The sequence below is a fragment of the Tauraco erythrolophus genome, chromosome 2 (genome assembly GCF_009769465.1).
Source record: "Tauraco erythrolophus isolate bTauEry1 chromosome 2, bTauEry1.pri, whole genome shotgun sequence".
Taxonomy (NCBI): Eukaryota; Metazoa; Chordata; class Aves; order Musophagiformes; family Musophagidae; genus Tauraco; species Tauraco erythrolophus.
This window is the reverse complement of record NC_141466.1, coordinates 112,264,168-112,336,256: the sequence shown is the minus strand read 5'-3', so window position 1 is coordinate 112,336,256 and position 72,089 is coordinate 112,264,168. Positions and strand designations below refer to the sequence as shown.

Here is a 72,089-nt window from a genome sequence, read left to right as displayed (position 1 = left end):
GAATCCCTCTTTAGAAATCAATAGCATTTTTTTCTGCAACTGCTTTACCTTTGGTTTCCTGGCCAGCTCACGTTTTGGCGTGGTGATGCCATTCTGCCCGTCCTCTGTAATTGGAGTTGTGTGAGCTCTTGTCCTTCTCTAACCTCCTTCTTACGCTTGCATTCATAAAAACGAGACTCTTCCAAAGCCCCCTCCTCCCCAAGGCTGTGTATATCCTGCAGTTTGATTGTTGGCATTTATTTATCTCATTAGTGCAATAGGTTCTTCGAAATATGGTTTATGTCTCCCTTGAGTAGTAGTTTTCGTCACAGCCCGCAATAAATCCATGTGTGATGTTGATTGTTATTAATACCGTTGCTTTTCACCTTTGTAGTGTAACTAATTGTATATGAAATTCCATTTGTAAGGCATTTTAGGATTTTTCAAAGAGATGGGTTGGGTTTTTTTTGGTCCAGGGTCTAGGAAAAGGCAATGCACTGAAAGATTGTGCATGGTTGAAATAACCGGCAAAAAATATACTTGGCTGTTCCTAAGTTATTATTGCTATTATTTCCCAGTGTGGTTGTGCTCAGAAGTTAGGTACTATATAAATACTGGTAAATGTACAGCTCTTTCATGTGGTAGAATATATGGTGGTGGTTTGTTTTTTTTTTCACCCTGAGTCATTCGAGTGGTAAAAATAATGAGCTTCATAATTAGAACAGAGGACTGTAAATTAGGATCCCTCCTATTTTAGGCTCTGTTGTATCTGTGAGCTCGCTCGCTGTGCTTACACAGCTCCCCGTGAAGGCTCAGCTCTTGGCTCCCCAGCCTGTGACCCGGAGTTTGGGAACTTGTAAGGAGCCGTTGACATCAACCACAGTTACCATGTCCCGGGACCTTTGAAAATTTTGTGTCGGTAGGATTCTCGTTTTATAGATTTGCGTATCCAGACAGAAGGTGCCCGGCAGTACTGACTGCTTTGGAAAATGTACCCCCAATCTCTTTCTATCTTCTCATTATCTGTTAAATAAGGATAATCATACTTCTTTCAGAGATTTGAAAAGAGCTTTGATGACATTTAATGAAAATACTATGGAGGTGGAAAGAATTTGTTTCAAAAGCTTTAGAAAAACAGCAGTGACAATGTGCTGAAATAAAAACTATCTCACATATTAAAAACTGAAAATGAATAGTTTAGGGTTATTTTTTTCTAGAAAGCAATCCACGGCTTATGTTTTGGATCCCATTTATAGATTCCTCCCTTCCTTGGCTGATACCAGGATTTGACTCCTGTAATAATCCTAGCATGACTTGTGTGACTCCTTCTATTTTATATCTGACTAAGCTCTATTGATTGTCATGTTCTACCATTTCACCCCAAATCAATACTACTTATAACTCTTTTTTTTTCTTGTCAATAACCCTACAGAGAATAACTCTGGTTATTACATTCTGACTTTCTCAAAAGTGGATCTAGCAGAAAATTTGCTGTAGAAGTGAACTCAAATGAACAAACCTTTCAGCTATCAATATACCTCCTTCCTCCCTGATGTATTTAACTCTGCTGATACCAAGGATAAAGTAAATCTCTCATACTTCAACTTGTGGCTTTCATCTCATCATCTTTGTTTATCTTGCTTTTCACTATCATTCTGTAGTGTAGGGGGGGAAAAAAAAGAAAGAAAATAGGAAAGTAGGAGCGGGATGGGAAGGCTAGTAAGAGGAAAAGTGAAATGCACAAGTGGATGGAGCTGATGACAAGTTATTTCGAAGTTTCAAGGCATTGTGCAGAGTTCACTGTTAAACCTGTAGTATGGAGATAATAGTTGTAAGAAGGTATTTTTACATATATTTCAAATTCCTGGAAGTATATTGAACTTGCAGGGGGGGAAATCTAAAAGGAGGTGGAGAAAAAAGTTGACTAAACTTCTGGTTTTGAGGTTTGTTGTGTGGCCTTACAATTTTGTCATTGTACCTGGACATCTCCTGGCCGTGTGTCTGCTTTATTGTCCTAGGTCAGTTGAGCAAGCTCTGTTTTTCTGCAATGTCATCTGCATGGCCTCATAGAGAGACTCAACACATCTCTGTAGGCTTGGGTGGGGCCATGGGCTGTCACCCCATCTTGCTTCCTGGCCTCAAGCAGGGTCAGGTGTACTTGTGTTCTTCTTGCAAGATGTTTTTTTAATCTTCTTTAAAAATCTCCACCTCTCCTCTAAGCACCCTCTGTGAGTGCTTCATCAGCCTTTACACTAGAAGTTTTTCCTAAGGTCTAACCTGAAGCATCCTCACTGGGGTTTAGGCCTGCTATTTCCCATCCTGTTCACGGCAGACATTCAGCAGAGCTGCTGCTCCTCAGCTTTCTGACTTTCATGTTCTGTTCCATCTCTTCAGTCTTCTGCTGCAGAAAGGCAGACTCCAATTCCTCCAAAGATTGGATGGCTCCAGTTTCTCCAAACTTCTCCTAAGTGTACATCATAATTGCTAGATTGCTGGTCATTTAGACCATGAGCTTGCTCCCATGGAGCCATGTCCTTGTGGAATACGCTGCCCAGCGGCCTCATCAGCGCTGATCAGAGCTGAGGGATAGCTGCCCGTGCCTTAGAGGTTCTGCTCCTGTTCAGACATCCCCGTTACCTTTGCTGTCGTTGCATGGTGCCGCTGGTTTATATTCTGCTTCTGATTTCCCGTAGCTCCCAGACTTGTTCCTGCAGGGCTGCTACCTGGCCAGTTGTTCCCGTCCCATGTTGCTGCTCTTTTTTTTGGTGTTGCAATTGATTTGCAGGGTTATCCTGGTCACATGTGCTGCAGGCAGCATCCCTTCACATCAGTGGGTGCTTTTAAGATGGGAAGCACTATACATCACGTGTGATGATAAAGAAATCTGACATGTTGTGAAGCTTTCAACCTTATATTGAATGTTAGTGATACCACGCGGAATAGTTTTTTTTTTCCTAGACCAAAGCTGAATTTTTACTGCTCTGTGGTTTTATTGCCTTTGAGTGAAGTCTTAGTTATGCCTTGATTATACTGTCCAACTACTGCCTTTGGATGTAGTGGTTACCAAAACGTATCCCTCAGGTTTCTGAAGATGGTGGACATGTTTCCTTGAGATAATACAAAGTTTTGTGTGTGCTGATGATGCATGCCCACCACAGGGTTTATTTTTTGTCTACCTGTAGTTGTTTTCAGCAAGAGAAACTTTTCAGCAAGAGAAACCAGTCAAAGATTCCCCTTAAGTGCCTTGCATAAACTTTAGACATTATAAGACCATTTTCTGAAAGATCAGGATGTTTTCTGATACCCCCTTGCTAAGTCTGGAGTTAATGCATTTTACTCACTCCTCCTCAGTGTGTCTGCTTCACTTGTCAAGCCAAATATACATTCCAGCCTGGAGTTCTCTGTACATTTGATGTAATCATCAGTTATTGCAGGATTGTTTTTAACCTCCAGCTTATTGGAGAAGCTCAGTGTTTTGGCAGGAACAGATTTTTCTCACTATCACATGATCTTATTCTCAATTCCAGATCTGCCTCATACAACCTCCGTTCCCCTCCCTGCAGAATTAAGTTAACAGTTAAGTACCGTTTTGCAGTCGTGCTGATTGCAGGTGGCAAGGCCAGTGACATCTTAGGATGGCAGCTCATCGTTTGTCCTTGTGGCACATCCTTCTGCCTACAACCTTGCGAGAGATGGGCATATTTGATTAATCTTAAGTAATTTTTTTAGTACCCTGCAAGAAGGAAGTTTATCCCTGATTTATCATGGGATTCGGAGGCTGAGGTCAACTTTGCTTCTCTGCTTTGCTCCCTTATTCCCAACATTACAGTACAGTATCTTTGATCTCTGCATTAAGGATGATTACAACTTTAGAAGAACGAATTAATTACGCCTTGCTTGATTTTTCTCATCTGTAAAATAGATAAGCGATGTATTTCACGGGCTTGTTATGAAGTAGTTTGAGAACGTCGCAAAGAAAATACTACAGGAGTGAGAAAAAGAGGTTTTAGCAAAGTGTAAAACCTTAAGTTTACCAAAGTAGAAGGTTCTTCAACATTCGCGATTGTTGTTGTTGTTGTTGTGTGGATTAATAATTAAATATTCTTACCAGAATCAGCAAGATGTGATCTTTTTTGACTTTTACGTCTTCTTATGGATTTTTTTCTATACTGTTGATCATGTACTCCAGTTTGGTCCAAATATTGTCCACCTCCGATGGCGATTCATATTTTTTAAAATAAAATATACATTATTAAAAGTAGCAAACCTTGCACTCATGCTGTGCGTTTCAGTGGGGTCTTAGGCATGAAAAGGACAACAGAGTGTGGCCCAAATTCGTGTTTGCTGTATGCCACTGCAAACATGAATGAAAAACGGGGCTACAGTTAGTGGTGAACATAACTTAGAAAATGAGCTCGAGGGATAAAGCAGTGTAGTGTGTACAATTTGATTCAGTAAGTGTAAAAATTTGCTTTGCTAACATATTAAGGGGACTGAAGGTACATGTATCTTACCAAATTCAGCAATTCAACTGTGAAACTGGCATCTCCTCACTTGGTTTCACATCTTCTCAGCTACTTTCTTCGACGTGGCACAAACATAGCATTATGAGACCAATTACAGGCAGTATATCTACAAGATTTCACAGTGGAGCATTTTATAGCAGCAGTTTTTAACCTCCTCTTACCTTCTGACTATCTTAGCCCATTGCTTCTGTTGACACTGGGTTTGGCCACCTGTTTTTAAGAGGGGGCTCCCAATGGCTTTTCCTGAACAGCTGGACTGCTGGTGGAATTTGTCGGAATCGGTATGTTTCTTTTTCTATGTCCTGAAAACAGTGGAAGAGGTTGTTGGTGCCATCTGTGCTCGCTGAGCTCCTGCAGGGAAAATGTGTTGGACGTGTTTTCACACTCGTGATGGGTGACCCCTGAATCATATCAATTTTTAAATTGGGTAGTGGCCATCCTGGTTTGCTCTTCTGCTCGTTATTAAGGGAGTTTACAAAGCTTTTGCTCTGTAGGGAGGCTCCAGAATTTATCGGGAGCATTTCTGTATTAAACAGGCCTTGGTTTTGTCAGTATGACCACCCTTAGAAAGTAGTACATGAGGCTTTTCTGCCAACATCGCTGCTTACTTTTGACAAGCGTGTCTCATTAAACCCGTAATTTGGCAAACATTCTTGCTTGTGTTAGGTTAATAGTAACAATAGGGTTAAAAATGTGACTTTTTCTTATAGCCCTTCTCATCCGTAGAGTTCAAAGCACTTTATAAAAGAAATAAGTTTTATTATGTCTCTTTGCAGATGGAGAAATGACTATAGAAAGATTCAGTGACTTAAAAGTCGCGTTTCACGTAAGAAACAGATCTTGCTATAGACAGGGAAGAGATTCTCTGGACCTTCGTCCAGCACTTTCTTCTCTAAATAGAATTTAGGGAAATTCCTAATCCACATTTATATGATACGGCCTTTATAATAGAATTTTTTGGCTGTGACTCTCTTCTTACTGAAATGAGCAGCAGATTTCCTATTCACATAAATTGCTACTTAAGCAAATCACAGAGGGAGTTTTTCCAGTGTGGTTTATTTGCCTGACTCTTTTATGTCTGAGATAGCACATGGCATTTTTCCAGACACTAAAAACATCTTCTTTTGAATAATAAAAAAAAAATAAGAAAATGTTATAAGTTAGGATTGAGACCCGAAAAATGGTATCATGCAGTTCCTTGTAGTGCAAAGCACGTATTAACAGGAATGATATTTCTGCCTTGCTTGATCATGTGGTTCGTGATCATAGTTTACATAAAAGGGCAATATTAGAAGAGTATTGCATGCGATTTTTAAATAATTTTAACATACTTGAGTAGATAGAGAGGAGAAGAGCATTGCATGACCAGGTAGCTCCAGGCAGACTGTGGCGTGAGTGCCATTGCCTTATACCACCCGTTGCAGTTTAGAAATTAATGAATGTATAATTCATTCCTGTAAAAAATGAGTTCAGCTTACAACTGGCTGCACATGAAAACATAAGGCGTAAAGTGAAAAAGGACACAGAAGGATGAAATAGTTACAGTGCCTGGTCCCTCAGTCTTTTGTTTGGTTACTACGGGGGGTGAAGCACTGCACAGTGCAGAGCTGGGAAGCATACCAGACCTAAGGCTGCAGCATAGTTTCTGTGTAAAGCCAAATTCTGCACTTAGTAAAAATTTACAAAATCTGGGGGGAAAAAAAAAAGTTCGCTTGGAAACTGGAAAGAGGAGGCAGGGCTTACAATAGACTGAAGAAAAAATAGGTTAGGTTGCTAAGGGTTAGATTATGTAGAAGTTGGGTTATCAGGGTATGGCGAGATAGTGTCCTAAAAATACATTCTCTTGTACACTGCTAAAGAAAAAGCAGGATACAGCATGCACATGAATCAGGGGAATCGTTATATCACTGGACTTCCATTTTGGAGACCTAGAGAATACACTAAAAAGAAGAGGTTGTCTTTGAAAATGCAAAACCATCAGATCTTTTTTAGTATTGCAGAAAGGCAGCGGCACGCATAGTTGTTGATGTGTCAGGAGACTGGAGAGCACCATACAGATTCAAGAGAAAAGCTCCCATACATGCTGGGAGGGAGGAGAAGTTGCTCAGAAGTGGAAGCCTGTAAACGTGGCATCCTGTTCTCACTGCTGTCATTAGCGCCAGTGAATGCATACGCTAAAAAAACTATGGAACAAAAAATTCATTTCCATCTTTCTGGAGGTGGAATAATAGACTTGAGAGCAGAGTCACAGAAATAGAACTGGAAAAGACCTCAGAAGCACCTGTAGTTCATCCTCCTGCCCAGAACAGGACCCACATACATACCTGAAGGACGTTATCATTCAAGACTTTATGTTGGAAACTCTACAGTTTCCCTGAGTATCCATCTCAGTGCTTCGCTCTCTTAACCATTAAAAAGGTTTTTCTGAAGTTTAATTTGAATCTTCCTCGCTGCAATATACGACTCTCTAAGGATTTACCTCTCTCATATGAGATTCCCAAGTGTTACTTCCTCCACTGTGCTGCCTGTTGGTGCAAATCCAGCTGTGCCGTGTCTTTGGCCATCCTGACTGCTGCTACGAATTCCCTGCATCAGGGTGAGAAGAATCCTGGCTGCTCTGACCCAGCAAAGTGTCTCTGAAAAGCAAGATACTAGTTGACAGTCCGAGAGCTGAGGTTCGGCTGTAACTGCCCTACGTTCATTCTTCATGGTGGAACTTAGGTTTTTCTAGTTTAGTTAAGGTCACGGCTAAGTTTGTATTTAACGTGAAATCGGATGTCTTACCAGCAGCTATCAAAAAGGTCAGCTTTGCCTTGCTAGTTTGGAAGGGATTCCAAGGATTTTCCAAAGTCACAATTGGAAAGAATCAGGAATAAATCTCAGAGCCCTCCTATAAAAGATGCTTATTTACACAGTCTGTTCTCCTTGGGGATATTAGACCAACTCTTTGTACTTGATGGTGATGTAAACAGTATGGTTATTGCCACACTAAATCGCACCCAAGTGAATTTGTGTTTTACTTCCATAGACTGAGTGAAGTTGTATATACTGAATAGCCCCGTGGCAATAGATTAGATCCACACAAAAGCCGGTCAGTAGCTTAAGACATCCATATGTGTTGGCAAATAAACAGTTTTAACTGGAATTTTTAGAAGCAGCGACTTACAGCTGTCACCTCCAGTGCCCGAGTTCCTGTTCTCAGTAAAATGGGTGCTGATGGTGGGTATCCAGAAAGATTGTGTCATTCAGAAGTCTGGAGTGGCACAGGGAGAGGTGAGGAATATTAAAGAGTGTATGAGGAGAAGTTGCTTTTTTTAGGCTAAAATGAAAGTTTGAGAGATTTAGAGCAACACTAGGAGTTGAATTAGCAAGAGGAGGACTGTGATGATGTGGGGATTGAAGTTAACAGGACTACTTAATTGAGTAAATCTTTTAGCTGTAAGAACTTCAGAGACTGGCATAGAGTATGTCTTTTATCTATTTCTAGTACTCTCTGTAAGCCTACTATGCTCTTCCTGTGTTTGCGAAATAATGATTTGTATTCTGAAAGCCATGGGTGCTTGGGAGACAGACAGTGATTTTTCTGTATCTCTCCACTTAGTCGTCATTTTTAGGGATATTTTGTTCATATCATATTACTCAGAGAAAACACGAATGATCCACTTAGAACTGAAAATAAATAATAAATAGTTTTGTCTCCTGTAAATTGGACTTATAAAATAGCTTGATTGCAATTACCAGCTTTGCAGTAATCTTGAAGGAATTAAGATAAAATGGCATTATCACGAGCAGTAGTAAAAACAAGAATACACAGACATTTGTCTTGGTCTTGTAAAATGCAGAATGTCCTTCTCCCCTCTCAAGGGGGACCATGACCCCTAAAAAGTACTGTCACAGCCATTCTGGAGGAGTAGCACGCTGCTGGACTGTGACACTACCTCCCGCTCTATCCCTCCTTAGCTTCAGAGGTAACCATCTTGGGCAATTCTTCCCATTGCTGACTCGTACAAGCACACGCTCTCATTTTTGCACTCCTATTTTGCTCTCTTCTCCAAGACCTGAGGTTCTTCTATGAGGCATGGGAAGAAGTACGGAGGATACAGCCTCTCTTTTAATTAAACGTAACTCCAGGTTATTAAACGTAACCTGGAGTTACACGAGTGAGCTGGAGTGTATGACGTGGTTGTGGCAGCACAGCCCTCTTCCCCACCTGGCTCTAGCTAGCCCTGAGGTGGAGTCGTCTGGTGTCCCACCTCCCTTGGAGCTCCTCAGCCAGCCCTTCAGTCACAGCAGCAGACACGAAACAAAGCAAATAAGCCCTACTTCTGTCTGGAAACATTGACAATGTTGATTTATCTGAAGCAACAAAATCCTTAATTTAACACACCTTATCATGATTACACCCCTCTTTTATGTCTTGTGTGCCTCTATGCAAGTTATACTGCTGCAGTCTGGTCTTTTGACAGTATTCAGACTCCTCTGCCAGTGTAGTACCCACATTTTAAAACTCTCCCTCCCTTTCTGCTCTATGATTCATGTCCCAAAGAGCAAGGTGGTTGTTTCAGGCTTTAGCCCCTTCTCTTTTTGAAGAATGACACTCAGAAATGGTTGCCCAGATGGAAGAAGCCATCTTTCAAAGCTGGCAGAGCCATTCACTGCTGATAGCCTGTGCGTCATTTGTCACTGTTGCCCTTAGCCAGCGCATCTGTCTTCAAGACCAGCACAGGAAAGGTATGGTCTAGCACTGATTTTGTCAGTAGGCTAGTTTGTAGAGGCTAGGATATGTTAGTCCAAACGGAACTTCCCAGTGAAAATATTCACCAAACAAAATATCCAAACTATTGCAAAACATGTGTTGATGAAGCCCAACTCCATCACACCTGTGATCTCCTTGAAATTAGGTCGTGATGGGACACACCACTGCACACCAGCTGTAAGAGCTGCAGGGGAAGAGACTGCAGGAAAGGGCACATGGACTAGCAGAGGCATTGAGTGATAAAGGAGGGGTACACAACTATCTTTGTATGCGTTAATGCACTGAAGTGTGCCCTTTTTAATCTTACTTGTAGGTAGATAGATAGATGTGTGTGCGCGTATATACTGGCTAAGAATAAGAAGCTAAAAAAACCCCCAGAAATGAAAATGTCTCTCATTGGCAGTCATTCCAAGGTTCTTATGCTTGTTCTTAATATTTACAAGGTTTACACCACAAAATGGGTGAGCGTTGCCTTTAATGCTTCTGTTTGGGTGCAAGAATGATATTGGATTTATGTGAGGGATGGAGAACAGGATAGTGTTGGGTGTATTTAGATTCTATTTCATTTTTATTTCGTATGCAGTAACATTATAGAGAAGAACTTCATTCCTCATTTCAAAGAGGAATCCATCAGATAAATTGCATTCACTGTGGGGAAAGCGATTTTGTCAAAACCGGGATGAAAGATGACTTCTTGCAGTAGCCTTGATGTGATAGGAGGTGTGTTTCCTGGATGCTACTAAAGGGTACATTTTTTAACTCTGAGTTCTGCATGTGGTGGAGTTTTCTTGGTTCTTCCAAAAGGGTATCTGAGAAACCATGTGCTTAGAGCAAGTACATCTATGCAGTTCAGAAAGTTAGTATGTCAGCCAGGCCAAGTTTGCAGGAATCTAACTTGATAAAGCAGACCGAAAAAAATTCTATTTAAAACGTGGGTTTTTTTTTAGAATACTAGCATTATTAGAATATAGAAAGTATAAGGGGGCACTCCTTTAAAGTAGCTCAGGATTATGTTGGCTAAAGAGATTTTTGCCGCAGTGCATTAGTATCACAAGTAAATGATTCATTACATTTGCTGTTCCGGCCTGTTTAAAGTTGTGATTTAAAAATGCAGACTTTCAGAGGAAATAGTTATAAATCTGATGTGAAGTCTGATAATTATTTTTTCCAAGGAAACAATGTAATAGCTCCCAGTTGTAACTGTGTAGGCATCTTAGCGTTTGCTGTTTATGATCACTTTTTGGCATACTTAATCTCAGTTTAATTCTTCGGTGGTTTTGATGGAGAGGACAAAGTCTTTTGATAGTGTATCTATACATACAACATTGAAAAAAATAATTTTCCATATGCTGATATTTTCTGTCTTTGCAGTCAAGTGATACTGTTATCATGAAATCTCCTCTGAAGTACAAAACCAAAGCAGTACGGGGAGCTGCAGTAGAGTTTCAGGAGCCAACAAGACTGGCAGCTTGCAGTGAATGTTAACACAATACCGCTATTTGTTAGCTTGGAAATACCATTTGCCGTTTTTTCCCTGATTTGAATGTATTTGGAAATAGGATGATGTAAGGATTTTCCTATTCATCTGCTTTCCACTTCTCCTGTGAATGTATTTCCTTGCTCTGAGGTAGTCGATCAGGCCATGGGGGCTCTGATTGCCAGTGGCGTTGCCAAATTTCCTACAAGAGCGAATTTGGATCCTCTGTTTTCTCTCCTACACTTGACCTTGGCAATGAAGGAGGTAGAAGTAAGTGGAGGTTGTATGAGATGAAGAGATTTGGCTTTGTGAAACAGTTCTAAAGCAATGCCTCACCTCAGTTTACATGCAGGGATGAAGAAAATCTCGTATTTCTAGAACACAAGATGAAGCTGGTCCTTCTGGTTGGATATACCACCTCTCCTTTCACCATCTGAAGACCACTCATTCTTGCTGCCTTACAGCCTTGTCAATCCATACATATCCTCTCCTCTGACCTACTTTCAACAGTACTTACCTGAAATTAAAATGAATGGGTGGACTGGTGCCTTTTCAGGAAGATTCTATGGGAAAATACAAGACACTTTAAAAATGTTTCTTTTGTAATTTGACTCCTGTGCAGCCTTCTTCAGATCATCTGGTCTATCTGTCTAGATCAGCTAGCTTTGAAAAAAATTCTTCACAAACACTTTATAACCGTTTACCTTGATCTGAAATACCAAAAAAAAAAGACAGAGATGTACTAGATGGGGAAAAAAGGGATTGAGTAACGTACTTTTCAGAGGTTTATGTATAGCTTCCTTTTTCTTCCTGGTCGTAATGGCAGTTTCAGTCTTGACTCTTTTCTTGCACTTGACTGTATTAATTTTGTTTATTCCTGAGCTATCCTTCTGAGTTTTGAAACCAAGGGCTGGTTGATTCCCAATTCTGGAGTGCTCATGTCCTTACTATTATTTCACGATCCATGGCAGGAAGGGAATGATTTTGTACATATAAGCCTAATGACCTGAATTTGTAAAGCTAAATAGCAACGTTGCTACTGGCATGACTCACTATTATTTTTAGCTCTGAAGGGGAGACAGTGAAGCAAAGGTTCGTCTTTTCATACCAGCTGCATCTTTTGTTGAACAATCTGATATTACTGAGAGGTTTAACCTTTGTTTTTCTGGTTTTAATTAGACTTCTGCAAGACGTTATGCGTCTGTTTGGTTTCTTTTCATAATAGGCTCGCTCCTTGAGAAAATGGCTCTCTGTTCTTCTTGTGTGGTATGGGTCCTTGCTTAGTATTTCTAAGGACAGAGACTTTGCAACTTGAACTGTCGCTAGAAACAGCCGAAGTAGAAAAGGTAACTGATTTAACTGAAACAGAAACACAGAAGTCTTTGGATGTGGTTTGTGCTAGTCAAAGCATAAATATTTTCTCCATTGCTAATTATTTTATTTGTAAAGAGTAATTTTCGGAGGCGAAACGTTTGGTGGTATTTATATAATAAAGGAATAGTCACATTTTCCTGGGGAATAACTGTCCAAATTCAGGTTGGAAAATTGCATGGATTTCTGAAAGCTTTTGCTCCTAGTCTTGTAGGGTGCTGCAAAGCCGAGCAGCTTGCAAGGCCTCTGCGTTCCTGCCAGAGTTAATCTGGGAAATTAACTGGTCATTAAAATCTCCTGTGGCACCCAAGCAGTTCCAGTTTCTAACTCTGAGTTTCTATGTAAAGGTGAGTGGTGGTACTGTTGGATTTGGAGGAAAAAAACATGCTTATATCTTAAAAAAGCAGTTAAGTGACTTTGGAGGTTAAGAACTGCTTTAGAATTGGCTTAGGCACTGAAGTAAACTTAAAGTCCATAAACTTTCAGTGAAACAAAGGTCCTGAGCTACTGTGAAGGTACAGGACAGACCAGAGAGGTGCTACTACCTTTGGGATACTTGCTAAGAGTATGACTAAAGCAAAAACCTGCATTGAGATTACATGGACTTTAGGTCTTAAACTGTAGGTCATAGTGGTAGTGTAGCATGTTTGATAAGGAGGTTACTGCTTGTATGTTAAGTTGAAGAACAAATTTATTTTTTTTTTTAATCACACTGCGAAACTGCATATCCTGCATAGCCAGGAAACCTTTTTGTGGAAAAAACTTTCATGTATTTAAATCTAATTTGAATTACTTCTGGAGAAGGACATGTGATGGTGAATGCCAACGGAGCGATACTAGTATGTTCTCTGTAATCAAGCCTCATTCTGCTACAGATGGAAGATTTATCTGAGCCAAAAAGGGAAGTAAGGGCAGAGAATAAGGAATATGGAGGAAGAATGTGCCTTGCATTATCAGGGGATTGCAAGCTCAGATAAAGTAAGACACAGACATTTTGTCAAAGAAGTTGAGTATGTAAGTTTAAAGCTTGCTCTAGGCAGTTTTAACTTAGCCAGCACTTCCAGCAGCTGATAACCCAAAGTGACACTGACCTTGACAGACTCACAAGGGTAAGCTTGCACAGGGATGAATTATTTCTTGATCAGTTGCTCAAGTATATGAGGCACAGTCCAGCATTCTTTCAGTATTGATTATGGATGTTTGTTTTATCCCAGAACAAACATACTGATTGCAGATAGAGGAAGTAGAATCAGTCTCTGTACAGCTCTTTTATATCCATTATATGATATCCTGGGGCACGGTGATGCCACTGAGCTTATGCTATGCCTCCCTCTCCTTGCTTTTTTGACTTACTCCTTTTTAAGGCTGTGATGCATGGAATAGGAAATACTGTTATTGTTCAGTAACTACCTGAACAATCAGGCTTTTTTGCCGAGTTGCCTTTTTCCATGCCTTGTTGACGTTGAAAGGGGATGCTTCATGACCTTTGCTTGTGGACACACAATTGTACAGGTAGTTTTCAAGTATAGTAAGCGGCTGCTTTGAGATTGTTGGTGTTTAGAGGCACAGTGGAGGCAATTTAGCCACAACGTCACTATTTTAATCCATCCTCTGTGTGCTGAATCACTGTACCTCTTGCTAAATCTGTCAGGGTTTGTGGGTGTTAAATGCTGCTAGGATGTAAATCCTTTTTCTTGTGAGGAGCTACCCAAATTTAGGAAATAAAGTGCCACAGTGGGCACAGAGCTTGATTGTACCCTCCCCATGCTATGTGCAGTGGTTTCTATTAGCTGAATAGGGCAGCTCAAAGTCGTCCTAATCCAAGCCCTTTATCTGCAAGGTCATATATTGTGACCCAGTGGAGAGAGCCTTTTGGTTTCTTGGACTAACAGACTGCTGTCAATGCTGAAAGTCCCACAGATATTCTCGTTTTGAGCTTAATATTAAAATTAAAGTGCTTGTGATTAAAAAAAAAAAAGAAAAACAAACAAAACCCACAAACCACCACAATAAAAAAACAGCACCAAAAATGTTATCTGATACCTTAGGGAATGTGACAGCTGAAGTGTCCCTTCTAGGTCTTCTGTTGAGTGACTTGCTGCATTCAGAGATACTTTTGCACATGCTACTTTGCCCATCTGTTCTCCCTGCTTCCTCAGATCCCCTGAGCAGGCAGAGAAGCAAAACTCAGAAGACTTCTGCTCTCTCTGTTCTTTAGAGAAAAGAAACTGTGTCAACTGCAATACACTGCTTGGATGCAAAAAAAAAAATGAGCTGGCAGGAATAAAACAGATAGTATCCCTGACATGTGTAAGGCTGGTTGCAGAAAGGCTCCCAGGCACTTTGGTTTTCGCAGTGGTCATTGAGCTACAGACCTAGATGCTAACGTTTTTTGACAGCTGTGGTTTTTGTTTGTTTGTTCCTCTGTTAGATGTTTAAATAAAGGATGTAATACTGTGGTGAGAAATGGCTTCGTTTGTATCATTTTCTTTAACAGCATGGCATTTAAGGCAATAACATGTTGTAAGACTCGAGTTCTTTGTGAGCTGAATCTCTGTTGATGGCACATGATTGATTCAATTTTGCAGATGGGACAGATTTCCTTGTTGTGTCTCAACCTGTCTTTTGATTACTTGCGCACAGACCTAGCCACTGACAAACCAAAAATGTTAATATGGATGAATGCTCACACATACGCCTTACACATATGTGAACGCCCACTCCTTTATGCATTGCTTGAGGAAAAAATATACTCGTACACAGTAATCCTGTTCTTTATACATGTGTAATACAGAATGCAAAGTTATGCAGCCAGAAATAGGAGCAGGGGGTTGAAAAGTTGAGTTGTAAAAAAATAGAAAATGACTATTAAATGGGTGTATATTCAAGAGGGCTGAGTACAACAGGGATTTGTACTTGATCATTGATCTTTCTTCCTTCAATAGGTCATCACTTGTTAGCTCCAAATCTGAAGTTGCTTTCACCTGAACACCTTCTCTTACAGTGCTTTTACTGAATACCTACCTGTCTCATAGCCCCAGGTCACTTGACACTAATTCCTAATAATTGCTGCCAGTTTTGAACGGAAAGCCAGTACTGAATGGGCAAAGAGAGCAAATTGTTCTCATGCCCTTGAAAGTTTTACATTTAGCAGTTGTCACACAAGGCCACTGCTGTGGCCTCTCTTATGTATTTTCTGAACATTACCTGGTTCAGTGAAGACCGCAGGAGTTATGCTTTGGATCGCCATCAGAAGTAAAATGTCACTGTTAAAGAGAGGGATTCAGTTTCCAAATTTTCCTTGTAGGATCATACTTCTAGAAATACTATATAGACATTGAAAACATTTTACATTATAAAAGCTAGCTCGCTTCAATTTTCTTAATGTCAATTTAGAAATTTATGTTTCTGTTCAGTAGACTTCAGTTGTAGCAGACTAATGCCTGCATAGCAAAATTTTTCTGCCCTACCTGATCCTGTAACTTGTAAAACTGAGCAGGGGAAACCCTTGGTCCCGCTGAGGATTATATTGTGACTGTAGTTTATTTGGACAACTGATGACTTGTGTTTCTTTTAGATTCCAGAGTTTTTCCTCCAAGCATTTATTTTACCATTTCATGTAAAATCTTTGCTTGGGCTGAGCCCTGACATGTGAGGTGGCATCTCAAGGTCAAATGTTATTAATATAAAAAAGAAACACTGGAGACCACTGGTTTAATCAAAGTATTTCATTTTCAGAGGTGATTTCTAGTAAAAGTCCTTGAAAGCTGTGATTTTGTACCATCTTTCAAAACTAGATCCTGACCTAAGACACCTTAATTGTATGGCTCCATTAGCGTGGAATGACTTCTGGCCACCGTACTGAAATCTCTTTAAAATGTGACCATCTGCCCAGTATTCTGCAAAGGCTGGAATTATTAATTACAGAATATTCTGACAGCTCTGGATTTATAACACAGCTGAATTTGCCTCATTATATTTACAAAATTCATGTTGATCAGAATTTATGTGGATGAAAAACTAATAGCTAAAAAGCACTCTGTTTTCGGAACTGTTTTACCTTTGTGTAAGTTTATTAGACAAAAGGAGTATATTTTTAAAAGGCATTCAGTACAAATTTGCATGAAAATGGTACTGTTGCTACAGAGTTTATTACGAGCTGTTATATAAATACTCTGCTTTTAATCAGACTCTAAATATCTATTTATGCAATGTAGCCGTTAGAAAAATTAGTATGTATTTTAAGACTGACAGTAGCTTACTGTGTTCAACATCTTTGGTTTGTACAGCAGAACATTTTTCGCTTAACAACATATTTCGAAAAACAAAGCAAATACCAAGAGGCATACTGTGCACACGCACTGTATTGAAATATAAAGTTCAAGTTGCATGATGAGTCAGCTACAACCGGGGAATTATTAAATCTGACAGTTTGTTAGTATATGTTCTCCTCTGCCTATATGTTGTAAAGGTTATTTGTCAGTAGGTAATGCTGTATATGCTATGAGTTGGATAAACTAAGACAAAAAGGTTTCTAAATGGATGATTTTTAAGAACTGGAATTACACATCAGAGCTACAGTCTGATCCCCTTAGTGAAGCCCATGGGAGGACACATCATGTCTTCAACCACGCTGTTGGGTTCTGCTTACTCTGTCTGCAAAACTGCCCACAGTCTTGGTTGCCTGCTAAACGAGGGCAGTGCCCATATTTTGCTCTTTAACAGTAGTGGCTTTTAATGCTGTCCTCTTGCTTTTAAGTCCAGCCCCTGACTCTTGGCTTTGTCCACTGGGTGCCAACTCTGAACGGAGAACCTCTACCACAGCCTCTGGGTGAGGTCATGTATCCGTTGCTACTGAAATGAAATGCGTCGTATGAGTGGATTCACCTCTTGTTAGGCCATTAATGAACCTTGCTCTAAATGGTCAAGTTTAACAGCAAAATTGCAGGTTTTTAGTAGGCAGTGAAATAATCTTAACATGGCTCCAGGCTCGGGGTTGTGGGGTTTTCATGCAACGTACTTCTGGAAATGAGTGGAATACTGTATTCTACCTACTCATTCTTCAGTTCTTCTTGTAAATATATACTCAAGCATTTGCTGGAGGCAGTGATTTCTTAAATCAAACAAGTTATATTTATTTAAGCATGGATCTTCTATCCACTCCACCAGAGCAGGTGACAGTTCCTAAAACTGATTCTTTACAATTAACACCTCTCCCGTATTCAAAGCCCACACGAATGTGTCTTCTGTATGTGCAGGAAAGCAGTCTTCTCATTCCGAAGTGGGCACTACTCTTAGTCACAGATCCTGTCCCTGCTGTGGCCTCGCCACGTGGCTTCTCCACGCACTGCTTGTGCCTACAGGTACCCTTGGAATCAGTAGCAGTAGTGTTGGCTTTGTCTTCTTCATAGCTTGTACGGCCACATCGAAAAGCTGCTGTGTAAAATAAAGGCAATGTCTGCCCGTAACCTGCCTCAAATGATCAGAGCCACTGCAATTCCACTGCATGTTGGGCTTGTCATACAGCAGCTGAGATGTCTCCGTACATCTCGGTTCATTGGGACACAGTGGTGAGAACCTGACTTGTATCCTGCCTGCAGGGTGAGTTTGTCTCAAGGGTGGAAAGCTGTGGCTTCATATTTGAAACCTGGAGGAACAAATAGCTGAAGTAATTGAACCAAATTGTATTTCTGTTCAGTTTTGTGATGGATATATGATTTTGCAGTGATGTGTTAGCATTGCCAGCTGGGAAGACTTCTTAGGTAAAAGATCTGGCTGTCTCTGATAATAAAAATTATCCAGAATAGATATCGCATGTAGAAGATCATGGTTTCATCCTTTGGGCACGTTGTCTGTGTAAGCTGAAGAAATTAGTGGAGCTGGTCTCCTGCCTCAGTTTCCTTAATGCCTTGTATATATTTTATGCAACATTTTGGTTTCATAGACAATCATTCACGCATCCAGTTTCTTTCTGTTCTGTTTCTGACTCTGGAAAGTTCTGCCTTGTGTAATGGGTCTGGAGTTGATGAGATATTAAAGATTTAAATTGTGAAATGTCTGAAGTAAAGCACATTTTTCTTTAGAAACATCTTCAAAACTGAAGACTCAAGCTATTCTTTGTTTTGAGTGCCTCTTGAAGACTAACCCTCTCTATATCACTCTTCTAAATATCCTGGAAGGAGGATCTGATCACTTGTAGGTTCTGCTATGTCCTTGTGCTAGGTACAATCCTTTGAGATGCATTGAGGTCATTGGTAATGAATCTTGCGTTCATTTTCCAAGAAAAAGAATTAATCTGACTGATTTTCAGTAGAATTTTACGTTGAGAGAAAACTGCAGAAGTAATGTGAACCATGCACTTTGACTTTCACATTTTTTACCTCAGTTTGCCCTTGTGCATCTGTCTAATCTGTAAATATGTCCAATACTAGAGCTTTATGTGCAAAAAAAAGTTAAAAGCAATCACTGACCATTTATATTCCCCCTATCCTCTGCAGTGCATTAAGCAAGAGTGCAACATAGCTACATTTTTCCTTGACACTTTGTTCTTATTGAGAAAATCCCTACAGAAAAACCTAGATTGTGACATGAGTCTTTTGTTTCACCCTGATAAGAGTAAATTTTGAGATCACAACCATATTCTGTATGTAAGAGCTCTGCAGAAGAGGTGAAATTGTGACACCCGCATCTGTTGTAGTTGCAGATTTTGTCTTTGGCATCTCGGTTGTAGGAACACTGAGAGATTGCAACTGCGGTGCTCATAAAGGGGCAGTTGTAGGGGAGAGTGGAACACTTTCTTTGAGATTTGGAAGATCAATTTGATTTTAGGTCCTGAAACAAACGTAGCATGCTGGGTCATTGGGAATGTGTTGTTCTTTCCCTTAGTTATAAACTCAGTAGTTTCTTTGTTTGTCTCCATGTGTAGTATGATGTGGTAGTTGAGCCAGAAGATGAGAAGGATGTAGTGTGCTTTGGCCATGACTTCAAGTCCTAAGTGACTTAACAATGGAAGAAGTATTTAAATTACAGAAGCCATGTGGATATCAAGGAAAGAATCCAGAAGACACTCCAGACTGCAACAGACTACCTGCCACTTGCCTTTGCTTGGAAGCAATCTTCACAATGTAGCGAATTCTTTAAAGTATTTTCCTTTTCAAGTATTCACTTCTTCCTTGGCCAGACGTGGGAATCAAGATAGCTTAGTGAAAGTTTCCTCTGTGTTTGAAATGATGGATGTACAAAGTAGAGGATCAGTTGTGTTTCACAGGAGACATAAAACCTCATGGCATTCACTGGAAATTTATCTTCTCTTGTTGTACAGGAGAGAATTGCATCTTATCAAACTACACCAGGGAGATGTTTTCAAAGCAGAAGACTAGCTGTCTGTTCCGATCCTGTGTGGATGTCTGAGAGGAACGTTTTAAGTCAGGGTAGTGCAAGCTGAGCTCTCCATGTTTAGTCTCATGTTTAACCCATCAACACTCATAGTCAGCTGTAACAAATTTCACTGCCTGGCCTAGTCTCAAGTACCTCTTTTTTTACTCTTTGTGCATCTACATCCAAGTCTGGTGTCATGCAGGCACACATTTTAAAGGGGACTTCATTTTCAGATGCTTACAAATCCTGTTAGTCAGCTTGGAATTGAGAAAGCAGCTCTCTAGAGAAGGAGCTTGGGGTCCTGGTGGGCAGCAAGCTGACCATGAGGCAGTGATGTGGTGTTGAAGCAGAGAAGATGAACAGCATCCTGGCCTGAATTGGGAAGAGAGAGAGAGTGGGGCATGTTTCATGTGAGGAGAGCCTGAGAGAGCTGAGACTGTTCAGCCTGGAGAAAAGAAAGCTCCAGAGAGATCTTATTGATCGATAGAAGTACCTGAAGGAAGAGTGCAAAGAAGACAGAGCCAGGTGCCAGGCTCTTTTCGGTGGCAGCACAAGAGGCAACGGGCACAAACTGAAACACAGGATGTTCTCTCTGTGAGGGTGACCAAGCACTGGTTGCCCAGATAGGTGATGGAATCTCCATCTGTGGAGATGTTCGAAACCTGACTGGACACAGTCCTGGGCAGCCTGCTATAGCTAACCCTACTTGAAGCGGGGTGTTTGGACTAGGTGATCGGAAGGTCCCTTCCAACCTCAATGGTTCTGCTATTCTGTGATATACTATTATGTAGTTGTGGAATGACTGAATATGATATGCAGGTCATGTCCAAAGCACATGGATTGCAGCAAGTTGGGTGCAAGACTGAGGTGTGTTCTCAACATAAAGCAGCAGCTGAAGATCCGAGACCTGCTATTTGAATTGTATCCAACAAGATTTGTGCGTATAGTACACACACGTGAACATTTTTGCTCCTGGTCAAGAGCCTGAATGATTCAAGCCTGAAAATACGACCTAAGAAATACTTAATTCTGGCAGCCTGTATTCTACCTTTCCTCCTCTTTCTTTCATATCTCTTCTAACTTTACTCCAGAATGAATGTGATACTTGACCAAGGTGAAGCTATTTAGCAACCATTTCAATACAGAGGTAAAGGTCTATAGGGCAAAGTAAGTAAAGGGAATGATGGTTAGAAAATAAAAAAAAGAGAGAGACATTATGTATGGCAGTGCTATGGAGATCTGTTATTACTGTTATCATCACTGTTACTACTGTTAGGACTGACATAGTTGTTTTTCACATAGTCTGGCTACTAATCCTCAGCTGAAATTAGTAAGAGTTTGTTGCGTTGGGATCTTTATGAACACACAACGTGACCGTATGCTGCCTTGGCGCAAGTAGGACCAAACTGCTAAGGCACAGCTCACATTCTTCACTGTCCTTGTGCTGCTGCTTTCATTATAGGAACAGATGGCTTAGCAGGAGTGTTCCGGGCTTGGTTAAAACAAAGATGCAGAAGGTCATGTGAACTGGCTTTTATTGGAATATGCTGGCTATTACAGTTAGGTGTTGTTTAGCAATCAATCCTAGATGTACTTCTCCATTGTACAAATAGGATCAAAGGTGTCTCAAGTGCGGGAAGCATATACGACACAGAAATAAATTGAATGATTTTAAGAAGTAAGATGAAAAATGCCTAATTTAGTAAACATATATGCATTTTGGGACATTTCTTCCCATTTCTGATTCTGAACGTGTAGAGACGACGTTTTATTGTAGAGCAATAAAATGACTGCTCTGTTGGCAGCATCTTATTGTTGCTTATATAAAAGCCACGATGGTCTTGAAACCCTGAATATGGACAGAGGAATAAAGAAACAGCTGTATTTTAAGCTCCTGATTCAGTGACCTTAGTTCAAGAGTGACAAAAGATTTCTGCTGTATTAATAGATATTAATTGGCTTCACAAGTGTAAAATGGATTTTTCAGTTGATCAGGTGTCTGCATCACACATGGTCTCCTCATGACCTTTCACAGTCTCAGCAGAGGTGCCAGTTTTGGATGAGATTTTGGAAGTTGAACTGTTCTTGGTTGTAGACGTTAACTACCTGGAGCTGGTGATGTGCTTCTGGGACCATGGGTGAAATTTGCAATCCCCTTAAGCATACCGTTATTTTACTTTCTAGCACTCTACATCGATGCCAAAAGGAAACCCCTTTTTATGCTCTTTTTGTAGTCTAAAAAGACTATATTCACTGATGTTTGCTCACTGTATTTTGGCCTTGTTTGTATGCTACTAGATGCAGGCTAATTTATGTTGGCATGTGATTTCTTGCTGTACTTGTTCCTGAAACTACGGGGGAAAAAATTGCTAGGAACAGATCTGCAAAGTGATTTTATCGCATTTTCTCTTTTAGTGCTTTTGCATTAGATTGATACACATTCTTTTCTTTGTTCTGACATATATTTCTTGGTCTCTTAATTTTCTGCATAAAACTTAAATGGTTACTCACTGATCCATATATATACCAAAAGGTGAAAGAGGTCAGTGAAGAGACTAGTGATGAGAGGGAGAGGAAAGTTGCTTTTGAAAATGTGTTTCTAGTTTGATTAGATTTTGCTCCTGGTTCTAAATATAAAATCTTTGCAGACTTTTAACTCCTGCAACCTTGTTAGGTTATATTCCCTATCAATTCAATCTTTGGGCCAGCATGCCATTAGAAGGACGTTTTCAAGTTCGTAATTGTGGTAGAGACAATACAGCAGACTTTGTGAGGAAGGCCTTGTGTAACTGTGAGATGATCCATTTTTTATAATTATTTCAATTGATCTAGAAAAATGTATTTCTTTTCCCTACAAACGTTGCCTTGGTGTGTCCTGAAGGCAATCACAGCTACAACAGTGTTACTGCTGCTCTGAAAGTCACAGCTGAATATGTCAGTGGGAGTCAAAGTAAAAGGTGCAATAGAAATGTTATGAATTATTATTAAGATACATGAGAAAGCTCTGCAGGGAGGAACTGGAACATCTTGAGAAATGGTCTGCAGTCAGCCAGCTGGGAAAGCTGGAGACAGAATGTTAATAGAAATGTTGTTTTTAAAAATCACCATGACATCAACATTTATATCGAGTGCCTTGTGCTGGAGCTGGTTATGTAACTGTGATTATATTAGGTGTGATGAGCAGCTGTGTAGTTGAGAGGGGCCATGCTGCATTGGGGAAGCTGGAGTCGGTAATGATGCCTGTAGCTAAAGCTGCTTCAGTAGGAATCCTTGTTTTCAGTGCCTTATAACCATTTAGCTGAAATTTTCCATGCTTGTTTTATCTCTGGCTCCATAGCTTTGGGTTTCAGGAGATATTAGAACAAGATTTTTAGAATACTTAATTGTGCCTAATGTGTTACTTTTTGCATAAGTTAATTATCAGAGTTTTCAGATGCTTAAAAGGCATTTAGGTACTTGTGAAAGTATCTTGTTATTCCTATGCTGCAGATTATCCTGCCCCACGTATTTGGAGATTCAGGTTGCAGGAGAGAGGTGTAGCCTCCCCTTTGTAACCTAAGGGGAGGAGTAACTGGGCTTGAGCCTAGGGCAGGAGCTACCCTTTTGCCCAGAAGAGTGTTGGCTGGAATAGAGCCACAGGAAGGAAAGCATCACTTTGCCTTCTTAAAATCATGCTCAGTTAAAGTTCAAGACACACTGTTAGAGGTTGAGAGGACTCTGGACTGCAAAAACCCTCAAGTTGCAAAATACTGAAGTTAGGCTTGCGCTCTTCTAGTCCTTTTATATCTGAGCCCGTTGTAGACATTTGTGATCTTTCTCAAGACTATAACTTATTTTAACCCAGGTTGCCTGTGTAGAGTTATTTCAGATATGTAAAAGAAAGATAGCCTTGAGTGATCAGTGTTACCAGTATGGGCTCCAGCAGGATATTTGCTTCAGTTATAGAAAAGAAAATTCCAGAACTGCAGTCCTCTAGCATACAAGAGAAGCATCTTTAGAGAGTATGGTAAGTACCATACATCATCTAACAATTGATCTGGTATTTGCTTGGGAACATTTTCCTCCATTAGTAGGAAGAGAAAGGGAAATGTCCCAGTTCCAGCCTAAATAAACTAAAGCACAAGTTCTTGTCATTGTGACGTAAAGTCCCTCTGGCAAAATTTCTCAGTTAGAAGGATGATAGTTAAGAACAACATACAAAGTCTTTATATGGTGAGTGTCTTCTCAAAAACCGCATCAGCAATTCAAAAGTAGATCAGGGGCTAGAACAAGCAATGAATATTTCAGTAAATGTACTATTGGAGATACTAGATACAAACATACTATATCCTTTTTCATCCTCTAAGCAATATATGCTTTAAGGCTGATTTCTTCTGAAGAGCTGTGGAAGGAATACGATATAAAACACAGATGCTACTCTGTAGTAGCCTATTTTTAATGTTTCATATTTTTAATGACATTTGGAAGGTCAGCTGTCAAGGGAACATGAGGAGAATTGTGCAAGATGTTGAGAGGTCTGAGAAAGCTCTGCTGTCTTTTCTGAAGACCTCAGCTTTCATCCATCCGCTTGGCAAGGCAGCCGTGATGCATATAAAACCTATGTAACGCACAGGCTTCACACATTGGAAACAAACTAGATGTTTTCTTTTGCAAAGTCCTTTAAAAAGTTTATGTCTAGATAGTGAAAGTTTGATACTGTTCTACTACCTTAGTGTATTTAAATATTAATATCTGGTTGCAAAAGGCTAGCTCTCTTGAGTAATCTGAACTGCTTCTACTCACCAAGGCTGAAGAATTGCTGCATTTTTAGATGAGGCAACTTTTAATAAAAGTTGTTCTCATCTCAGTCTGATTCTTGTCCTTCCTGTGCATGCTTTCCGTATTGAAAGGAGCCTGTTATGCCATAAATGACATCGTTTTACAAAACTTTACACTGAAATAGAATTTGGTCTTAAGGCAAAGCTGCTGCCTCTTGGAACTCAGTTTCTCAACTGTAATTATTTTCATTAATTTTTCTGTCATTTTCAATATCTTTTTCCTCTCTAGAAAGATATCAGAGGCTCCCTCTGGTGGCTACGTTAACTTAATTTGGCTTTTGTTTTTTTAAAAAAGAAATATGAAAAAAGCAGAGAATCCCGTAAGATTGAAAGCCCAGACGAAAAGAAACAACAATAACACAGCTGTGTAACAGGAGCAGCAATGTAGATTCATACTGAAGAGGGAAAAGGTAATTTCTTGATTTCTTGCAAGGATAGGTGAAGGATTTGCAGCACAATGCGAGCTTTTATTTAACATATTCATACACTGTTGCTGTTGAGCAGTATGCTCAGATAGGAACAGAAGATACGATCTACTGAGTGAAAACACAGCCTCTCTTTTTGATTATCCAAAAAATGAGACCTGTTGTCTCACTTAGTGTGAGAAACTACTTTGACTTTTGAATTATTTTTTTTTAATAGAATTGTCATGTACAGAGCTTTTTTGAAATAACGATGGAGTCTGTTGCGCTCGAAACGCATCACTCAGTTCCCATTAGTTACTTCTTTTGTGTTTATTTTTTCCCAGGCTTTCCAAGCATATGTAAAATAATTCAGCAGTTCAGTTCTGCTGTTTGTTAGGAATCCATCTGGCAGATAGTCTGGATGCAAGAAGTTAAAGCTGATGCATTTCATCTCACGGGCGAAGAGCGTGCATGATCTGTTGCCGCAGCTCAGCTGCCGCACACTACCTGGGTAAGCCACAATGACTCGACTGGACAGACACCAGCTTAAACGAGGCTTCAGGCAGCCTCTGCCAGCCTAAGACACAGGACTGACGTCTCCCCCAGTTGCCAAAGCAAGGACTGGTTTTAAGAAGTGCTGATCCCGTTGGTACACAGAGAGCTTATGCTGTCCAGTTCTTCCAGTTACTGTAGGTCGTGAACAGATACTTGGACGGCTTCAGATGGAAAGCTGCGCTCCCCACTCTTCACGTTCTTCCTCTCCCCTTCCACTCTCTGCCACTGAAAGCTGCCCACAGACATAACAATTGTAACTTGCAGCAAAATCCCTTTAAATGGCCCGCTGGGTTATATAATTGGCAGATTTCCACTGGCAGGTGGAAGTTTGAAGACGCCTCGTATCTGCAACGTAAATACAGTGAAAATGGAGAGATGATTGTGGATTATTACTGGATTTATATACAGTCCTGATTCTTGTGGGCATTTCAGAGTTTCACTGAAGTCTGTAACAGTAGATGAGACAGATTAAAATGCTTCAGAAGCTTACTCCCAAAAGAGAAAATGTATCGCACAATGTCATTACTAAAAATAATATAACTCTTCATTGGTGTTATAAATCACACTAAAACAATTCCCTCCCTCGTTTGGGTATGCTGTATTTCAAAAGTAAGTTTAACAAGATGTGTTTTTTTGGCATCAGATTAAGTTTACCTGATTACTGATTAAATTAATTTTAAATAATGCTGAATTCATCTCAGTTTGGAATATCTGCTCTTGTACTTCCTCCATACCATGTGGAACAGCTGATGAAGTTGAGACAGCAACCCTTGCCACCTAAGAGAAAGCTGAGATGTTTCAAGCCACAAATGCATACAGAGGCTTTAAGAAGAAGCAGTTTCCTCAATTTTTCCATGGGATACAGTCGTTTTACCTCAATCTTCACTCCATTTTCAATTAAGCTTATGTATGTGGTATACTGTATGCATAATTGTATCTATGACAAAGGAAACATGCTGAGTTTTAAGATGTACAAGGATGTGTGTATATGTAGTTACTTTCATCAAGATAGCTGAGTTATAAGGCATTATCTATAGAGTGGATTGTTATATGAAGTGTTGGACATGCGAGAGGAACTTAGCTTTTGTATTTCCCTTGGAGAGTCAGACATAATCGATACCATTCGTAGATTCATAGATTCATAGATTTCTAGGTTGGAAAAGACCTTAGAGATCATCGAGTCCAACCATACCATTGCCTCGTTGGCATTTTTTCTGAGAAAGTCCCTTTTCAACTGAGTTTGAGAAGTTTAAACTTGCAATATAAATGAATTAGTTTGGCAAGACGAAGGGTCAAGTCCCTAGAAGAATCCTTCAACCTTCTGTTTCCATTGAAGGTAAAGCCCAGGGTATATTTATGTATGTGAGTATGTGTACGTACATGTGGTATGTAGGCTCTGTCCTTCATCACAGCTCCTTTCTGAGTGGCACTCGGGGCATGCAGAGTTGGGCTTACTGAGTCAAGCCTAGTCTTAGCATAGCACAACATTCAGGTTGCTCCTCCAGGAGACTCTGTTGACAAGGGACAATAGGTGACATTGGTCCTTCTCTTAATGGTTGAGTAACATCTAGGCTAAGGGGGAAGTGGCCTGTCCCTTGTTAAGACAGCAATTAAACATGAGGTTGGCATTTATCCCTTTACACTATTGTATATATGTTCTTCAGCCTTTCGTTTAATCTTGACTTTAACAAAACAATATGAAGTTATCATTCCTATAACCATGCCTGGTATCAACACGATGCTGATAGGGCACAAGATGCTGCATTTTATGAGAGTAATAGGTCTAAGAGCATGGAGGACAGGCATGTTTTGTGAGTGGGAAAGATCTTTAGGTCAAGCCATACGCTTCACACCACGTAGCGATATCTCAGTGTGGGAACTCAGAACTACCTGTGGAGGTCACTCCTGCCTGATGTGTGATGATTGATGTGTCTTTGGTGAGCAGCATGTGGGATACAAAATGGTTTGAGTCAGAAATCAGGAGCAGAGATACTTCTTTTCATACTGGGAACAAGTATTTCTTAACAGTGAGTCAGACCAGATCAATGACAGTCTCTCTGTTTTTAGGTACGGTGGCACATTCACAGAAAATTAATCACAGGTGAAGAAATTCTAAAATGTACCTGTGGGATTTTTCCAGGAACGCAACAAATTAATTAAAAAATGAAAATTTTCAAGCCACAGTTAGGACGGACTGTGCAAGAGACCACCAAGTGTGGCAAATGCTTTCTCATCTTTGGATTTTATAGCCTAAACTCAAAGACCTCATGGAGGACAACCCTCAAGTGGAAAGCAGCTGGGCCTGACAAAGGATAAATTAAATAAGTGGGGTTTTGAGAAGGGATTTAAAAGACAGCTGGACATGAATCAGAAAAAATAGGAGGATAGGGAGGTGTCATAAAAAGATAAATTCAAGCCTGAGAAAAAACAAAGCAGCCAAAAATATATCCTGGGGAGAATGTAGTAGACGGGTAGGGCACAGAGAGAACTAAGGACAGAGATGTATGGTGAGGAAGAACAGGATGAGGGGCTTGAACTTCCCAAAGAAAGGAAAGGAAAACAGTGAAGGGAACGGGGGCACAGTCCCACAGGGTCTCAGCAGAGCTGAGTGCTGGTAATGAGGTCCATCGACCGCCCCAGACACAGCCCCCATATCCAGGTCCCACCCAATCAGAGCAGCAGGAGATAGGACTATGACATGGGTCCAAGGTCCACCTAGAAGATGAAGCCAGAGACAGGGCTGGATCCAGGCGCACCTACAGCATAGCCCAGGCAAGGTCTGGGACCCCAGGGCTGAGCTACCTGTTGCTCCTGGACATGGGCAGAGGGTGCGAGTGGGGGTTCCAGGGGAGGCCAGTCAGTGCCCTCAAGGTCCTGGCGGAGATTGACATGAGAGCGAAGACATTACTGGGAATCAGGAGGAGACGTGGGATTCAAGGCAGTTCTAGGAAGGCAGTTTTGGTACCAAACACTAGGTGCCAAGTCATGGTGGGTGACTCCCATCAGGTAGAATGGGAAGGAAGAAAGGAAAAGATTTTAAGAGAGATTTTTGGAAAGTGGCACCCAACAGAGCCACAGAAGAAAGCTGGGTGAGAAGAGAGGAGATACGGAAAGAAAGGGTTGTCGTCGTTCTCATGAGGATGGTAAAACTGGTAATGATGAAGAGCAAAGGGGCGAGATAGCGTTAATGGTCAGGGAACTGGCACAGGGACCATATCGATTGTTCTTCTTCCAGCAGCGTTTTCAACATCCAAGTTCAGAGTTTCACTGTGAAACTGTTTTTGAGTTATTGGAGGCAAAAATATCCATGGATTTCGTGCATAATGAACCAAGGCTATTAGCCTTGCCTAATCCAAAAAGGCCTGCAAGAATTGTCTGGCCTTCCTAAAGCAGTTCATCTCTAGTCTCAAATGAGGTTCAAGACGGTGTCAGATTATGAAAAAAAATCTTTGTAAGGTGGTCAGAAACTGAATGTGGCAATATATTTAGCCATGTTCAGCTCACTTTTAACCTTAATGTAGTAAGGCATCCTGGACAAGGCACTGGCTGACTGGGGTTTGGCTTTCTACTCACCACTATGCCATTAGCCCTTGCCGTTTATGACCTGCTTCTGTTTGTCTCAGTGTCTCTCATGTAAACTGGTAATATGTCTTCATTATAGGGTAATCTGTAGTCAGGTTATAGGAGTAAAAAATTATTTATAATGGTAAGATTAGTACTGGCATGCTGTAGTCACAATAGCTACTGAAAGGCCATGACTACTTAATAAGCTGCTTAACTAACTCAGTATTTCAGGCTACATTTATAGAAAGAGACTGTAGATGTAAAGTGTAGATATAATAATTAGGAAGAGCATAATTGTCTAAATAACCCAACTGTGCTCTTGCAAGTCAGGAAGCTTGATGTGTCGCTTGTATCAGTGGAGACTGCAATTCAATGAACACTGGAAGGCAGGCTGGAAAATCTGTACAGTTATAAAAAGAAATGGCTGAGCCAAATATTTTGTAAAAACAAAGTAAGGTTTGAAAAGAGAGACCCTGAATTAAATCAGGCAACCCATTATGTTGCGTGGCTGGAGTCTATGGTGTAAGAAGGGAGCCAGACTCCTGCATTTATTTAAGACTGCTTACTATATAATTCAGGGTAGTGAGGTGAACTAAGGATGGAGCATTAACTTTAGCATAGAATTTTTATTCTGATCACTGGAGCCTAAAGTTATTAAAAGAACAAACACAATTATGACATCCTAGGGGACTGGCACATATATAAATCTGGATATGCTGCCTGTTTCTCGCAAAGCGTGTGTATGGATCTACATACTGCCTGCTTTTTATTTTAACTAGGTTTGCGGCAGCTGTTGCTCTGAAAAGAACCATTTTAACACTCTAGGGAAAGAGAAGCTGCGGAAATCCTCAAATTTATATCTATTAAGAAAAATAAGTTTTCAATAAATTGCTTGTTTATGTTGTAAAAACTCTTGTTCCTTGGATAAGAAAAAAGAACCATCACTTTGCTAGTTCTAGACCTTTCCTAGCTCCCAGCTAATCAACTTACAGTACCATAGAAAATTTAATAACAGCTTATTCTTCCTCTTCCTCTAGTCCTTCAAATTGATGAGAATCTATTTTCATGATATGTAGGGATGTGAATACTTTCTGAAGAACAAAAGCCCATAGTCTTTAAATTTAACCAGTATATGTGATTTTCAGATTGGCTTTTATGAAAATATTTTGAGCATCAGGTAGCTCAGCATTGCCTGTCATCTGTGCACATGAATGTCCTAACTCTCAATCTTTTGGCTGACTAATAGCAATGTGTATGTATTATATAAAGTGTATTAGATTTCATCTGACAGTCTCAACTTCAGTGTTGTCAATGCAGAATATGTTATGGAGTCTGTAGTTTTTTGAGGTGTTAGCAGAAAAAAAAAAAGGAGGTTCATCTGGTCCAAAAGGATAGGCCATTAACCCTTGGGAAGGCTCTCATAGCGTATTGCCAGCCTCTACAACTGTCCTGCCAGGTGTATTCCTGGCACTGATGCCTTGTTGTTTCAGGCACTGCCCGTCCTCTTAGCTCTGCTGCCTGTGACTGAGGGTTCCCCCTCTCTTCCCTCTGTCCCTCTCCAGCTCCCCATTTTAGCCTACTGGGAACCCTGTTGGGCTGCTTCTTGTGATCTCATCCCCTTCTCTCTTCTCTTCTGGTGGTATCACCATCCATATAGCTGTCAGTCAGCTCCCAGGCTAACATGTTTTTGTATGTCGCTACATCCCATCTGTGTACCTTTGCCAAGTGGCTCCTGCTGTTCCTGCTCTGGTTTCTTTGGTTTCTCTTCTGGCCTCAGCTTCCTCCTCTTCTGAATAAGTTCACTGCCATATTGAGAACTGAAAGGGAGCAACCTCCAGTGGTGCCCTAAGACACTATCTGTAATATCCACAGATTAAAGGAAAAAAAAAAAAAAGAGAGAGAAAGAAGTAAAGAAAACCCCATGAGCTAGGCAATCAGGGACTTGGTTCTCTCACTTCAATAATTCACAAGCTTTTAGAATTTTTTTAAGGTAGTGAGATTAAAAGTCTCGGAGGTATGTTATAAAATAAAGCATGGAAGTATTAAAGAAAGATTGTGTCAGACTAATCTGTTAATCTCTTGAGACAACAGCTGGTTTCCCAGGGAAGGGAAATGCAGCAGATATCGTCTATCTTGACTTTCATAAACTGCCGCTAGGGAAAGTATATGTGAAGATCTGGATTAATAGAAGAATTGAAGAATTGATAGAAAACTGGCTAGAGAGGAAACAGATTGCCTTGAAAGGGGAAATACTGGGCCAGAGGGGACTTCACACACTGATGATTTTTTGGTGATGCCACAAAAAATGGAGAGTGTTCTAGTGAAATTTGTCATTGTCGTTTTTCTGGATTTATTTTTTTTTAGGAAAAAAAAATATATATGATGGCTCTGTAATGGCACAAGGTTTTAATGATAAATGTTTCTGCTCGCTCACTAGCTCTTCTGTGACTTTACTCCTTGAGTTGCGTGTCCTGATTCTGCGAGCAGCCTGCCGTTGCCTTCCAGCCATTGGGAGGTCCTTGGGTAGGGCTGCACCTGGAAAATGGGCACAGGAGGATTTTTAGTGGAGACGGCCCAGCAGCTGGATTATCTGCTGTTACAGTCCCACTCCTGTCCAACTGTTTAAACAGAAAAAATTGTAGGGGAGTTTTTACCCTGTATTGAGGAATTAAATTGAACATAATTATGAATCAAAAGGAAAAGAAAAAAAATATGCTTGTGCATCATCTTAACCTACTACTGAGTTTTCCAGTCTTTTCAGTGTGGACAGAATAACTCACAGGACAGAGCATTTAAAATGAGTAATTTAAATAAAAAGTGTTTTGGTGTGATGACAATGCTTTGCTATCGATGCCCAACTGGATTCCTGCTTTCTTTCTATACAATTTCGTGGGTTTCTCTCATTCTTGGAAAACAACAAGCCAATTTTATTTCATTTTCCTTCAGTGAATGCGTTTTCATGAAGGGAATCAACAGACAAAAGCCTGTGCTTAATGCTAACAGTACTGGCAAAACACAGCAACATAAAGTCACTTTTCAATATAGGAGGAAATCAGAAGTTCTTCTTGGGTGCAGTTTAGGACCAAAATCAATCAGGGTATTTTTTTCCAGTAGATATTATCTGCTTGCTTTCTAAAACCTTTATCTGAGTAGAGGGGTTTTGCAGTGTGATCTGAAGCAAATGTGAAAGGCACAATGGCAGTCCTCATGTGGAAAATACGTGGTGCACCAGCAAAACCACCTTATCTTCCTTTACGTCTTCGAGACCTGTAGGTAAATAACGCCCCAACTTTGCAAGGCTAACCAAATAAATACCAGCAAGAAAAACATACACAGAGGAAAAGGCGAATAAAAAATGGATGGCTGCAATGAGGTCCCATCTAAGAGGAGAGGTCACGGTTTCACGGGTAGGTGCATATAGAGAAAAATCACTGTAGGGCATAAGAGCTGTCAGAGTATCCAGAAACGTCAGAGGATTTGTGATAAGGACTCAAGTGCAAAAGCTGGAGACAGTGTCTGTCTGCTTTCCTGCTTTGAGTATGTACCAGCTTTTTTAATCCAATGTCTCCCAGTCTTCTCTAGTGTGTGCTTTATTTAAAAGTTTAATATTATAATATTCACACATTAATCCTGATTGTCCCTATATCCAATTCTGCCTGTTCTTGGGGAAATATAAAATGAATTTCTGTAGCACAGCTGAAAAGCAGAAATTGTTGGATTACCATACTGCTGTGTGCAATAAAAATATACCATTATCTAGGGAAGTCTGTAGTTGATTAGAGCATAAATATCAAACCCCCAACTCATACCTCTGGAGTATTTGGTTCCTGCATGTTACAGAAACAAGGATCTCTGCTGAACAGTGTGACATTTCATTACTTTGGATTTGCTGTGATGAATAATATTATATGCTATTGGCCTAGAAGAAATATTACTATAGTAACTAGCTCGTGATTCATTTTTTATGTTTTTTTTTTTTCTGTATTTCCTAAGGGATGCCTGTCTAGACTAAAAATGTTTAAACTAACTCTTGGTAACAGTAACTAATTTTTTCCAGAGTGCTAAAAATACAGGACAGATAAACAACAATACTTAGATACTGCTTTTTAAAAACACGGCAGGCCCATAACATTCTTGAAATTATGAAAGTATAGTTTTATTTTATTTGGCACTTTTTTTATTAGTGGCTTTCTGTGTTGTTATTAATCCTGTTTAGTGACCTAAGGCGGGATTCCCACATGGACAATATTGCAACTCTAATGAAACCCTTAGACATATAATATATAAAAGGATGAAAATATAAGTGGGGTTGGTTGATTTAAATCAAAGTAATGAGCTCACTTATTCATTTAAATCCGTAAAAAGGAAATCTTGGCACATTAATATTTTATATTTTGGATTTATACGTATTTAATTCCTTATGATGATTCTTATGGGTCACTTTCTGTAATAAAAACATAGAAGAATGGAGCTCTGTCAGTGCAACCACCAGCAGATTTACTTTCTGCCTTTTGTTTTTCATGTCAGTGATGGGAAGTTCAGAGGATCACGCAGTAGCGTATGACATTTCGTAAAGGTTCATAAATTATGTACTCAGCTGTTGGATTACAAAAGGCTGGAAGCAACAAGTGCTTCTTGCATTATAAATGAAATGGCTTATTCACAAAGATGACATAGCTATATTAATTGGCGAGAAGTTATGATTAATGGGACAGGCCTGTGCTGTTTAAGGTGTCAATTAGAAGAAAGTAATTTTCGATAAGAAACAAATGCATCTTTTTTTTTTCAGTTTCCTATGGGTTTAGTGAAGTGCTCTGCTAATGGTATTCTAAACCATCTTCCTTGTCCAGCAATTTTAAGCCATTTTTCCTCATGCATTAGCCTAATGTCAAGGCAATAAAAGAATCCTGGATCAAGGTTTACATTCAAAATTAAAATGGTGATCACCTCCATGGGTAGAAAATTCAGCCTATTCCCTGCTGTATGACACTGGTCAAGCACCAGCTGGGCTGTGCTATCATCCCTGAGTACTGAGCAGTAATTGGAGTAACTAATTGGAGGCACAACCCCTGAAATAAAGATGCCATTGTTACATCTCTAGTCATCTATGCAGGACCCTTGAACCTACCCTGCTGACACTGCAGCTTTTCCCCCTTTTTTCCTGGCAAGGTTCCCAGGCGGAAGCAGCTCCAACGTGGCTCCCTTTTTCCCCTCTGTGGGTGCTTTGCTCTACTTACGGCTCCTCACGTTCCCTCCCCTGTGCCTGCTCTGGAGGAAGCAGCAGCCCTTAGGCTTTCCAGTGAGATGTCAATTTGATTTAGCACAGAAACGCCCAGGGACTTGTCAAGCCTTAGTAGGGATTTTGAGGTTGAGCTGACCATCGCTCTTAGGAGCATCTGGGAGCGACTGCTCCTTTCCAAGAGCACATTGAAAAGAGGAGAAAGAGAGGTGGTGAGCATGGTGGTGGGCAAGATTTGGGAGCACAGAGGTCTTAATAGAAGGGTGGAAGGGCGGGTGGTGAGTTGATTTGGGGTGGGTTGGGGAGGATGGAGGACACATGTAAGAGGCCAGGGTTGGTGGAGAAGGGGGCATGAAATGGAAAGATAAGAAAAATGGGGAATTGCAAAGGAGGCAACCTTTCAGCCTTTTGAATGATCAGCTGCCTCTCTTGGAGTCTGTTGCCCTTCATGCAGGTCTTGCATGTTCATTTTTTGTTGCATGTGGGTGGTTTTGATGCTCATGAACTGCATTACACACCGATTTTCTTATTTTTCTGCCATGACACTCTTGGGTTATATGAAGTAGAATGAAGCTTAATGGTGTTCTTGATTTTATAGATCGGCTTGTGGCTTAAGCAAAGTACTCACCCCCTGGAGGTCTTATTTACTGTTCTGTTTCTCCTAAAAAGTAATTTGAACTTCTTTTCTTCCAATGGCTTGTTAGGCTGCCCTGGATAAGGCTCAGCCAAGTGAGGAGGGATATCCGACAGCGCTGGGAGCGGGGAGTATGTTCTGCAAGGATAGCGAGGAAGCTTGTGATTCACATCTTAAACAAGGCAGTGTTCTACAAAGCTGCCGAAGTCTCAGGGAAGCTTAAGCATTAGTGACCCTTAAGTGATTAGAGAGAGTTTAGATTTTAGCAGGCATTTCGCTAATGACATCACAGGTTTATAATTTCATTTCTCTGCCAAGGCTGGATGCTAATCGAAGCACATCCTTCCTTTTCTTGTTACAGAGGTATGTGGATGGTTCAATTAACATCATCAACAACAAGGAAGGATAAACAGCCAAAGGCACAAAATGCCGTGCCCGCGTGACTTTCACAGAAACAGGGCAGAAACTCTTGAAGGGATGAAAATGACTTTTCCTTTGTACAAGACGAGCAAGCCCTTGGCATGTTTGCACTTGTGGCCCTTCTGCTGTAGTCCTAACGTGGCTTTTTACTGAGAGCTGGCCTAAGATAACCTGCTCCTGCGGTGTTTACAGACTCCTTATAAAATGTGCATGCAGGCAGTCTGGTCCTGCCACAGGCTTCAAAGCCTCTGCCTACCTCCACCCCCAGCTGAGACGGAAAGGACTTGCTGATTCAGTGAACCCAAATACAGGTGTTGCTGTACGAGAAGCCCATTCTCCATCATCCTGAAGACAAATACTGAAAATACACTGTGTCTTAATGTTATTTCACATTATATGTCACTTTTCCTTCACTCTGTGTGTGTAACGGACTGAAATGAGAGCGATGTCTCTTGTTCAAGAATGAGTGCAGCCATTTCTGAGCTAACATGCATCAGCAGCGTGTCAGCGAAATGCTGTATAGCAGTTTTAGAGGCAAAGAAGTCCATCAAATCTAGATTAGAAATCGCCTCGCCAGCACCATGAATTTACAAGGAGCTGTAAGATGTGAAGGTGAGGGAGGAGGGAAACAAGGAAAACAAAAGAGGAAACCGAGAAAAAGGTGCAGAGAAATAGAGAATGATGGGAAGAGCTGAGGGATTCTTCCTCCTGCCTTTTTTCAGGCATGTCTGAAGTTCAGTTCATGATTTCTTGTCATCACAAATATGTGATTTTCCCCTTGCTTCCAATATGTCAAGCTTTTCATCAGGGGACGAGATGAATCATTATATGTTGAGAACGTACAACGCAGAATTCTAGAAATATAGTCTATTCAAATGAATTACAATGGTTCGTTTTACACTCCGAGGACAGCACTGCCTATTTTTTAGTCTTCTGATTAATTTGACATCATTTTTATCTGACTGACAACACCAAGTAATTTAGGTAAAATAGGAGGGCATTGTTTATTTTTTGGTCTTCTGATTAATTTGACATCATTTTTGTCTGACTGACAATACCAAGTAATTTAGATAAAATAGGAACCCATATAAACTGCTTGTGTTTTATCCAGGTTAAGAGCATCGCTATTTTCTGATGACCTCCTGTTGGTCCAACAGTAGATATATGGTAAATACCACAACCAAAATATATTCTGTATCGATTGCATGTTTTACTGGTGATGATGACCTTATGTACTCATGAGCCTCACCAGAAGGTATTATTGCTCATTATATTTTACACAATATCCCTTAAAGGTGCCCTGAAACTAAAAGTTTTCAAGTTAGATTGAGTATTAAGCTATTTCGATGACTGAAATAGTCAATTTCAGCAGTAATTGTGTAGTCTTTACTTTAGGGATTTGAAGCCATACAATAGCATCCCATAAAGCTGTTGCTAGTGATGCAGTGTTGATTATGATGATGGCTGCTGACCTTACTAAATTTTTACTGTATAGGTAACATGAAAATTTACAGCTTTATTTTACAAGTGTGTTGTATATTTTTCACTAGTAGGTGCTGATAATTCCCTCTTCCCTCTCTGTAACCATGAGAAAAAATCCAGTAGTCAAAGTAAAATTTCATTCTTTTCCCCAAAGACTCATTGAAGGGTTTATGAAAAAACAGAATCCATTATAGTTCTAAGTTATTTTTTTATCTTATTTGATATATTCTTTCCTGCAGGGTACCGCCTTTCTATTATAACCAAAAGATTGACTTTCCCATTTATGTAGCTTTTATGGTTCTTTCCAAAGACTTATCTTACGACTCTTGGCTGAAAACCATTTTGGCCAGTTTCATCAGGTTCTAAAGGAACCAAAGAAAAAGATGTCCTGTCTATAACATGAGATTGCTCCTACCATTATAAAAATACTATATCACAACTTTGAGTAGCTGCTCTTGAAAGCATAGCTTTGAAAAAGAAAAGAAACTAAAGATGATGGAAAGAAAAGACTTAATGTACCAAGCTGTATTTCATTTATGCATTTGCTCATTTTTGACAGGATAGGGTGGAGCTTAAATAGACAAGATTATATGGAAAGGATTGTCGTGTAAAGTGTCCAAGTCTGATCTCATTAAGGACAACTGGAAGATGGCAACTCTCAGGAATGTTTCAGCGTTGTTGTCCTTGAATATTGTACCAGGAGTTTCATTGGAACAGACTGCTGGGCTCAGCTCTCGACTAAATAAGCCATCACAACACTCGATGTACCTCTTGTGCAAAAGAGGAGCAACCCTAGTGAAAATCAGAGCAGTTCCTGGCTTCTCTAAATTGCAATGGCCTCTTCAAAACAGCTGTGGTGCCCTCTGTGCGCTGGGAGATCCTTGGCACAGCGGCCAGCCTCCTTGTCCCTCCCTTGCACATGTCCTTGCCTCCTCCTCAGCCAAAGCGCAGGAGAAGGTGGCACAACACTGGCTTCACTGCTCTGCGCCTGTGTCACGCACATCTTCAAAAAGAAGCTTGCCATGCAAGTGACTTCCACTGATTGTAGTGGGACCGAGGTTTGGGCCAAGTCTACTGTTGATACCTGTGGAGAAAAGATGGGGCTGGGATTTTGTTTGCTTTACCTTTATGGTCTTACCATGAGAAGGTACTGTACTGCGTGTGATTTGCCCAACTGGCTATTCCCTGAGATTCTTTTCTTCTTCATTGCTTCAGGAACAAGCAGTGGAAGTGCCGCATGGAAGCAGTGATCCTGTGCCGATTCCATGTGTCATCTCTTATTCAGTAGCTGAATAACAGCTGGCTGCTGACTTCGTAGAAACTAGAGAGTACATAATTCAATTTTTCCATTCCTGTTCCAGTTCCTTCTTGGGAATTCCCCATGGGGGCAGATTTGTCTGCTCGCAAACTGTGCTTGAGAAAAAGAACCTAAGAGATCAACCTACTGCAAAAATCCTAGGAGGAATGAAAATCTTTGTTTGCGAAAGGTCACCAGAAAAGTGGCAGTAGGGTCACACAATTAGGCTGCACCAGGGAAAAAAAACATTCTTGCCTTCTATGTTGGGTTTTGTGCTGACGGTCCCAAAATCTCTAACTTTGCATATTTGACTTAATGAAAACTGAGAAATGAGCTCGGCTCGTTTTTTTACCTGGCAAATTGTACGTGACCTCAGCACCTTTCCTTTTTCTGTTGTTGCAGAGGCATAGTAGTAGGCAGTTGTGTACCTTCCCCTGATGCAGCTAGTAAGAAAGGACACATATTTCAAGGTGGGTTATAATGTCCCTTGCCTGACTGCAAATTCCGAGATTACTGACGTAATAAGATTGAGCTAAATGTCATGCTATCCTTTGGTTTAATGGAAAATAATTAAGATCATCACTGACTTTATTGAAAGATGTGAGTTTGGTGTCTGAAACATAAGAAGCTTCTTTTTCATCTCCAGTATAAATGGACAGCCCTTCTCTATTATTAAGTAGTGCCTTCGCTATGTAATCCTATGAACATAATGACTATATTTCTCGTTCTTCATCATATTAGCAAATCATAGAGGGTCTTGGGCAACTTCCAGTACAAGTTTGTACTGGAGGTCTTGAGCCGTGTGGCAGATCAGAGGGTGAGAAGTTCTGAAATTTGTTTGGCTTGGCTACTGCGCTGACCCTTCAGTTCTTTTGATAAGCTTCACTGGATGGAGGAGTAAAACCGTGTAAGAGCAGATGCTCTGCTGCTCTTGTGCTGCTTCTGCAAAGAGAGGGGACACTCATGAAATCTCTTCTGTTGAAGAGCCCCGGTATCGGAGCACTGCAGAGGGGCAGATGCTGGGTGTAGGTGATGGCTCTCGCCAGCATGCATGGCATGTAGGTATTTGCGCTGAGTTCTGGCCATCAGGTCACCTCCTGGAAATTGTAGCCTGGTTGGGGAGTTCAGTGCAGTGACTTGGGCTGACATAAAATCAGCTGTGTATGGAGTCTGGAAGATGCAATCTGCTCTGGTGACCCGACGGCGCGCCCTGGCTCTGCTAGCAGGAGCAGGTAGTTGGACATGCAACACAGTGGCTTGGTGTGTGCTTCTTGTATTCTCCACTAGCAGTCTTCAGACTGAAGGGAGAAATTTAATGTTCAAATGCGAGAGCCCTTTATCACCTCCAGCGCTGCCCGTTTGGCTGCCACAGCGTCACACGGAGCCCTGCGGTGGAGGGAATGATTTGACCTCAGGAAACAGATACTTACTTTGAAAAGTCTTCTACTGTCGTAGCTTCCTTCTCTCTGACTGAACCACGGAGGCACTTCATCCTTATCATCCAGGAAGCAGCTGAGGCTCTCTGATACTATTCTTTTAAAATCAAAACATTAAAGCTACAGTGCGATGATTTTCAAATTTTCCAGGCATCACCCCCACCGGCGTTCATTGCCCCCTTGCGTGCTAAGCTGTTTGGTCTTTCAGTATGCAATACTTGTTCAGTGCTGCACTAAACCTTTGTTGCTTTGCAGTAAAAAAAGCTTCCGATTATGTAAATGACATCGAAATGAGTTGGATAAAGTGATAAACAGCCACATTTTATGATTGCAACTGGGTTTTGTTTGTTATTTTACAGTTAATTTTGTGGAAGTAAAGGTCTATACAAACTCCCTTCTGGCATCAATGCAGTAATACAGCACTCTCATAACTGTTCTAAGAATTTGGTAGGGCCACTGAGCCAACATGATAGGGGGATCACATACATCCAGTGTCACAGCATCCCTTTTCCCTGTGGTAGAGCTCCCTCCCTGTACCTAGCAGCTCATCTTCTGGTTTAGTGATCTTTGGATGGCAGTTGGGTTTCATGCTCTTTTCTTTATTTCCTCTTCTTCTCTGTTTCTCACACATTATTATTCTTTCCAGTGACTGTACCAGGCCTCCAAAATCCCGTAGTCCCCAAGAGTAATTGCAGATACATTACTTTGCAATCCCCACTGGTAGGCTGGGTCAAGTGCTTTATTTTTATCCAGGTTGGCTGCTAAGGAATGTGGTTGATTTTGCTTCCTGAGTAGCCGCACAACAAGACGGGAGTATTTCTGTCACCTGAGTATTTCTGCTGTAGCTGGAGGTTGGTCCTCTCCTGAGTCTGGAGTACGGGGTGCTCAAGTAGGGTTGCTAGTGGCCATTAATGGAAGATCCGAGGCTCCCATGAAGATTAAACGTCAAATGGAAAAATCTAGAAAAAGCACGACTACAGCTGCATGAGGAGTAAATGAGCACATTTTGATTGTATCTTTATCTGACATAGGGTTTGATGACCTACATGCTTGTGCTGATCCTGGAGCTCCTGAACACGGATACAAGACACCCAGCGCAGGTGTTTTCTTTGAAAGCGTGGTGGTCCGGTTCCATTGCCAAGAAGGATACAGGCTTAACGGTACTTCAAAAAAACTTTGTGTGAGACACTTTAATGGCTCCCTGAGCTGGAAACCAAGTGATAAACCTGTGTGCCTACAAGAAGGTAAGTCAGTTTTCTTAAAGCAGTTCACCAGTGTCAGTTCTGCTCACTTGTCCGCGTACCTTGTCTGTGTGTCTCAGCACAAAACACAGAAGAACGGAGTCCATTTCGCTGTGTCTTGTTTGATACGTACTTTAGTTTCCCATCCATCCCATCCATAGTTTCCATTTGTCAGTTAAATTTATACCGTGAGAGGTTGTGTGAGCGCACACACGCATTACGTTGAAAGGGACATAAAGAAATCTGCAGAAAAAAAAAGATAATACGTTTCTACTTTTAACTAGTACAAATTGATGCAAAGAGAAAAAACAACCTCCAGTATAAGTAAACTGTAACTATTTATTAAAGCTGCCCACTGAATACTCCTTTCTGCAATATTTTACTAGGAAAACATAATGAATTTCCAATGCTACTGCTCCTGCTAATCAGGAGTTTTAAACAATTATGTTTTATGACTTGTGCATGATTCAAGTAGGAAAATCAAATATGCATGGACTGCAGAAGTTTAAAGCAGAAGTTTACTTTGAGATAACTCAGACTATTATGGGATAAGCTAATTTATTTTTATTGCATTTTTGATGTTGTACTTGGTTTTAAATAATTAGAACGTTAAATTACTTTCTTCTTCTAGGAGTTAGATAGAGGCAGGATTCATTTGAATATCGTAAGTGTAAATTTTGGCCAAAATACATCCAAGCAGCACAAACTGTTTATTTCACCAAATATATTAAAGATGTAACTTGTTGATTTTGTTGATTCAGTTTTGCTAAAAAGAGCTATTAAAATCAACAGCCATGAAAAGTGTTAATTAAATCTAGTGTGTACATTTCAGTCTTGTGACTTCTCCACTGAAGTCATTTGCTATTGTCTCATTGTCTTCAAGGTGGAGCAAGATAAATTCTGTTTCAGGATGTCTTCCATAATTTAAAATAAGATTAATAAATGGACTTCATTCAAAAGTAGTTGAAGACTTACGTGGCTCATAAGCACATCTGCTACATAGGGTTATGCATCACTTAGCATGTATTAAAACTGCAAGTACTTGTTTATGCTATGGGTGGGTGAGTGTGAGAATCCTGTGCCAGGACAGAGGTGCATGAAGGGATGTGCCACAAGAGGAGCAAGCAGGCCTTGGAAGGATCATGCTGAGGAGATACACGTGAAGGGAACAAGCCTAAACAGTGGTCTGTGTGAAAGTGGTGCATGAGATATTTGAGAGAGTGGCTTTAGGCAGCTGGTAAGTAGTCCATGGTCTTTCAGGTAGCTGCCCTGTTGGCAGGAGAGGTTCTTGGTGAAATATGGACTCCTGGACATGACCGAGGCCACAGGCTACAGAGCTGTGTGGGGCACAGTCATGAGCTGTCTCAGGGTACGCATTGAGATGACAGCTGACATGTAGAACATAAAGGCAGTCGAGGCCAATAACATCTGGTCGTAATGGTGGCACGGGGCAACGTCAAAAAAAACAACCTGATGCCTTTAAAAATAATGTATGTATGAAATTCATGCCACTGCTGTTACAGTCACCTTTCATAAATGCCCTTGTCTCTCATCTCATGGTTATTTAAGAAAAAATACATGTAGAGTGACAGGACAATATGTCTGAACTGGGTATTCAAACTACCAGAAAAGGTTATAATGCTTGAAAAATATGTTTTCTTAACTACTGCAGGTAGCTTCTAAGAATTTTGATGTGCATCTGTGAAATAGTACTTGTATCATCCACTGCAGTTGTTAAAACAAGCATAAACATGTTTTATTGAATATTCAAACCTCTTCCCAGCCTCACCCACCCACACACCCCCCAGTTCAGCGGAAATCTATGGAGGAAGTTTCTGATCACAATGTCATCAACAGCAAAACTGCCACTCATGTTGGTGTGATCAACACTCGAGCCAGGTGTTTTCAAAAAAGAAAGAAATTGGAAGATGAGAATGTGATGGATGATGTGACAACAGTTGCTTAAAAGATAATCATTACCTTACAGCACAGAACACTTAAAAAAGGATTGCCAGCCAATGCTCTGATCAAGCAAAGCACTTAAGCTTGAGCATAGCTGTAATTATGTGATTAGTCTTGTTAAAGTTCTGTGCTCAAAATTAGGCGTAGGCAAAAACGCTTTTTATTATTTGGACTGAAGAGTAGGACCCTGATTTAGGATTTAGTGAAGCAAGTGCTTAAGTACTTTCCTGATTAACTGTAGAATAATACCTCAGGTATTATTAAAACAATCCTAGAGTTTAGCAATTGCAAAAAAAATAGATGACGGAATTAATTCTTCTTTGCAATGCACAGTATAACCACTGATTCAGAACAAATACTAAGCAAAGATTGAGTGGCGATCCATGAGACCTAAGCATTTGCTTAAGTGCTTTTTAGAGTGATCCTTTTGTGTACTGGGAGCAGAATGATGAGAGAGGAGCACGAGAGGGAGGTGGGCAGTGTAGGAATGTAGAACATCTGGAGAGCAGTTAAGGAGGAATTATAACAGGGTTTGTAATTCTCAGCTGCCTAATGACATACATAAAAATCCTCGTTGCAGAAATTCTCTAATGATATATAAAAATAAATTTGAAATTTGTCACAACTAGTGGAGAAGTAAGAAGTTAATGTTTTAACATTCATCATTAGCTATCACTGAGCGAAACAAACTTTATATTGCTTTTACTCATTTAAAGCAGGGGCTGATCGCCACGTGTGCTATGTATGGTATGCTGTACCATACCTGCCCCTCATCACAGCATATGTAAATGCCAGATATTGCCAGCTGAGCTTAAACAGTAAAAGTAGTCAATACTGCAGTTCATTTTAAGTTAATCTCAGAAGCCTGGATTCAACTAAGGATGGTTACATATAACTTTATATCTATATGTTATGTACATTTAATTGTAACTATGTGTTTACTAGGACAATCTCTAATCACAAACGAATGCTATTTACCAAAGGAAGCAAAGCAATCTGTTTCAGAATGTAATTGATTTTAAAACTAATACATTTGCCTGGAGCTCTTCATCCAATCAATTTGATTTTATAGGTCTGTCATTTCTCGTTAAGAGGCAGGAGATGTTAAGTGTCAGTACAAGAATGAAGTTGCATGACTAGGTGCCCAATAAATGCCCTATCAAAAATCTGTGTGCTTAGAGTTATGTTCTCATGTGGATCTACAGCATGTTGTGACTATAACTTCCATCAATTCTAATATGGTTATGCACATAAATACCAAAGCTCTAAGGTAGGAATTTTGTATTTACTGTTTAAGAGCAATATGTCATGTTTTTCACACTTTAATCTAATCTTCTCCCACTGTGATAATGTAGCTGCTGAGACTGTTGCCCTACTTGGAACAAATGCTACCTCTTCCCTCTGAGACTGAATCTAAATTTACAGCCTACATGGGGTTGGCAGCCACGCAAAGAGCTGTACCCTTCTCTTCCAGTGCTTCTGTAGGCAGATGCCTTCAAGATGTCCTCAGTGCCTCGTTCTCCCGCTGACAGGGATGATAAACCTGCAGTAAAAGTAGTGGACTAGAGCACAGTTTGGCTACAGTTTTCCTGTATGACAGTTAGCACTCGTTTCTCTTTGCCTTTGTCCCTGGATCCATGAGATGACTGAAATGATTTTATTTCTCCTTCTCTTACCTGTCTTGCCCAGCGTTTGCTGATTCTTAAGCCTGGTTGCAAGCACTATATGACATTTGCAACCTGTGCTTAGCATGATGGCCACAGATCTCAGGCCAAGTCTCTGTGCGCTATTGTAATACAAGCAAAGACAATAAAGTGTTATTTAATATGCACTGAAATACCGTGTTTGCCATCCAAGAACGACCACAGTACTATGGATTTAACGCTAGTGAAAAACAAGAGACAGTATCAATCTTAAATGCTTGCTTTTCAGGGGACAGGGTGCAGATGAGCTGTCCCTGCATTCAACCCATCCATCATGATGCTCCTTTTGTCCTTCCTCCCTGTTCCTCTCTGTTCCAGCCTGTCGGTGTTGTGGCTAGATGTAGTCAAGGCTAATTCAGAAGCCACTCCACAGTGAGATACATAGGAGCACTGGACCTCTGCGTTTGAGTTTACATACGGACTAGTAAACAAAACAGTGCCAGCGCAGGGGCCAGGGCACTGTTCTTCCATTGCACATACCATTACAGGGTTAGAAAGGTCCCTGACATGGTTTTGGCCAATATCAAGTAGTACTCCCCAAGCATTTCCTACGAACACCTTCTGGATTAGCATGGACCAGAGACAATTTTTGGAGGGTAAGAGTTCACCCACAGTAGACAAAAGCCATGCTAAGCCAGCTGGTACCTATGGAAGTTATGGCTATCTCCATAGTGTCCAGGTCGTGCCTTCCTTCTGAGTTGCCTTTATGGTCCAGGTGCTTTTTGGGAAGAGGGAGGGTGGTCCTCCTTCCCCATGGCCTGGAAGAATTCTGGGAGATGATGCATGGTTTGCACATAAACTAAAGCACTAGGACTATAGCGTTTAACAGATTTTACTCTTCAGATCAATCTTCCTGTGATGGAGGACACACGATTTGCTAAAGCCAAGAACTCCTAATGTACAAAGCTGCATCTTCGTGAAAGTGAAGTCAAGATGGGCCCTTGCACCTGGCCGGCTGTTGGGCCAGCTGGCTACACCCCACCTCTTTGTGCCTCTGCAAGATAAGAAATGTGTTTCTAACTAGGACGTTCTTTTAGCTGACCTGTTTTAATATTCACACAGCAGGTACAAGCAGATCATGTAAAACTGCCAGAAAGGAGCGTAAGCCATAGCCATCACTGTTCAATGCTGGTTAAAGACCATGTATTCCCTTAAATGGTTTAGTAGCTTCCACAGATTTGCTGAAAAGTACTTAGGATAAAGCAGTTTATTTTCTAGGACAGGACATTTTAAAATCCAGTCACTTATTTGCAGCTTTTCCAAGCAGAACTTGTGCCAGCTAATCGGGTTGTTTGCGGAGAGGTGGCTGCTGCAATTTATGCTTGACTAAGTGCTAAACAATACAAATTCAGCCAACGGGAAAGCATTTGCTCACAAGGTATCAGGAAAAAGAGCTGTAATACTGTAGGTCCATCGGTCTCACGTTTAGCTGGGGCTTGTAATAGGCCTGTTATCAAAGTCAGCCAGGATGTTGCAGGCAAAGGATGGTACCCTGAGCAACTCATCACTGCTCTCTGCCAACATCTACCGATTAAAATGATTCAATCTATAGCTGTTACTTGGAATAATGGGGATGAAGTTACTGTAATAGATCGTTGTTACGGAATCAATTTCCCCTGCTTTGAAAGTGAAATCTCATCTTTTACTGCAGTGTATGTATACACATCTCTTTTATTTGTATAGCAACAGAAAGCTGTTATGTGGAGAGAGTGAGCTGTTCGCTGACATTATCTTCTGGCATCTGTCTTCAACCTCCTTCTGCGTGGCCATGGAGCAGGATCCCCATCTATCTCATCCCATCCTCAGGGGTGCCCAGGGCCGCTTCTTCATGACAGCATTCAAAGCTGTGTCAGGCATTTCTCATGGGGCATCCTCTGCTCCCTCCTCTGCTGATTAACTTGCCAGAGAGAGAGAATTGTTCATTCTTTGAAGGTGCTGTCTGCACCCTCATCACGGGGCATTGTGTAACCTTCTGTTAGGGTACGCATCCACCCAGACTTAGGTGTTTATAAATGAATAAATTCTAATTAAACTGCTTTCCTGGAGCTCAGACAGCCTTGCAGGCTGCCAGCCCTTCCTCACAGGCAGCAGGAGGTACCTGCTGCAGCAGCTGAGGAGCTAACAGTAACAAGAGAAACGGGAATTTTTGACTAATACTGTGTCCAGGCCCCATAACAAAAGTTAGCTAAGCACAGTGTATTTCAGAAAACGTCCCTATAATGGGAAGGTGCAAAGGAAAATATGTTTTAGTTGGGGAAGCAGCACTCTTCCACTTCGTATTAGTGAAATTTAGTGATGGGGTCTCAGAATAACAGATCCCCTAGTTTATCTAAATAAACAAACACATTATGAAATATATTTGCTCTTAGTGGTTTGTGTGTGCTATGCTGAATGACAGTTTACCTTGATTCTAGTTGAGCTTTTAAGCAAACAAGCAAGCTGTTGCTATCGCTTTACTTTGTGCATGTTCACAATTAATTGCCAAACACAAATTTAGAGTTACCTCTTCCTCGTTAGCAAGAATTACCCATGAAAACAGCAGAAACTTTTATGCAAGTCTCAAGGTACTTCTGAAATTTCCTGCATTTCTAAATGAAGACAATTGTCTCTTGTGGCAGAAGTGTTGGAAAAAAAAAACAGCATAAAACAGGCTTCTAGTATTTTTACTGTCTTGCTTTTATTCAAAACACTGTGAGTTTTGATGCCTGGAAACTTTTATTGCCATCTGTGTCATGGATTGCCTGTTGGCAGGCAAACAGATAATTTTCATTATATTTTCCCAGTATTTAATCTTTTCCTTTCTTGTGTTTAATCTCACTTTGCATTTATGATGAGGACGAACTTTGAGTCACCTGGACTATTCCTTCATATCCTTTTGGCTTGCCTCTTACTTATTCAGTATTATCAAAGGGTTTTTTACCGTGTCTCACCCCTTCCTTCCACTTTCTGCAACATCTTTCATTTTTCAGTCTTACGAGTTTTATTTTATTTTTTGGTGTCTTTGACACTGATATATACAGGAACATATAAGACTGTCCGATACCTGTATCACAGCCAGGTAGTAGAGCCCATGTCTGTATATCACTAGAGGTTTGCAGTCATTTCCCTTGTTGAGAGTCTTCTACAAACACTTGAGATGCTGCTCAGGGCCTTAAAAATCGCACCCTCTAAAGGCATATGAATTCAGGCACATAAAATTATCTGATTTAAAACAGAATCAATGAGATTAAAGTAAAGATATTCTCATAACAAACTGTGGAATGGAGCTGGATAAACCCTTGTAAATGTACCTGATTTTCATCTGTCTCTCTGCTAAAACTGCAGGTTTTCTGTGTTCCTCATGCCATATCTGTATTTTATCTTTTCTTTTGTCCTGTCCTTAGTGCTGTCAAAGAGTCTGCCTTCGCATGGGACTTTGGGATAGTCAGACACATGATAAATGGAAGGACAAAATTAAAGACAGTCTTCCTAAATGCTGTTAATTTTGTTTAAAAAAGTCTAGGGGAATGATCCATGACTGTAGCGTGTCAGTGTACTAGAGTGCTATAGACTTTGTGACTGATGGTTAACCTAGGGAAAGGACATAATTTACTGAAATGCATGTATTTTCCGAATGGTTTAAGCAGAGCAGTTGCATTAACTGATAACTTTTGCTGAAGAACTTGATTACTGAATAGCTAGCCATGTTTTTTTAATGAAGTTACTATTGTTTTTTTTTCATGAAGTCACAGATTGCCTTGTGCCACATGTTGAAGATGCAGAGATTCATAACAAGACATACAGGACTGGCGATAAGTTAATAATCAGCTGTCATGAAGGATTCCAGATCCGTTACCCTGACTTAGACAACATGGTTTCAATATGTCAAGACGATGGAACATGGGATAATCTGCCCATTTGTCAAGGTTTAGTACACCAGCACATCCTGTTTTATAGCTCATGTACCTTGTGATAGTTTGCCAATATTTTTTTGTGCAGTTGTAAGGATGTCAGTGATCTGATACGTCCCACTGTACAGTATCTGAATAGTGCCGCAGCTAAGATTTTTTGATTTCTCTTCCCCGTTGCTCACTGCAGGAAAGAAGGTGCCACTTTCTGAACATATCCATACTTAAAATACTACTTTAAATATTGCTTTTTGTTTGCTAGTCTAAAATCTGACACAGATACACTGCATTTTTTTAAAAATCAGGGTTAAATCAGCCAGAAATTCAGCAAAAGATCTGATGGGCAACTGACATATTTGCACCAATTAATTTCTGGAAAGATTTAAGCTTCTGGTTGCAATTTGCCTTTCTTTGCCTTGTGCAGTGGGCAGGGATAGAGGAGAGAAGCTGGAACTTGTTCTTCTATCAGAGTTTTCAGCAGAGTTTTTGATCACGTTCACAGTCTATTAAACCCATAGGTTTTCACTGAAAATTCAGGGTTTGCACAGGAATGATTTTGGCCAGAGACGCCATTAGCCGTAGAACCAGTAGTATTAGTAGCATGGGATCCCAGCTTCGCTTAGATTGTGAGAAATGGCTGGGGGTAAACCAGCTTTAGTGAATGGAAGTTCAGGAACCCTGGGCTGCTATTACGTTTATGTTTCTAACACGCATGTGTTAGTACTATTGACTTGGTTTTAACCAGTTCACATCTTGGTAACAAGCTTGGCCAGCTGAAGAGCATCGAGAGATTTTAACTATCTGTGCTAAGGAGAAGGCTGGGTTAGTGTTAACGTTCCTCAGACCCATCTGTCATCTCCTGAAGCTGCCAGTTCTCTGCAGGTGCTTACACCGTCACATCCATTTGCAGAGTTGGGGCAGGCAGGGGAGCTGGGACGCTTCTTAGGAGTGGTGGTGGCAGGGTGAGACATGAAAGTCAGGACTTGGCATTTCTGTAAAGTGTTGTAGGGCTGTAAAGTGACGAGATTGATGGATGCCAAAGTCCGAAGTTATAGGAGCTTAGTTTGTGCAGATCTCTACAGCTAGGACCCTCCGTCTGAGGCACATCAAACTGTGTCTCAAGGTCCTGTCGTATACTGTTATATAGGTATGTAGAAATTTAGGCTCTTTATGGGGCTAGCTCAGTGTATCTGAAGAGGGGCAACAGAAAAGGGGAGTTTTCACAAACCCATAAAAAAGTGGGCACTAATTTTGGGGTATCTTATGGCAATGGCATGTGGCAGTATGAAGTATACAGGCCATTTTGGGAGTGGGGGCACCTCACGTCTAGTTAAGGTAGATTAAGACTCTGGGTAAGCAAAAATACCCCAACTACCCCTTGGCTTCTTACTTTCTTCTGTTGCTGAATTTATACTATAAAACAATCAATTGCTGCTACTCAATGTTCCATATTAATTGCTTTTAAAAATAAAAGCAGGGCTAATAAAAGTTATGAAATCAATTGCACAAGAGCAAAGTTCTGTAACTATCAGACAGATAAAGAAAAGGCAATTCAGATTCAAGTATATGCCATATTTTGCCTAGTTCTATAAACCTATTCCAAAATTGACTCTAGAATTTTCTTTTTGATATGTCAAGCACTAATAATATCAAAGGCACTTGCCTGCTTGCACTAGGTAGGCTGTCAATTACATTTCTATGGCCCTCTGATTACAACAGACAAGGGAGTCTCATGACACTTAAGATGCCTTTTTTTCTGGCAGAGCAGTGGGAAAGGATTGTAAAGCATCTAAGAATCCAACCCCAAACTACTTTTGCCACAAGATAATAATGATAATTACTGATCTGGAATGATGTAAATTACTTGGCAAAAAAATGTCAAAATGAAGTTTTCAAGCAGCTTGAGGTGTTTGGAGACCTAGGGATTTTCATAAACACTTGGCGCTTATACAAATTCAAGTAAATCTCTGTCCTGTTCCCCATAAGCATTAAAATTCTGAGCCAACAGGACAAAATTTTTCCCTGATACAGTTCAGAGGAAAGTAAGCTCAGTCTTGCTGGGGCAGTCTGCGCTCTCTTTCTGTCCCATTGGAGGCTGCTGATATCGTCCTGCTCAGTGGGCTGCTCAGTTTGCAGCAACCGGTGCATTAAGTGTGGGGTGTCCTTGATCAGCGGTACGAGTGGTAGCCCATAGATAGGATGCTTGAACCTTTATTTGAGCAGGGAGATAACCAGCTAGCAAAACAGCTATCAAAACCATTGCTCTGGTAGTACAGTGTGCTGTAAAAAGCTTTCAAGCTTTTTCTGTTGTTTTCTTTTGCTTTCGTCCCTCTCCCTCAAAAGACCATTGCAAGGAAACAACCATTTGAAGTGCTGCCAAAACTTTTTCCTTTAGATGCCAGTATCTTACAAGAAGTTCTCAGGCTGATTTTAGCATCCCCCTCAGGCTTAAAATTATGAGAGTCCTATGAACATCCTTCACAAATTCCTAGTAGTGGCGAGAGACCTATTTATGAATTGCCATAATGCAACTCTATTAGTCTCATAACTTTATAACGTTATTTTTCATTCCCTGATTAACTAATCATCTTTCATTCACATTACTGCAAATTAAAAAATCAACAGTATTAAGTATTACCCAGAGAGTAATTTCTAAGGCCATGAGGAATTATTTTTTTTCACTAGTACAAACTCTTATCTAAATGCCAGCTCAAAAGAGACTCTGAACGAATGTGAATGACGTGTTATAAAGTCATGCCATCTATTAAATTCACTGCTCCTTCTTGCACCAAATATGGTTGGTGACCATTTAACTGTCACCACTCAGTATCACCCGTGGTACAAATCCCTCAGAAGTAATTCCAGAAGTACAACATAGTCTCTGACTACATTTTCAATTTCTGGTGATAACAGGTACCTTAACTTTTTGATAACCTGATCTGAGACCTTGTTCAGTGTTTATTGTGGGACTGCTCGATAGTCCCTTTGACTTTCTCAAACTGGAATTTCAAAATCATTAATTCTGTCTGCAAATCTTTTACAGTTGTGTGCACTTTGTCACAGGAGCAGTTTTAATGTTAAAGATGGTTTACATGGCTGTCGGTTTTAAGAGGAGGAATAAAACTCATGTTTTATGTAAATTACAATCTTTATTTATTAAAGATTCTACCTCAGAAAGAAATTGCCATCTGCTAAGCCAGTGAATGTTTGTGAAACAAAATGCTGTCATTTTCAGGAAACCTTTCCTGGATTTGCTGAAACTGAATCCCACGCTAGCAAAGCGTGGGGGCGAAACAATGAAGGGGTTTGAAACAGGATAATGAGGCATATGTATCTGAGGGAGGTCAAGCAGGCATGCCACTCATAGTAGAGAAGATGAAAAATATCGCACTCCTCAGTTTAGGAATTATAACCGAGATGTGTGAAGATGGCTTGAGATAAGCACCTTTTAATAAAAGATGCCTCCCTCTTCTTAATTTGCAGGTTGCCTGAGGCCATTGGTTCTTCCTCATAGTTACATTAACATATCTGAGTTCGAGTCCTCCTTCCCCGTAGGAACAGTGGTGCATTATCAATGCTTTCCTGGATATAAACTAGAAGGGGCAGAGTTCCTTGAGTGCATGTATAACCTTATCTGGTCAGATAGCCCACCTAGGTGCCTTGATGTGGAAGGTAAATGTCTTATTATTTCTCTTTCAATTTTGCAAAATCAGCATGCTCTGTATGATTTTAACTCAGGGCTATACCCACGGTTATTCTGTATGTAATGTTTCTGCAGGCCATGCAGAGTGTATCTGGGTTTTGTTGCATGGAACCTGTTGTGGTTCGCTGCACCCTTAGCTCTTGGTGTTCCCTATCTAATATTTGCTCTCCCGGTGTCCGAAGTGCGAGAGGGGAAGTCTTAATAACGGTTGCTTTGCCCTTAAAATGTAAATTCTTTGCAGCTTTTCTAATAAGAATACTGGGGAAGTTATGGAATTCACATTTGTGTGCAGATGGTCAGAGTTTCTATAGATACGGATAGATTTCCATGATAAACTAAAAAATACTCTGTAGAAACTCTAAGTTTGGCTGTGCCAGATGCAGACATTATTCAGTGCTACACGATGCTTCACACTTGACTATTTGTTGTCTCTCATAGTAGTTAACCTTAAAAAGGATTTACAACTAAAATGACCAAGCTAATTTATTGATTAGGAACATAAAAACCATTCAGTGTGAAACAGAGGTAAATCGTACCAAGCCGAAAGGAATAATCAGTGACTATAGCTGCAGTGCTGGAATGGAGGATATTGTAGGGCATTTACATTTGCATCCCATACGTTCGAAACAAAGATACCAAATGGATTGCTCCATACCCTGTCAAAACCTTGTGAACTACCTTCCTCCATCTTCATACTGCTTCATGAATGAAACATCCTAGGAAGTTATCAGAAGCCAAATACAAAATACATCCTCTGCATTTCCTTTCCCTAAAAGGACTAAATTTTTGCTCTATTTCAGGCCTGTGAGGAAGCTATCTACATGTAGAATTTAGCTAAAAGCAATTATAGGGATTTATATGTGATTCTTATGTCACCGAGCTAAATGCTAAGCATTCTGGAAGTGCAAAAATTTGCCAAGAGTTTCAACAAAGTGATACACTGCACAGAAACAATACAGTGATCCTTATTTTTAACTGACAATCCAAGTTCCAAAATTCAAAAATGCCTTTGCAATTTTGGAATGACATAACAAGGTGATTTTTTTTTGTTTATCACACCACAAAACAGTAATCCCAAATCAGGTCTATGTAAGCCATTTTTGGAAGGTTTGTTTGTTGTTGTTTATAGCATGGAAAATAAAAAAAAAATAATTAGAAGGGCCCTGTTAGGCTTAATCCAAACAGTATAACTGTTTTGATAAAAATGACAATTCTCCAGTTAGGAAGAGAAAAGCATTAAAATACAGAAACTCAAGTGTAAGAAGCAGAAAAAGTTGTGTTTTACCCTCACTTAACACAGGTAAGCATTCCAACTCCTATCAAAATACCTGAGAAAACTCATGTGCTTGTTTATTGCTTGTACTATAAAGTCATGGAGAGGCTCTTTTTTCTTGCTAATGTAAAACATGAGAACTGCTGCTCTGACAGTTCTCCATTTTTAATAATACGTCAAAAGTTATCATCCCCAGTCAACTATGATGATCTGTGACAGAGGGATCAGTGTGTGCCAGCCACTGGGTCAAGGCCATCTGGGAGGCCTCCTGAGTTTTGATTTACATCCAGCCTCCCTCTTAATCACTTTCTTATTGCTCTCTTTAAGTGTTAAAACTTTCTGTGGTGATTTCATGTCGGCGTCTTATCCGTGCGTGTGTTGAGTGAAGCACAGGAGATCAAAGTCTAGAGCTCAACTCTTGCAAGAGTGGGTTCTCCTCAGCTTTGAAGCTGTCCCTGCTTCTGTTGGGGCAGAAGAGAGCAGCATCACTAAAAGGTCACCCCTGACATCTCCCCTTTGTGAACCCTGTTGTAGGAATGCTTCAGCTGGTAAGCAGCGAACTTCAAAATTGAATCCAGATAGGGAAAATCCACTTGAGATGCCCTCATTTGAAAGTGTTCGTTCAAGTGTGATGTATGCAAGAGTGCCAGTCTCCAGGAATCTTGTTACAATCCACTACTCTGAATTAGTGGACAAACCTCCCTCCCTGCATATTTCTTATTCTGCACCTTGCATACCGATGTCCAGCTCATTTCTCAGCATTGTTTTTAGGTGTGAAGTATAATCTCGCCAAGCAGTATTTTTCACAGAGGAAATCTGCTAATAACAAATTAATTCCATTTATATATTTCCATGATCAATCCAAAATTTATTCTAATGACATTTCCCGCTCAGTGTTTTAATATGGTAATGATTAAAAGCAAGTGGTTGTTAGGAAGCTATAGTAAACCATTTTAGAGCTTTTATTCTGCTATAAACAATGCTGCTTACAGCTTTCTCGTTTTGATATATGATCTTCTTGAAGCCTTCACAGAAGGAATTTCTTAAATGTGTTCTTTAAATCACACAAATGCTATATGTCAATCTCGTGAATTTTTCCCTCTTTGTTAGGTCAAATCAATTCTGAATGAAGGGTTTTTAGCTCTATTTAAATGAACAGTTACACCAGGGACCACTCAGCTCCCATCCTACAGCATGATTTCTAATGCCCAATCCAGTTTTGTTCTCAATCTTGTGAAGCGCAGAGCTTCCACCAGCTCTGGTGAGGGACTAATTTTTGCTGATAGGGAAGAAGATTTTTCTGATAATTAAAACCACTGTTGCTTTATTCACAGCAGTGCATAAAATGGGCATTACCTGGTACCGACATGCAGCCAACACTGCAACGCTGTGCAGCGGCTTCTCAGAAACAGCTGCTTGGACCTGATCAGGGAGGTTGTTATAGCTCAGGCAAATAAGGATGCTTTTAGTTCATATTGCCAAGCATTTATTGGTATGAGATCCTCTTCTTAAATGCTTGTACCTTTGCCAAATTTAAAACATTCGGATTGATTTTTGAGCGTCTGCCTCCAGCTGAATCATTTGGGAAGCTTCACTTGAAATGGTTCAGCTATATCTAAGAATGATAGTAGAGGAGATGGTCTTGTTTTACCAGTGCTAGAAAATTTTACAGTCAATTAGAGGATAAGATGAAACATCTCAACACTGAATTTTCTTCTCCTTTAATTCCTTGATTTACATCTTTAGCTTTCTTAATTCTAGTGGAATTCCATAATTATGCAAAAGGTTTTTTCAACTTCTTTCGTGCTGAAACTTGTTAGACACTTCCAAGGATATATGAAAATCTAAGGAAAATGTTAATTTACTTATTTATATGATTTTTAGCTTACCAATTTGGGGTTAATCATCCATCTGTTGAAATTAATGGGAGTTAGTAATTGCCTTCTGTAAGATCAGATATGCAAAAGATCGAGGGAGGCAGAGGAACCCTTAAATTGAAGATTACCACATGGGATATTAACATTAATTGTAAAATCAGATAGCTTCCAGAAACATTATGGGAGAGCAAATACATGAAAACTCACTGGTATGGAACTCTGTGAAATGAAATGTATAGAACTGCAAAATGTTTATGATATGATACTTTAAGGTGAATAAAGACGTTACATAGGATTTAGAGAAATTAAAAAAAAAATAAAAAACATCCCAAAACCAAACAGCCTGACCATTAGTACTTTGGGAATGTGATCTGATTACACACCTTGCCATCTGGACTCTGTATTTTAATCTTTCATGCCCTTCAGAAGATTTCCAAGAAGATTTAAGGAATTGTTCTTATAAAGTAGCTGAGGGGAAAGCAGGCAAAGAGAGGAAAGCCTGGGAGAATTTGATCTTAGTCCTAATGCTAGAATATAAAGCAATCATATGGATAGTGAAATTGGGAATTAATCTCTTTGTATTTAAGAGTAAAACGGGAAATGGGTTGATCGAATTTGCAAACGAACGTGATCCTGTTATCTGGAATGTCTAGTTTTGGCATCAGCCCAGCTGAACACAAAAGCCTGCAGGAAATCAGATACATTGCAATATCAAAACTTCATTCTACATGTGAGAATCAACAAATTCTGTAGCTGAGGTTAAGCTTGGAAGAATATTAAATAGAAAATATTTCAAATTTTTGTAGGTAGAGTCAAAATAAAAATGAAACAAACATGAGGAATAGACTTCAAAGGGGAGAGTCAATGAATAGAAGAAAAACAGAGGAAAACTGAAAGCATTTCAGAACTCTGGTATATAAAACCGCCTGATTGTGGGAGGAGGTGAAAAGATATAACACTAAGCTAGCAACTGATTACAGAACAGATCCTGAAAGTTATAGAGAAAGATAGGAGAAGGAAGGAATTAAGAAAATTGCACAACAAACCAGAAGAAGTGCAAAGGAACCCCCAAAACCCTTTTATTCTTCAGAAATTTCCTGGTGCTCTAGGTAGGTTTTTCATGTGAAAACCCTCATGAATGAAGTTTTCATATGAAAATCAAAACCAGCTACGCATAAAAAATATTTTGGAAAGACCAGCAAGAATACAGGATAGAGCTTTAAAATTACTCTTCTCGTGAACCAGAGTACAGACACTTACAGAGAGAGTCAGATAATTCTGACGTAGGACCTAGAAAGTGAAGAGTGTGAAAGGGGAAGAGGGTGATATTACAGGTGGAGTGCCATAGCTGGTTAATATTTCTAAACACAGTAGCTTAAACTTTCTAACCAATTACATGCTGGATACTGTGAAGAAAAGTTTTGAAAATCTGCATTCTTATATAGCAATCGCTAATGCCATAAACAGTGATTGACACTGAGCTATAAGTTTAATAAACTATGCTCTTAAAATATTTTAAATTCTTGCTGGATCGTACAGCAATACACTGAGAAAAAAGATACAAGTCAGCCTGTAATCGTTTTAGGTTCAGGCGTCAGAATAAAGTAAGCAGTCCTAAGCCTGAGATATTTCACGTTAGTACGAATAGATTTCTCTGTGTTTCTTCGTTGACATTGAGAAGGCTTTAGATAAATTCCAACATGACAGGCTGATGTGTATCCTTGGGGAAGAGAATGTTGGTGCAGCAGATCTCAACTACATAAAAATCCTGTAAAGCTAGCAGAGGGCAGCAATACAAGCCAGCTGTGAAACGCTGTGGTATTAAGAAATTAAGAGAGGTAGGTACCAGGATTCTGTTCTATGTTTACACCTACTGAGCTTGCAGGCAGGAGGGAGAATAAATTAAATATTGCTCAACTGCCAAAGAGCTCATCCAAGTGAACCAAGTTAATGTTAACATAAGACGCATTGATAGCCTTGTTTTTAATAGCTCTGACTAGAGTGGCATTTCAGAATATATTTACTGCCTGGAGCAACACTTCTTGCAACTCAGGAATGACAAACAGTAAGTGCTCAAATAGCAGCAGCCAACAATATTTGTAAGCACCTTTACTTGGGCAACACCTTTACAGTGGTGACACCTTTAGCCTGGTGGCCAAAGGATGAAACAGGCTGATAGTCTTTCACCCTGGGGATCATTGAGTCATAGAAGGCAAGTGTGATGAAGAAGTTTAAAAGGATAGTTTTCCTTTTAAAAAAGTAATTCAATAATTCTACGTGTTTCTGTACTGTAGACAGTTAATTCGTTCATCACCTGAGATCGCAGAAGTGATACATGTCCAGCCACCCTGTATGAGCGTGGAAGTTGAACACTTTAAGGAGCTGCTCATAGGTGACTTGGGATATCTGGATTTTTGTGGTATTGGAGAATGCTGAAATTAATCTGTACACCTTCACCCACAGCTGAAGGGGTGTGGAAAAGAATTGAATTCAGAAAGAGCAGAGTGATGTGAAGTACTAGGCAGACAAGTCATGTACTTCTGTGGATGTACTGCTTAATCCAGTCCCTTAACTCCAGCAAGTGTATTGCAAATGAAACAGAAAGAAAACCAGACCACATCTCATGACAGAATGATACGCGAAAGTGGACATTTTACAGCTCTTTTCATAAGGGATGGAGGTTTAAAGAACAGTCTCCAAATTGAAGACATTGTTTGAAGAAGATAAATACTGTTGTATTTCTAAGTGGCTGCTCCTTTTCTGAATTGCAGAAATCTTTGATCTTGGCTGTGATTGAAATAGATGCCTTCTCCACTGTTCCTTGTTTTTCAAGAAAGCAACAAAACAACAACTTGTAATCTGTTCCTTTTATGTCTTCTGTTTCTGCTTTGATGCACAGGACTGTCACAGTAAATCATGGTTTTACACCTGCTCTATCACCTGTGTACCTTTCAGAAACTCCTTAGCATTTCCAGAATCAGCCAGACATCCCAACTTTTTTATGGAGCCATAACTTGTGCCCTGAAGTTCCGCGTTAGCCGCCAGACGCATGTAGTATTTTATCCACGGTGCTTTAAGTATGCAGAGGATTAGATGGGGAAGGCAGACAAAATTTCTCCCTGAAGGCTGTTTTATAATATTAATCTTTAACTGTATCTGGCAGAGCTCCTTGGAATGGAAAGGCACACTACTTTGTCTACCTCAAAACCAAGTATGTCTGTGCTTTATGGACACGTTCATTAAGTTTGGCTACACGGTGCGATCACAGAACATCTTCCACAAATGGAGGGAACCGTGGCTACAGACTCTATGCGTTTGGAAGTCTACTTGCTGCGTAGGTTTGTTCACTTCCAGAGATAAAACCCGGTATTTAAAGGGTGGCAGTTTCACCGATTGGTGTAGGCAGCCACTTGATAACTAAACATAAATAATAGACACTGATACTCTTCCACATCTCTCTAGTCTTGTAAGCTGGTTTGTGGTATTACGGTGCTAAGATCACCTGCTGGTTTTCCTCCTCCTTTTTTTCCCTAGTAGCACTCCATTGGGAATGAGCCTTTGTGCTTTTCCTTCTTTCAGTCGGTATAGTTTGATTTCCTCAGCCTTCAACTGAACCCTGGAATACAGCTTGTCTATTCCAGCAAGACCAGCTGGATTTGGCATTCAGGTCTCATCCCCGATGGCTGATGTAGGTGACGCAGCATTGGCTCAAGAAGTTCTTGGTCATAAATAAAAAGGAAAAAGCAATTAAAGAAAGAGGGGTTACAATAGCATAAAAACATTCAGATGTCCATCTTACAGTGAGCGCTGGCTTCTTCAAATATCCCTGTCAGGTGCTTTTGTCTGTCTGATCGTCTTAGACAGCTTCCCAACAGCTCTCTCTCCCTCCTCTACTTCCATTCTACTTCTAATCACTTTGACCTTTTCCAGGTCTGGGGTTATCCTGTGATGCCTGTCAAATACCCAAGCCTTGACTTTCTTTGAAGCTCTCTGACTCCTTCCTGTTAGGTGTCTATGCAGTCCCCAGCATCTGCTTCTCAAAGTCCTAAAAAGACCATTACTGATTGTAAAGTCAACCACTCATGAGAAAAGGAAGAAACAAAACTAGAAGCAAGTGATGAAGAAAGCTAAATGATCTGCTGTAAATGAGACCACAGGGCTCCAAGTGCTCCCATGTGAATAATGAATGTAAATATTTCCTTAAAGATAATTATGAGCCTCTTGCTAAAATAACTCTTAGCTCTTATTGCTGCAAACTCGTAGAGTCATAGAATGGTTTGGGTTGAAAGGGACCTTAAAGATCCGTTATCAATTTTTTGTATTTTAAATGAAAATTGCACTTTTAAACTTATAATTTATAGGAGAAAGATCACTTGGGGTGTGTTTCATCCCATATCTGTTGTGAAATGCATTTAAAACTAAAGACACTGGCTTTCACAGATTGCTGTGCTGAGAGCAGCAGGGTTTGAGGATGAGTGTGAATTTGGTGCGATGCTCCTGTAGGAGCTCAGCTGATTGAACTGCAAAACGGGCTCCATAATTTGTAACGCCAGTAACAAGGAAGCTCAGTGTACCATAAGTGATTGTAAATCACTTTCTGTTTCCATTAGGAATCATCTAATGTTAAGCTATTATTAAAATAGGCTCAAAACTAGTTTTATACTATTTCATTTAGGCTCATACAGCTGGTGTCAGTGATAGAATTTTCAGCAAGATGGTGTTTGTCAAAGCTAGGCCAGAGAAGTAGCTTTTCATTAAAAACTTAATTATTCAATTCATTTCACACTCTGTAGAAGGTGAAAAGTGCTTCTCATGTGTGCATACTGAAAGGCTTATCTCGCTATTGTAGCTGGTAGAAAATTACCCAGGGGTGATTGTCTAGGGGTAGAGAAAGCAGCATGGAGCCAGGAGACCCAGGGTGTATTCCCAGATGCTTCAACATTGGCTTGCTGGATGGTCTAGAAGAAGTTGCTTAACTGTTAGGTGCCTTTTCAGAAGAAAACGCGTAGGTGGTATTGTGAAGGTTAAGTAATTGAAAAAGGTTACGATTGAAAAGAATTCTGAAATTATTGGCTAAGGATACAATTTTTTTAATCAATCTTGCTTTTGATAAATTTGCTGGCAACTTCAGAGCTCGAAATAAGCATCTTTTATCTTTGTTACTCTAAGTCATGTCTACTGTCGGGCTTAATAGGAATTTCTTCATAAATTAGCGCTCACTTAGTTTTTTCCATTATTATTTCTATTCTGGTATTGCCATTGGTGCTGCTGTTGTTTTGCTGTGGGAATGAGTAGTCAGAAAAATTCCTCGAAGCATGTCTTCACTTTCAAACCACAAATTCAGTGGCCACAAAGTTTTTCTCGCTTGTTCCAGTACACCTATAATATGCACTAAGTCTCCCTTCACAATGCTGGCAGCATTTGATATAGGAATATATCATTAGAATGTTGTTAAGCTGATGTTCATGATAAAGGAAACATTGCTCTAGTAAAGCTTCCTGTTCTGCTTACATTTGTGAAGAGTGTCATTAGAAATTAATTCTTGTTAAGCAGCTGTTCTAGACTGAGATGTTTTGACAGGGCTTATTTTAAAGCAACTGGGTTTGCTACTTCCTTTTACAAATCTCTTAAATTTCTTCTTCAAGCTCTCAACTGGATATGAGTGGTTGAGTTCAACAGTTTTTCTTCTATCCTGCTTCCAGTACTGAACAATTTAGTGGGAATTTGTGCTGCATTTTTAGAATTAAAATGTTTTTGATTTTTTCCATTACTATAAATTAAAATCTAAGTATAAAATAGAAAAATCCTTTTTTAGCAATTAAAGTGCAGAAGTAATTTCCTTTTCCTCCGCTTCTTCCTGTTGGCCATCCACTCCCTCTTCCCCCATGCGTTTCCCTATTTGATACTGCACTAGATATACCAGTTTTTGTCTACTAGTTTCTATCTTGAGATCTTTTTTTACATAAAATCAGTAAATTCTAAAAACACTACAGTATCTTTAGAGTTTAAAAATCCACAACTAACAGCTACCTTTTTTGAACACCGCTGATTTATCTTATTTTTGTTTGTTGTTTTTTACAAACTCTTAAGAAACATTTTTCTTTGTGAGAGATGCTAATACTGGTGTTCCATCGATTGAATATAGGATATAGGCATTGCATTCCTCTCCATACTGACTATCTTACAATGTGTTGTTATGTATATGTGAGAGGATGAGGAGCTTGAAATTAGGCCTCTGTACTGTGCAGTGCAAGTGTGATTCGTGTGCTGATAATGGCAAGGTCTGCCAGGTGAACTGGACAGGATTTTTCTAAGTATATGAGAGAAAAGCTTATTGTTTATTTTATTCTGAAGGGTGATGATGCTGAAATAACCAAGGAACCAAGTTTTATTAGCACAGTGTTCATAAAGAAGCAGGAAGAGGAACAAACATAACCTTCATCTTCTATGTTCCTGTAAAAAATTGAATTTTCAAATCCTACATACACAAACATGTGTTTGTACAAAGACAGTATATGGAAAAGGATCCATATAGTGGATCCTAAAGCCAGCCAGTAAAGCCTCAGATGGGGACCGGGCCACACTGGATGGGAAGAGTCAGACCCGCTGGGATGCATACTGCTGTGATCCCGTGCAGTATATCATGAATTAAAAATTGGTTGGAATGCAGTAGCCAGATGACAGATGTCCAAATTTCTGGTGTTAATTAGTGTCCTGTTATGTACAAGGACAGCAAGTGAAGGTCATGAGAAGCTCTTGTTCTCTTCCAGTTAGTGCACAAACCAGACAGTGTGTCCACCTCTCGCGAGATACACCAGCGTTTTCCCTGCACATTGGAACTGGCAAGTTTTTACCTCTGTCTTTCTCATCATTAAGTTTCATCTTGAGCTTTTCTCACTCTTCGCATAGTGAGCAGGCATTCACAGTGTGTTTTGAAGAAGTGTTATTTTTTATGAGGTGCAAATGGTGCTAACCCTGTCCGTCTCTCTGTCAAACAGAAAACGGCTGGCCTTGCGCTGGGTTTTGCTGCTACCCCCACTAATCTGGCAACTAATATCCTACAAGAAAGGCAGACTAGTAGCTAGAGAAAAAAACACACTATGCAAAAAATCAAAGGTGGAAAGGCTTCTTGCTCATTCCTACCCCTTTTTTATACATAAGTGCCCTGTATTTCAAGACATTTTTTGCTTTATTTTTTGGCTCACATACAAAAGCTGGGCAAAACCTGAATAATTTATCTCCTGCCTGCTTTGACTGAAGACTAAACCAACTAGCCATTGAACCGATTGACTAAAGAAAAGGTTTTGAGCACTGTAAATATCTGTAAGTCCACTGTTATCTCTCTACCAGTGGCTTTTAAAAAGTGATGTGGTATCTTCATTCTGTGCCATCAATGCTAATTGAGAATATGCTAATGCCAGAAAATCTTCCCTCCTTCCTACAGTTCCAGTGTCAGTGCAGAATTACTGTCGTATCCCCTGGGCAGAGTTTAAAAAGCTTCTTGACCGTAATGGATAGAAAAAATTACCGGGTGAACATCATGTATTCCTCCAGTGCCTGGGAAGTAAGCGCCTGCAGCCTGCGTCACCCTGGCAGGGACCCTGGTCCAAGGAATGTGGCTATAGCACTGCGGAGGCTGCGATGGAGGGGGCATGGCGGGGGGAGCAGACCCCCCCTTTGCCTTTCACTGTGCTGTCTCTCGCAGGGACGCCATAAAGCCGAGTTTGAGGTCTCGGCACCTCAGGACAGCTCACAAAAGGGGGGCTGCCTGCAGGCATACCTGCAGCTGGGACATATTCTGTTGGTTTTTGTTACAGAAAGCTCTCCTGTTAGCCTGAAGCAGGTCCTCTGCTCCAAGCCCGTATGTGACAGTGTTTGTAACACAAGGCTCAACTCCCCAGGTTTTAAGCTCTTCCTGAGAGTGCTAATCTTTCATTAAAACAAGTCAGAGGAGAAAACCCATAGCTAATCTCGGAGGAGAGTCCTCAGCTCCAGCAGCTCCTAAGAGCAGGCGGGGAAGTCCATCAAATCAAACCAGGAGTTCCTCTCTTCAGCTTCCTTGAGTAACAGGCGTCTTGAGCATCCCAGAAGGGATTTGTTTGCCATATAAACACACTTGTTCTTTCTTTTTGATGAATGATTCAGCTTTTCAGCTGAGAATGCCAAGCTGTAAAGTTCCTGTATGTCCCCTTACAGTCTGTGGCCAGTTGCTCTATAGAGACTGATCTGGAGATCCAGAATCACATAGTGCAGAACCATCAGCAGACACTGCCCAAATTATGTCCATCTCTCTGACAAGCTCCAAAGTGAAGGACATACACATGTGGTCTTCTAGTGTTGGTTGTCAGAAGATAAAACTGGATTATCCATGCTGGATGTTGTAATTAGCACATTATAGTCTCAAAAGCCTTATAAATTTACGATGCTGAAAGCTATTGGTACTAAAGATTTGGTGTCCCATTTAAGAACAGTACCTAGGGCTTTTTTAAGCTGTGAGAACTGCCTGAAGTAGCATTCACTTGTCTCTATGATTATTTATTGTTCCTACTGCTGTTGGCTTTGACAGTGAAAGTCTACTTGTCAGACACAATTTTATTTTCATCAGTTTGGGATTATTTTAATTCTGTTTGATTCACTTGCCTGGAGTCCATGGCCTGTAACTTCCAAATACAATACAGGATTGATCACTGGGAATGCTAGAATTTTAACTTTCTTGGAAAATTTCAGTGGGCTTAGGTTTGCCACCTGCCATTTCATTCAAATTTGATCTGGCATGTTCCTTAAATCTGTATAACCAGTATCATACAATGCTATCCAGCATAATGCTGAGTAAATACCAGCAATAAAGGTTCTGACCCTGTCAGATCTACTGACCCTGTCAAAATCTTCTGTCTCTAGGAGCCAAGAGTATGACTGGGTGTACGACTAGCTGCCCAGAGCTCAAAATTAGTTCATTTTTGGATGTTTGTGATGTAGCTTATTCAATTTGAATTGATTTGGAAAAAGAGGCTCCAATCCTGAGCATTACTGATTGTACATGGGGACCAGCTTGCCCGTGCAAATATTGAGGGATGCTGAAACTGGATGAACATAAAATTCACAGAAGGTGGTGAGGGATACTCCAAGTGAGTAAAAACCCCTGACTCTGGCAGTCCAGCTGATATAAGAATGAAGTGCAGTTTCATTTGAGCTAAATGCCCTCGTTTTCAAAGAAGCTCCATTGCCCCTGCTGTTTGTAAGAGTGTTTAATAGAAGAGCTGTTGGCAGGTACGACCGCTTAAAACTTGGCTCTAATTCATAACTGACACTCTGCAGCGCATTAAAGAAATGTTTGCAGAAGTTTCCAGGCAGTATCAATACGTGAGCGTTTCCCTTGAAATACGGAGGGTGTCAGAGGAAAGGATGGCACCCATTCTTAGCACTGGGGACATGCCCTACATGTTTCAGGTTTTATAAAATACGTTTCCATTTCATAGAATCATAGAATGGTTTGGGTTGGAAGGGACCTTAAAGATCATCTAGTTCCAACCCCCCTGCCATGGGCAAGGACACCTTCCACTAGATCAGGTTGCTCAAAGCTTCATCCAACCTGGCCTTGAACACTTCCAGGGCAGCCACAACTTCTTTGGGCAACCTGTTCCAGTGCCTCATCACCTTCATTGTAAAAAATTTCTTCCTTAGATCTAATCAAAATCTACCCTCTTTCAGTTTAAAGCCATTGACCCTTGTCTGATCACTACATACCCTTGTAAAAAGTCCCTCTCCAGTTTTCCTGTAGGTCCCCTTTAAGTACCAGAAGGCTGCTAGAAGGTCTCCCTGGAACCTTCTCTTCTCCAGGCTGAACAACCCCAACTCTCTCAGCCTGTCTTTACAGGAGAGGTGCTCCAGCCCTCGGATCATCTTCGTGTCCCTTCTCTGGACATCCAACAGCTCCATGTCCTTCTTATGTTGGGAGCCCCAGAGCTGAACACAGTACTGCAGGCAGGGTCTCAGGAGAGCAGAGGGGCAGAATCACCTCCCTCGACCTGCTGGCCACGCTTCTTTGGATGCAGCCCAGGATATGGTTGGCTTTCTGGGCTGCAAACACACATTGCTGGCTCATGTTGAGCTTCTCATCAACCGGTTTGTAAACAGACTGACAGCTCCATATCTGGGTTGTACCCACAGTGTATTTTTTTTAATCTGCCTGGACATGTGTCATTTCTGGGCTGATCCACATTGCTTGGACACCAGCACTGAAGCTTCTTTTTATTCAGCTTTGGCCCTTGATGACATTAAGAGGTTAGGGATGAGGCAGCAGGTACATTGCTGGAGAGGAGAAATCTGTTTCTCTGAGCAGTTGCTCTCTGTGACAAGATGTGCTCTGCTTTGCTCATTGCTAGAAAGGTGCTGGGCATCTACACATCTCTTGCAGCCTGTCGTAGCTTGGCGAAACTCAGTTGCAAAGGAGCTTCAATTGCTGTCTTCCTTTTTCTCATGCTCTAAGCATGGATTATAAAAATATGCCAGGCTTCCTTATGGCAGGCCAGGATCGTTGCTTTCACTGATCATTTTCTTTTTACTAGAAGAATGATCCGTGATATGGACAAAAGGTGCTTTCCTCCTTTTTCAGTCTGACACCTTTGCCCTAGTCTTAAGAAAATTGTTTTCAATCATGAGTTGACTTCCCAGTAAAGCGTTCTTCTTTCTTGTGGGCCCAGAGACTTTGGAAAGTATGCAGAGTATTGAGGATGTGAATTTTTATGTGAATTACTTGCTCTGATTTCAAGTTGTTATTATTAAGCCTTGCCAGTGAAAATGCAAACAAAACCACGTCTCCAGGGGACAGGGAATAGACATTGCCGCACATTGTAATCAGCCTCTCTTGAAGATTCATTTAATATCTTGTGTATTTTTCTTATGAAATGCATTATTCATGTAACAAGAGTCACAGAGAGAAGCAGCTGAATTGTAATTTCTGGGAAGAGTCTTCTTCCAAGAGATGGCATTTTCATTATGTAAATCAATGCAGGAGGTCTTGCCTGTGCGAGGGAGACGTGAAGGGAAGAGCAGCCCATAGATGGCTGCCTCTAAAGGGAAATAAACCAAGCCATCCAGTAATTTAAGCCCTTTTTGGGTCAGTATGTAGCCATTTGAGACATCATTACGCTTTGTAGGATTTTTTTTCCTCTGTGTTAGGAGCACTTAAGAAAATAGCTAACACTTACTCAGTGGAAAAGTTTCCTCTCTTGGAAAAATACTGCTGGTGAGCTGCTTTACCCACTGCTGTTTCCTAGAGAGTGCTCCTTCGGCTCTCCATTAAGTTCATCTGCCCAGCCATGGAAGAGGACATTGCTTTTCGTTCCAGGGCCCACAATAAAAGTTCCACATGTTTATATTGCAATTCTTTCTTATTTACATAACCTTATTTAAAGCACTGTACTTAATTAACACAGGCTGAGCCTCTGTTATGTTTAAGACCTCACTCTGCCGGCGATCCCACTGAGATCGGTATGTCTGCTCAGAGATAACAAAGCACAAATAACACCAGTAGACTTTAAGCTCAACTTAATAATATTACAGAGGTACAGATGGTAATTGCTTAAACAACGTTGTGGTCTGGTACTGCTGAGGCAGACCCAAAGCTGCAGGGAGCCTGAAAGGGGGCCTGAAGTGTGCCCTGTGCATTCTGACACACGGGACCTTCCCGGCGGTGGGTTGCTGGCATTAATGTCTTTCTCCTTTTCTCTGTGTTTATTTGCCCAAGTTTGTCCACTACCTCCAATGGTGAGTCATGGAGACTACATCTGCCACCCGCGGCCTTGTGAGCGTTACAACCATGGGACGGTGGTGGAGTTTTACTGTGATCCTGGTTACACCCTCACCAACGACTACAAGTACATCACCTGCCAGTACGGCGAGTGGTTCCCCTCCTACCAAGTCTACTGTGTCAAAACAGGTAAGGGACCAGCAATGGCAAAGCTCCTGTCCTCTTACAGTCCCGCTTTTTTAGAGCGAATTTGTTGGCCTGTAATGCCTGGGGAACTGGGAATCTGTTTCATGGTTAAGTGGTGAACACTGATTTTAAGATGCTATTAAATATAGTACCCTTCCAAGATCCTGAATGATCTTAAACCATTTAAATCGTTAGCTCTTCAAACGTATTTTTTAACATCTTTGGGATATTTTTATACATATATAAGCTAAGGTCATCATTGCATGTATAAAAAAAGGTCCAGGGGAAAAAGCAAAGTCCAGCCCCTGTAGCAGCTTGACGTTAAGGTTGACTTTGGTATATGGCATTGGGTTCATGTGTATTTTTACAACATACGTATAAAAGATGTCTTTTCCTAACTGACACTTCTGAGTATTGTTGAAGTGTTAACACAAAAAAACCAACGGTAATAATCAAGCACCACTCTTGTATTGCCTTTTTGTTACAGAACAAACCTGGCCGAACACACAGGAGACACTCCTGACGACATGGAAAATAGTGGCGTTTACCGCTACCAGCGTTTTACTAGTACTGCTACTGGTTATTTTAGCCAGGATGTTCCAGACCAAATTTAAGACACATTTCCTTCCAAGGTTTGTACTGTTTTCTTTTCTTTTTTTTTTTTTTTTAAGATTGAAGGCCTTGATTCAGTTTTCACACTCAGCACTCCTTGCTGAGGAGACAGAGCAACTCACAAGCCTTGCAGATACCACCTTCTTCTGCTCTTAGCAGAAGTCTCTGAACCACTGGCGTGGAAGGGCATCCCCGGAAACCCGCAGTAGTCCTTCCTGCAGCTACGATGAAAGGCAAAGCTTGTCGGATTTGCTTTGGGAGTAATTACAGCTCTACTGCTGAGGATTGCTGCTTCTGCATGTAAAAATAGCTGACAACATTTTTAAATACTCATTTTCAGGTGCTGGGGGAATTAGTTTTTTAACTACTGTAGACTTAGTAATGTAAGTTTTAAGAAAGAATTTCTTTTTTCTCTGTGGACAAATTTATACTAAAAGTTTCCCTTCGTAAGTATTATTTTCATCATGATTCATAAACATCTCCTACATCTTCCTTTATTTCCATAAAATACCGTGCAGCTATGAGCATTTGTCATTGATTCTCACAGCACTCCTCATGAGATAGGTAGGTGGGTATTACTATAATTATTGCTATTATTATTATTATTAATTATTATTATATTGTTATTATATTATTATCATCATCATCATCATCATCACCTTACAAGCGGAAAAACAAAGGCAGGCATGCTGAGTTTTAGGCAAAGCTAGTGCTGTATCAGGGTTTAGACTTGTTTCTAGTTTTCAGTGTGCTCAGTTTGCTATGGACCTTGACTGTGCAACTTTTCATCTCCTGCGCTTGCTTTTTCTCACGTCTTTACACTACCACATGCAGAAAGGAGTGGTGAAAAAGCTGTATGCCAGTAAATATGTCCCCAGGTCAATGCAGCAGAAAGGACTTGGTGATCTTAATGCTAAATAAATATGTGTACATAAACATATACAGGTGATAGAAGTAATGTGTAAATTTATATACATATATATGTGCATACACAGTGTATGGGGAGTAGTATACATATACATATACAACTAGGAAAATCTTTGGGGTAATGGGTTGCACTATGGATGACTTTATAGCCTGTACTTGTCTAGCTTATCGAAATGGCTTTCTGTCCTCTCCTTTTCAGACATTTTAATGTCCTAAAGGTACCTGGGACCAGTTCTCTCCTACTAAGACTCTGCAGTGATTTAATTGGCTACTAAACAGATACTTTAGGGTTTAACAGACCTTCCCAATTAATAGAAATGTTTTGCTTAAAAAAGAAACCAGCTTAGTACTGGTTAAGGAAGCCTTCATCCTTTGAAAGTGAGACCTGAAGGAAGTCACAAATCTGGCCACCAAAGCCCTGTCATCCAGCAGTCGTCATCTCAGTGCCTGTTTACATGGGCTGTAAACACACTTGTGCTCTAGCACACACCTTTCCAGGGGTTCAGACACTTTTGATTGGTGAACTACATCTGTGATCTTATATCCATGATGCCTACTGTGCACAGCACAGCAAATGGTGCTCCTTATCTCTTCCAAGCACCTGTTTTCCTTCCCGTCTCGAAATCGGTCTTCAGATTACTGGTTTCGTTTTCCTGATTGTAACAGATTCACCTGACTGTCAACCTGAACAGAGTTTTGCAAAGCCATGGAGCAAACATTTCTGTGAATGTTAATGACCCTGTAGCTTCATTTTGCGTGACTAAAAAGTGCTGTGTTTACTTAAGTTCAGTGGTTGCTCCGAGGTGCTTCTGACATGCTCCTGCTCTCTGTGATAACTCATCTGTGTTTGACGTAGAGGCAACCAGGAGGGCTCCATGGGTGACCCGGACTTTGTGGTGGTGGATGGTGTTCCTGTCATGCTGCCTTCCTACGATGAAGCTGTAAGCAGCGGTTTAAATGCTCTGGCACCTGGATACTCAGCTACCGCAGACCAGGGGCATATTTTGCAGACAGAAGATCAGAATCCTCCCGCTTACCCTGGCCCCAGGATCACGGACACGCTGCCTAGTGAATTTGAGACCTCTGACAGTAGGTCGGGCTCTTCTGAACTGCTCCAAAGTTTGTACCCGTCCCCGGCGTGCCAAGTGGCAGCGCTTCCCGGTTCAGATCGAACTGACGTATCCCGTAGCACTGCCGGGGAGGCTGCATCCACAAGTCCGCAGATCGATATCGCAGATGGTGAGTCTTGCATACATGCAATAGATGATTCCGTAAACAGGAGCCATCATTTGGTTGTACTGTCAGATCAGGAATAAACCCAGCTGACCTGCTCATATTTTGTTCATGTTTTTGTCCACATCTTAATTTGGACATTTTTTAAACCGTACTACTCCATGGTCATAGAGCTTCGTGTTTGTGATATATCCTTGCTAGCTGTGGTGCAAGAGATTTGAATCCCGGGCCTGAAGGTTCCTGTCCAGACCCCATAACAGCAGTCTCATCAACAGGGATGTCAGCAAGCACCTGTGCGCAGCAGCGAAGCCAACCATCATCTTGCCTGTGTTGGTCTGTTCATCTGCTCCTCAACTCCTACGCTCACAACTCCCTCACATGCCATGGCTTTCACAGCAAAGAACAGGATTTTCTCCTTAAAATGGAAAGCAAATCATGTTTTCACACTCAGCCAAAATTAGCAGCTTTTATTAACAAACTCATCATATCTGCAAACTGTCATCATGTCCGAGGCATGTACGCGTTAAGCCATGGACATAGAATCATAGAATCATAGAATGGTTAGGGCTGGAAGGGACCTTCAAAGGTCATCTAGTCCAACCCCCCTGCAAGGAACAGGGATATCTCCAACTAGATCAGGTTGCTCAGGGCCTCGTCCAACCTGGCCTTGAACGTCTCCAGGGATGGAGCATCCAGCACCTCTCTGGGCAACCTGTTCCAGTGTTCTACAACTCTCATGGTAAAAAATTTTTTCCTAATATCCAATCTGAATCTACCTCCCTCTATTTTAAAACCATTACCCCTTGTCCTATCACAACAGGCCCTCCTGAACAGCCTCTCCCCATCTTTCCTGTAGGCCCCCTTGAGGTACTGGAAATCCCTCATGGGAGGGATGGGATTCACAGCATATATACATGGGAGTCACAGCATAATGGAACGTACCCACAGGACCACGTATGAGAAGGGAGATTGCCATATGTTATTGTCTGCATTTACATTGAACATGAGCATGCATTTGTATCATTTCATTGAATTCTAATGGAGCTGTATGATGTGCTGCTTGGCACATTAAGGAAGCTAGATAGCTTTCCTTGGAGACATTTAGAAGGAGTGGCTCTGATCCTGCTCACCACAGTCACTGAGAGTCACTAGGCAAAGAGCTGAAGCCTAAATGAGTGTCCTAAATTCGGCATGGGTGAAGGTCTGGGTGAAGGAAGTTTTCCAGCTCCGTAGGGTCGAGGCTAACTTTTAATGGTATCACAAGGGAAAGAGGACAGCTAGAAGGAGGAGGGAGAAATTATGACAATGCTAGTAAAAGTCCCTGCCTACGCTGAATGCTGTTTTAGTTATTCATTTAGTAGAAAGGATGTTTGCATTCAGGTTTTTGTGGGCCTAACTTGTTTTAGAATATCTGGGTAGTTTCAGTACCTTAATTTTCATATAGGTATTAGAGCGTAAGTGGGTCTAGAATTAGCAATACCATATGTCTTGTTCAGATTTTTGCAATGTCCGTTTCTATTTTTGTAGAATTGCTAATACTAATACTCTGTAAAAGCCTAAAGGGAAGTTACAATCAGCAGTCAATGCTATTTCTTTTTTTTCCCCTAGAGATTCCTTTGATGGAAGAAGACCCTTAGCCTGCACAGAGACGTGTCTTCGTCGCATTGCACTGTTGGGTGACATGAATCATGAGGATTTAGAGATAGAAAAGACTATCTGTGGATTTGGGGAGGTTATTTTCCTACTTATCAATCTTCCACGTGATGATGTCACCAGATTGAGTGTACATCTTAATCCACAGCAGGGATAACAGCATCAGCATTTGGAATGGCAGCAGTTTTATGAATGAATCCTGGGGATTTGATGAGAGCAGATGTAGAAAAAGAACTGTGGCTTTTTAGAAATGAAATGTATATCTGCATCGCAGAAAGTCATATGGTTCTGTAAGCAATGCTATTGGATTTTGATACTAACTGCCTCACAAAAGCATGTCAAAGTATGTAAATTTGCTTATAAAGACTGCTTTAAATGATCTATGGACCTCTAGTTTATGAAGAATCCTTACAAGTTTAAAAAAATACTAGTCCTGAAACACAAAAAAAGAGGAAAGATCCTCTTTGGTTTTCCTATGATAACCAGGAAGCTTTTGATTTAATTGTTGGTGATTTTGTTTCAGACCATGTCTGCAGAAAATATAAGAGAAATGATGGGATTCATATATACTTTGATGTATGATAGCAAATATATATAAATATATATATATATATATTTAAAAACTCTTACAGAGAAAGAAAAGGAAAGACTCCCAGGTCACATAATGATCTGGAGATTTTTTTAAAGGTAAAGCAGAATTTATATCATATACAATATTCAAGGTAAAGTATCGATATTTGTATTTATGC

At 40.5% G+C, this 72,089-nt stretch overlaps 1 protein-coding gene across 1 annotated transcript; it reads left to right on the top strand.

The window, feature by feature from the left end:
* Positions 1-39,075: 39,075 nt before the first annotated feature.
* Positions 39,076-71,324, top strand: SUSD4 (sushi domain containing 4). The gene is made up of 8 exons (XM_009986459.2): positions 39,076-39,130; positions 40,366-40,578; positions 47,966-48,145; positions 51,611-51,799; positions 66,727-66,918; positions 67,403-67,547; positions 69,311-69,693; positions 71,296-71,324. The coding sequence occupies exons 1-8, from the start codon at positions 39,076-39,078 to the stop codon at positions 71,322-71,324; spliced, it is 1,386 nt and encodes a 461-aa protein (XP_009984761.2).
* The last annotated feature ends 765 nt before the right edge of the window (positions 71,325-72,089 follow it).

Bases quoted from the DNA above. Each gene is read 5' to 3' on its own strand.
- SUSD4 (XM_009986459.2), top strand. From the start codon at position 39,076: ATGCAATCTGCTCTGGTGACCCGACGGCGCGCCCTGGCTCTGCTAGCA. The intron at 40,579-47,965 runs GTAAGTCAGTTT...TTTTTCATGAAG, and splicing joins ACCTGTGTGCCTACAAGAAG to TCACAGATTGCCTTGTGCCA. The intron at 67,548-69,310 runs GTTTGTACTGTT...TGTTTGACGTAG, and splicing joins AAGACACATTTCCTTCCAAG to AGGCAACCAGGAGGGCTCCA.